Source organism: Cyprinodon tularosa, unplaced genomic scaffold (genome assembly GCF_016077235.1).
Source record: "Cyprinodon tularosa strain WSP-4 unplaced genomic scaffold, ASM1607723v1 ctg26, whole genome shotgun sequence".
Taxonomy (NCBI): domain Eukaryota; kingdom Metazoa; phylum Chordata; class Actinopteri; order Cyprinodontiformes; family Cyprinodontidae; genus Cyprinodon; species Cyprinodon tularosa.
Window position 1 is genome coordinate 4,078,001 of NW_024038961.1, and position 72,089 is coordinate 4,150,089.

At 36.7% G+C, this 72,089-nt stretch overlaps 1 protein-coding gene across 1 annotated transcript; it reads right to left on the reverse strand.

Annotated features, from left to right (window-relative positions):
- Positions 1-24,354: 24,354 nt before the first annotated feature.
- On the reverse strand, positions 24,355-58,108 carry triqk (triple QxxK/R motif containing). Its single transcript, XM_038288956.1, has 4 exons — positions 57,939-58,108; positions 50,273-50,347; positions 42,317-42,402; positions 24,355-26,437 (listed from the first exon to the last, which is right to left on the reverse strand). The coding sequence occupies exons 2-4, from the start codon at positions 50,331-50,333 to the stop codon at positions 26,330-26,332; spliced, it is 255 nt and encodes an 84-aa protein (XP_038144884.1). The 5' UTR covers positions 50,334-50,347; positions 57,939-58,108; the 3' UTR covers positions 24,355-26,329.
- Positions 58,109-72,089: the final 13,981 nt, after the last annotated feature.

The window sequence follows — 72,089 nt, forward strand, 5'->3', positions numbered from 1 at the left end:
TTTATTTTTTACAAACTTGTTATGGAACCTAGAAGCTTTTAACTTCAAATTTAGGCTTAGATGACTTTAGGAACATAGAGTGTATTTGGTCTAAACATAAAATACATATATTGGTCAAAATCAGAACTACAGTTTAAATATATTTTTATTGACTCATTTTAAATAAAGGTCCACATTAAGCTTTTTACTATTTTTTGTTGAAATCTCCATGGCGGCTCTATTCCCCCACTAGGATAATTTCAACCTGCCTTGTAAAATAGAATGTACAAATTCATAGCAGCTACTTTAAATGGGCAACATAATATATAAATCTCTGATGTCAATAATTTGAAAACTATTTAGCTGTCATGGTTTAAGTCACTTAGCCCAGGACAAAATATGAAAAACTCTTCAACACAAACTCAATAAAAAGCAATTGTTGTGTGTGTGTGTGTGTGTGTGTGTGTGTGTATAAACAAAAAAACACCAAAATTGATGCAATTTTCTTTGCAAAGAGTTTTTTTAATATGTCTCTTTACGTGTTTTTTTTCTCCTTGTTATTATCTTCCAAGTATGATTCATAAACTTGAGAGAAGCAACTCATAACCCACTTTCAGTCTTAACCACCACTGACATAACCCTTTCCACAGCTAAGCCTCTCTTTAAAATCAATCATCAGCCTGAAATCACTGTCTTATGCTTTCCCCATTATCCTTGGGGCCAACTATTTGTCATCCTCTCATGCACAGCTCCTGTACTATATAACACTGCAGACAGACCTGTATAGAGGACAGGAAGAGCACACAGGAGCTGCATGAGTACTTTAACAGACAGTGTGGAACAATGGTGTGCTGTCCAGGTTGCAGCTATCCGCTCTCTCTCATTTGCCAGCAGAAGAGAAAAAAAATAGGCCATTGATTTATAAGTTAAAGACGTATTTGATAGGATGTGAGAGGAGCATGCATCTGTGTGTGGGTTGAGTAGAAAGATAAATCTTTTTTTTTTTTTTTTTAGAGAACTAACTTGATACATTTTCTTTCTTTATGTCATTGTGCATATGAACAAGCTTTTGAGGTTTTCAGGATTCTGTAAACTCCATATAGAGGAGGATCCATTGGGGGCCATGAGCTGGTAGAGAGGGAGAGCATCCAGCACTGGGATAAGTGGCTCCAGTTATTAGAAACTTCTTTATTCGGAGTTGTAGATGTGTGCTGAATGGAAATGTAAGGAAAAAAATAAAATTGGAAACATGAGAATAGAAGTGTTGGGTCTATAAAGTCAGATAAGCACTTTAACACATTAGCAGCTCGGAAAACACATGCCCCAACCTCAGAGGAGTTCACTCCCCACCGCTAGAACACATGCTTAGCAGACACTCTGTTCTGGGTTTGTGGCCGAGCAGTCATTAACACCTTCACTGGACGTCTGGTTTTCCTCTGACAAAGTCGATGGTTTTGACCTCAGAATTGAAAAGGTCATACAGACAGTCACATGTGTTGTTTCCAGGGACCATATAACAACTTCACAGCATACTGAGGAGACAAAAGCATCAAGAATATTTTAATCAGATTATCCTTCTACAGCATAGAAGAAAAGGCCTAAAAGGGAACTTCTTAATTTGTTACTACGTCTACATACTGATCCTCCAAAATACTGTAGACATTACATAAGGATAACTAGTGAAAAAGCAGCACTCTGAATCCAACCAGTAAATACGAGATTCTTCCATATGTGCCTGGGCTGAGCCTTGGAGACAGGGTGAGTAGCTCTGTCATTTGGGGGAAGCTCACAGATATAAATATATGTGTGTATTTTTTTTTCTTAATGTTGAGCTACAATAATATTTTTCCTAGTATTTTTTATAGGAAGAAAATATTTTCTCTGATTCTTATTCTGATGTTTTTATCCATTGTATGTGTGGCTTCTCCCCTGGTACACAGCATCCCCTCACAGTCCAAACACATCACTGTTAGGTTAATTGCAGTCTACAAATTGCCCTTAGGTGTTAGTATGTGTCAATGCATGGTTGTCTGTCCTTTGGGTCTCTATATTCCTCTGTAATGGATTCGAGACTAGTCAGCAATGTGCTTAACCTCTCACCCAATGACGTCTGGAACTACTAAAGCACCTGTCCCAATGTGGCCCTAGAGGGATAACCAGGTATAGATGAAGGTTAGATGGATGAATGTTCTGTGTGTATAGTCTTAAATTTGTAATAAAATCATCACTGCACCTAGTATGTACCTCTCTCCTGTTTGCATTTAGGTTCTGATTATCTATAGACATAGAATTCATTGAAGGGAGAGTGAATCTCCTGTGGCTTCTTTTGTGGAAATGTTAAAGACAAAATCAGGTCTTGGAATATAGAAATAGACTGATGGATGGACAGATGAATGGACGGACAGTTGGATCGATAAGCCTGAAATAGAACATGTCACAAAGATGTTTAGCTCATGACTATATAGTAGATATAAATAATTTCAGGTTCAATATTTTTTTCAGAATAACTTTATCACACTAACAGAAAATTGAGCAATTGTGCTTCACAAAAAGTGAAATCTTAAGTAATTTGCACAAGCAGTGGAAGAACAGAGCAGATTTCTATGGTGCTACATGTTTAAAAGCCTACTGTGCAAATTAAGATCATATTTCCTGTCATCCAAAGCCGAGTATTTTTTTTTCTCAACTAATAATGGTAGATGCATCTACAGAATTATCAATTATGCTATAAAGAATAACAGATAAGATAGTATACAAATAGCAAAAAATGTAATACTTTTTAAACTTTAGACATCAAAACACAATATGCAACACATAATTTTGATAAAAACATAATAATATGGTCAAACATTTTCCTAACCATGCAAATGGTTCTATAAATGTCACTACGCATGACTGTAAAGTATTATGAAACTTCTATATGACTGTTAGAAACATTCACTGATTTTTTGCCAGACGTTCTCAGAATAAATATTAGTATAAGTGTTATGTTATCCAATACTGGGCAGCAATCCAAAGAATATTCCAATCAAAGCACCTTAAATCGTGTCAGTCACTCCCTGAGGTGGAATGTCTACATCTTGCTCTGTTCTAAAATTTGCCACAACATCTGTGAAGCTACTTGGGGTCCTAATGTTACAGCATGCCCCCAGTTAAAGCAAACAATTGGGAAGCATATTGAGAAGGAATTATGGACAGATTTAAGACAAGCTGTATTGTTAAGCCTCCACTGGTGACATGTCTGTGTCAGTCTACAGATGGTCTGACCTGGCAAGGGCTGGCTGGACCTGGCAGACCCTGCCAAGATCTGAAAAGTACTGGCTGTGCAGGATTTGAAAGTTTAAAATGACAATTTATAAGGGACTGATTTCAATGTAACCTTTCAAGATGAAATTTAGGTGGGCTGTGCTCAAGAGATTATGAGGGAATTTTAAAAAGAAGAAAAACAGAAGTTGCAGGTATTTTTTTCATAGCTTACTTTATAAGCTCCTTGGCTCCAATTTCTTTCAATCGTTCTCTCACCAACAAAAACATAAACTCTAATGCACAAACATACACACTCACACTTACCAGTAAACAGACCGACACCTGCTCATTTGCTCATTTTCAAACTGAAAGACCAAACAGACGTTGTGATCTCCTTCCGGCTCTGTGCCGGCCGTGGTGGCAGCCGCAGTGGTTGCCAGCAGCTCGCTCATCATTCCACAAAACCCCGGACAGATGTCCCAGAGCCTGGGAGGCAGGTGGGCCCGGCTACCCAATCCCCCCCACCCACCCTCGCTCTGCTCCACCGCAGTGATGCTGGCAGCTCTTCAGACCTGCTGGGTATAACCTTTAATTCACACGCTTTTCCTGGCACAGTAGGCCAAGGGGCTGCCATCTGCCTGGACTGTTACAGAGAGACTGGAATGGGTAAGAGAGGCTGAGAACCCAATCCGAAGGGGACAACTGTGTCTGCCCAGGGGGACACAGCACTGGATGTTGTAGTGGTTCACTGGTCAGTGGGTCATGTGTTAAGCCGTACATGAGACCAAAAACAGCCATTGACTCAAAGAGTTTTACTTTAGAATAATATCTATCTATAGTTTCATGAGGAAAATAAACTTTTACACATTTTTAAAGATGCGTATAAGGCCTTAAATTTAATTAATAGTTAGAAAGCAGAGCATAATCCCACGAGAAAACAAAAATGTCTGTTAATGAGAGTTAATCCATTTCTTCTTCCCCCTCACTAAATGCAGTAATAAGATAAACTGGGGTTTTTATGCTAAATAAACAATTTAAACCTAGGCTTTCTAATTATTGCTCTGACTTAACTTTATGCATGAGATGGACAATTAATTGCATTTACAATATAATCATAATTTTAAACTTGCAATTTCCAAAGCTGAGGAATACTTTTTTTGGTCTTTACATTTAACAGAGGTAACTTGTTGAACTAACTTTCTCATTCAATGTAGGTGGTTGTAATATGCTTTAAATGGGCTTGCTGCCATACAGGAGGGAGGACGGATTTGGAGCTCGTGGGCAGATCCATGCATGTGAAGTAAAATAAAAGACTTTTCCAAGCAACAGTAAAGTCCTGCGATAATGGATACAAGATAATAGAGCATTCAAGGCAATGAAAAAAACGAAACCCTGTAGCCAAAGATGTATATGCCAGTGCAGAGGAAAACCAAATTAAACTCGCCATCAACATTTTGATTTATGGTAAAATCACCCGGCCCTACTATATACTTGTCATTTTTTGGTTATAGTTCTGTTTTGGTTTTGAACTAATAACTCCCACTCCATGGTGCATTTCCTTTTGTCACTTCCCAGCCATCATTTAGCACCATAATTGGCTCCAACAGTTGCCACTAATTATCCCCAAGTCATTCCACCTGCCCTCACTCCTTTTTTATACCCAGCCCACTCTCCACCTGCTGCCAAAATGAAAACTACTCACTCTGCTTCTATGTGTCCCCAGAAGTTTTTTACTCTACCTGCGCTGCCATTAAGCCTTATTGATTGTGGTTACAACCCTCTGGCCAGTTGCTAGCCACATTTGATCTTTTGGGGAGGTGCAAGCCACGTCTGACCTTCTGGGCAGCTAAAAGACACGTCTGACATTCTGGGCAGCTACAAGACACGTCTGACCTTCTGAACAGCTAGAAGACATGTCTGACATTCTGGTTAGCTAGAAGACACGTCTAACATTCTGGGCAGCTAGAAGACACGTCTGACTTTCTGGGCAGCTACAAGACACGTCTGACCTTCTGAACAGCTAGAAGACATGTCTGACATTCTGGTTAGCTAGAAGACACGTCTGACATTCTGGGCAGCTACAAGACACGTCCGACCTTCTGGGCAGCTGGAAGACATGTCTGACATTCTGGGCAGCTGCAAGACACGTCTGACATTCTGGGCAGCTAGAAGACACGTCTGACATTCTGGGCAGCTACTGTAGAAGACACATCTGAATTTCTGGGCAGCTACAAGACACGTCTGACCTTCTGAACAGCTAGAAGACATGTCTGACATTCTGGTTAGCTAGAAGACACGTCTGACATTCTGGGTAGCTGCAAGCCACGTCTGACCTTCTGGGTAGATGCAAGCCACGTCTGACCTTCTGGGTAGCTGTAAGTCACGTCTGACCTTCTGGGTAGCTGCAAGCCACGTCTGACCTTATGGGTAGCTGCAAGCCACGTCTGACCTTCTGGGCAGCTACAAGACACGTCTGACCTTCTGGGCAGCTGGAAGACATGTCTGACATTCTGGGCAGCTGCAAGACACGTCTGACATTCTGGGCAGCTAGAAGACACGTCTGACATTCTGGGCAGCTGCTGTAGAAGACACATCTGAATTTCTGGGCAGCTACAAGACACGTCTGACCTTCTGAACAGCTAGAAGACATGTCTGACATTCTGGTTAGCTAGAAGACACGTCTGACATTCTGGGCAGCTACAAGACACGTCTGACCTTCTGGGCAGCTAGAAGACATGTCTGACATTCTGGGCAGCTACAAGACACGTCTGACCTTCTGGGCAGCTAGAAGACATGTCTGACCTTCTGGGCAGCTACAAGACACGTCTGATCTTCTGGGCAGCTAGAAGACATGTCTGACGTTCTAGGCAAGTACAAGACATGTCTGACCTTCTGGGCAGCTAGAAGACACATCTGACCTTCTAGGCAGCTACAACACACGTCTGATCTTTTGGGCAGCTAGAAGACATGTCTGACATTCTGGGCAGCTACAAGACACGTCTGACCTTCTGGCCAGCTAGAAGACATGTCTGACCTTCTGGGGAGCTACAAGACACGTCTGACATTCTGGACAGCTTTGAGCCATGTCTGATCTTTTGGGTAGCTGCAAGCCATGTCTGACCTTCTGGGCAGCTGCAAGCCATGTCCGACCTTCTGGGCAGCTGTAAGTCAAGTCTAATCTTCTGGGCAGCTGCAAGCCTTGTCTGACCTTCTGGGTAGCTGCAAGCCACATCTGACCTTATGGGTAGCTGCAAGCCACGTCTGACCTTCTGGGTAGATGCAAGCCACGTCTGACCTTCTGGGTAGCTGTAAGTCACGTCTGACCTTCTGGGTAGCTGCAAGCCACGTCTGACCTTATGGGTAGCTGTAAGTCACGTCTGACCTTCTGGGTAGCTGCAAGCCACGTCTGACCTTATGGGTAGCTGCAAGCCATGTCTGACCTTCTGGGTAGCTGTAAGTCACGTCTGATCTTCTGAGCAGCTGCAAGCCACGTCTGACCTTATGGGTAGCTGCAAGCCACGTCTGACCTTATGGGTAGCTGTAAGTCATGTCTGATCTTCTGGGCTGCTGCAAGCCATGTTTGACTACTGGACTGCTGCAGGCCACGTCTGGTCTACTGGATTTCTGTCCTGCTCATCCCTAAGACCTGTCTACTGCCCCTTGTCTGCAACATCCTCACCCATGTCAATAAAACCCTAAAAATCATACCTTCTCGGCTTGAATTACCGGGTTTTCTAGGCTAAACCATAACAACATGAAACAGCCAGTATGTTAGATAAACTTTAGCAGTCGCTATAACAGCCCTTTTCCTTCAGATTCTAACTTAATTCACAATGCCTTAGGTTCAACAAAGTGTTGGAACCATTTTTCATTGATTTGGTTTAGAAGGACAAGATTATCATACAGCTACATATATTTGCTACTACAACTCCAAGTTCAATGAACTTGACACCTAGTGACAATAGAAGAAATTGGACTATAATGCATTCATATTTAGATTCGTGAGACCAGTTTGAGATTGTCTTATTTGTAACATGGTTCATTATCCTGCTGATAGTAGCTATTAGAAAACAGGGTAAAAGTGGTAACCCTTGGTGCTTAAATTATGAAGACAAAAGGTAGTTAGAGAGTTACTCAGTTACTCAAGAAAATCTTCCAATATTGTAACACCAACATCAGCTTGATACAGAGGGGGATCATGGATCCATATTTTCGAAATATGGTCACATCAGCGCACATAACAGTTTTTATATTTTAATTCTAAATTTCATGAGCTTGTTACTTTATTGATCAAATAAAGTGATCTTCTGACAAACTGACCACTTCCATCACTTTGTCATTAAAGTCACATTCATGTGAATGCATTAACATGCAGGCACACATTTATACACTGATGCACATCGTGGAGTTAAGTTTCCTGCTCAAGGACACACAAATATGTGGCAAATACAGAAAGACAGAACTAATCCAGTAACCTTCAACTCAAAGTGATGGTGAAAAATAAAATTCCTTCTTTTAGTCTCTGTACAGACACTTACACTAAAGGCTGTGGAGCAAAACGGCTTGACATTAATGGTCAATATAATTTCATCCATCTTCACAAAATTTCCATTGCAATTTAAAGAAAATTATTCCTAATCATGATGCTGCCCCCACCATATCTCACAGGCAGACAGACAGACAGACAGACAGACAGACAGATAGATAGATAGATAGATAGATAGATAGATAGATAGATAGATAGATAGATAGATAGATAGACTCATGCTTCATGATATTTATGGGAAAGCAAGAGAACGTGAAAAAAAGGAGCCAGGTGTCATTTTATTTTTTTGAATTAAGTGAAGAGACAAAATGATAAAGGCAAAAGAGAAAGGCAAGTCTGTCAGAGGAAATAAATGATGAGCGATGTGCTTCTCTTGTGCAAAGATAATGAATCAAAAGAAAATGTTGGAAATAAAAAAAAGGAAGAAGAGCAAAAAATGGGGAAAGAAGTGAAAGACGAAAACAGGGGTGCCGCAGAGACACAGCCACATGCCTGCTGTGTGGTGTATGGCAGAGACTTATCATTCAGCTAATTATGATCAGGCTTTTCCCTGCAGGCACAGTAGCGCTGCAAATGGAAAGTCTTTGTTCTCACACAGCCCCGCGGAAGCAATGGGGCATGGCGCCATGCAGATGAGATGTGTGTACTAATGTATAAACATGTACACACATGCACACACACTAACAGAGAAACACAAGCTAGCATTGCGCCTCATTAACACAACGCGCACACTCTACATTTACTCCTACACAAGCACACAGTCCCAGTTCACACCAAACTTCTCTCCTAATGCTCTATGCCAGTTATTTGTATGTTCTGTCATCACACCTCTCCCTCTCACCCTCGCTCATAATCACTACACAAACATTGAAGAAAAACCACACACAAACATCATCAGATTCAGTTTTGGAACATTACGAACGACACTATCAATTAAGTTTGCACCTACTGAGCCAAGTTATTCATCTCTATTAAAAAAGATGGGAGTCTTTTTGAAAGACCAGCAGGGTATTCAATTAGAAAAGTGAAGAAAACAAAAGATTTATTTCCAACAAGGATTAAAGGGATTATAAAATAGTAAAATATTGCTTTATATTGTTTATGAGGTCCTTTGTGCCAGCTATAAACAAAACTTGTGGGGTAAATTACACAGCATAGCTTCTCGTTATTAAAAGCAAAACAAAAAAAAACATTAAAAAAAAACCAAAATGCCTAGTATTAAACTAAATGAGTGATATTTCAAACACTTCTTGATTCAAATATTCTGTGATGCTTTGACCAAGAAAGAAAGACTCCCAATCCAAGAACTACTAAGTAAAGAGTACATCAACTTTTTGGCATGTAACGTTCTAGAGAACCTTGGGTCAAACTACAGAGATGCATTCCCAGCTAAAACAGAACTATTATAATGTGTAGATCCTAACTTAAGAACTTAAGTTGCCAAATGCAGATACGTAGTCACTCAAAAAAATTTGAATACACTAGTTCAACAGACCAATTGCAAGATGCAAAAAGCAATAGCAAATTCACTAAACACACTACTTTTATAGTTCTGACATTTAAGGTTTTATGTTGTAGTTAGAATGATTTTATTTAAGTTAGGATGGTGGCATTTAACTCATGTCTTTATAGATCCCACTCAGACAAATGTCTAATTAAGTGTGAAGTATGAGTGTCACATATTCTAATGCAAAAAGAAAGTTGGAGTCACCCACATATTATTAGCCAATAAAGACATAATATGGCTTACTATTGTAACATCTTTTATGTACAATTAAACTCCATATAGAAATAAGATTTGTGTACAGCTGTATGTTTTCATGCAAGGCATTCTTCCTGGACACATTTTGGTGTGAAGTCTAGCATTTACACCCCTTGGCATCCACAAAGAATCTGTTGGAATGGCTCAACAACGTTTTTCGTCTCTCTTCTCTTGTTTACAGCATAAACACATCTGCCTTTCATGCACAAGTGGCTCCTCAGAATTGTACAGCGGTAAATGATACCCCCTTTTCTCCTCTTCAGCACCCAAATAGAGCTGTGGATCCCAAAATAATGTCCCCAAAGCTGAAAGGACTTGGCAGAAACATGCAGGTTATTTTAATGAGCTACACATCATTGCTTGAGTGCGTAGCTCTTGTTGAGCATGTGTAATGTGTTCATATAGACAACAATTGAGATTTTTGCGCATTGACAGGATAACTTATACCTGATTTAAGTTATCTGGATAATTTTACTCATTGGAGGTGAGGTATCTTTAAATTAAGCAGCAGAATCACAACATTTATGTTATATTTAAAACTTTTTTAGAAAAAAAAAAAACTGAAATTATCAGTTGTGCAAAATTGTCTTGCCCCCTTGAGGTAATACTTTGCAGCAAAGCCAAAGTCGCTTGGGGTATTTTTGCACATCTAGAGACTGAACTTTTTTACCCATTCTTCTTTGCTAAACAGTTTGAGCTCAGTGAGGTTGGATGGAGAGCATTTGTGAACAACTTCTTTAAGTTCTTTTCACATATTCTAGATTAGATTCAGGTCCTGACTTTGACTTGGCCATTCTAACACCAGGATATGTTTAGTTGTGAACCATTCCATTGTAGATTTTGCTTTATCTTTTGAATAATTGTCTTGTTGGAAGATAAGTCTCTGTCCAAGTCTCAGGTCTTTTGCAGACTCCAACAAGTTTTATCCAGAATAGTCCAGTTTTTGGCTCCATTCATATTCCCATCAATTTAAACCATGTTCCCCCGTGTTTGCTGAAGAAAAGCAGACCTAAACGTAAAAGTGTAGACCTAACAGAACTGGCAGTGTTGCGAGGCAAAGGCTCAAACATGTACAGCTGTAAGCCCTCTGCATCGGTGGTCTTCATCAGGGGGTCCGTGACCCATAGGGGGTCCATGGAGTTACTGAATTGGGGTTGTAAAAGTTTTGGTTGATTAATCTTTTTAATATATTCCCCGTGCAATTTTTCCACTAATTGAAATGTCTTTAAATACATATTACCATGAATTCAACACACTGTAGTAAACAGATAAATGGAGGAAGAGGATGTCTTTTAGACATCAATGCACACATAGAGTGACTATAGGAACTATTTGATTTAACACATTTTCATACACATATTTATTAGGGGGTCCCCGCTCCATCTCGTCATCAGTTTGGGGGTCCTTGGCCAAACCTTGACCCTTGGGGGTCCAAACGAAGCTTCTGCCACCCTGGCGTCCTCTTCCAAAACAACTTTGTCCCCGCTTTCCTCCTCTAAATAAAAATGTTTGACAGAGGAGACTCATCCACGACCTCCAACTCAAAACTCTACTCCACTTACATTTTTCCGCTGTGCATAGCGTTCCTTGACAGTGTTGTTGCTAAGTTCTACTTGGTCCCAAAGTAATTTCCCATCGGGAACCTACAAGCACTTAGTTGCTAACTGGTTAGCAAGATGCTTCTGAGACACCGGCCACAATCAAGCTTGCTTGCGAGCCAACAATCCCGCCCCCTTGATAATCGATCAATCAGATTCACTTTATTCACTCGTGTAAAGTCGGGCACCACTCAGTAGAATTCAAAACTGAAACAGTTGGAACAACCGCTTCCCTACGACTTAAAATAAATAAAGGAGTAGAGTCGCTGTCACTGAGCAGATTAGGTGCTAAAAGAGCCATTTTATCTCAGCCTTGAGAAAAAATGCTTGAACTTTGTCACACATCACTTGCTGCTCTGCAAAAGTGTGCATATTGTTTACTGGGAAGGTGCAGCAAATTGGAAGAAGGGGCTTCCTGAAAGGGGCATGGTTATCACTGTCTCATGAAGGATTCCAACGGTTACTCATTTTCCAGGGTAGGGTGGGGCTGCTGCTCATAGAGCAGAATTCACAAGCATTACTCAGACTTGCACGAATCAAGCAAAATGCCACTTTGGGCATGATTTTGATAAATTAATAGGATTATAAACATTGTTAAAAGTGCAAAAGATTGATTTGCATAATACAGGGCATTTTAATCCTCATTTCAAATATGCAAACCATTAATAATCATATTCAATTTAAGCATAGAAGAGGACTTATTCTTGTGAATAAAAATAAGATTGTGCAATGAAAAAATAAAATAACACTAGTAAAAGAGAAAAAAAGTAAATCAGGTTTTGCTGCACAGGAACAAGTAACATCTCTCTTTGCCACACTGGCAGAAAGTTGGAGTAAGCTGTGACCACAAAACACCTTATTGATGCTTAAAGTTCAAAAATAATTGATCCATATGGTGACAAGGTATGTAACGGCGGACCTGGGAGTGGTTTGATCTCACAGACTCCTGGGTGAAAGTCATGCACGCTTAAGCTGACTGGTAAGCATCCCACTGCATACCTTGCTACATTCTGGCAATCCTGGCAAGATGTGTAATCCTGGTAAATGGTCCATGGATTTGCAAATTGTTGTGGCAGCCTCTTTTGCATATTTTGCCACTCATAGATATTTGTTTCTATTGGCAATTCATTTTACCACAAAAATACATAAAAACATTATTGTACTAGAGATAAACAGCTTTGCCAGATATCAGCTTGTTTACAGAGCAATGCTGCACATATTTTCCACACTTCACAATATTTCTCTGTTATCTGTGGAACTGAGAGCCTTCTTCCTCTCTATCCTTTAACTTTAGCCTGTTTGCTTGTATCTAAGCTCATAGGCAAAGCCAGGTGCTTTGCCAAGCTCAGCCATGTCAAAGGAAAATGTGATTCCTATTAATGGTGTGAATGGAATGTACTTGTTGGCATTTATAAGACATCTCTGTACAATGTTGACATTAAAATGATAATCTGATATAAATTGATGTAGAGCTTTCAAAGAATAGCACATATTTTAAAATAGACCACATTTCTGCGCACAGTTAGCTGTGCAGTGCTATCACAACCCTGTGTTAAAACAGTAACATGTGCAACTCAGTTACAGCTCTGATGTTTTTCATTCAGTTCTCCTTTATATTCATCACTGATAGCTAAAATAAATGGGCCACTAGAAAATAGAGGAATCTTTCTCAGGAGAATGTCAAATTGTTAAAAGCTCATTGTAGTGACAACAGCAGATCCAGTATGATGCCCAAACCCTTCATGAACAGCAAAAATAAAGTTAAAAAGTGAAACACTCTTAAAATCTAAACAAATCCAAGCATTTTCTAAAACATTATTGTCTTGATAAACCAATATATTGTGAGCAGTGCTATATAAGTACAGTAAAAGTGGGAACTAACATAAAGTCATTAGGAAGCTTTAGCTAAAGTCCCTCAAAGAATATTTTTGTATTTCTTTTATGTTAGCGAGTAAGCCATAATCTCTTTAATGATTATGTTCAAGGTAACATTAGCAAAAGAGGTTAATAAGCTGTGAACTGTGAAGAAGAACCATTTGCAATTCTTAGAGTTTTACCAAATTTAAAATGGAAATGTTTCTGAACTCTAAACTTAAGTTTGTTGTTTAAATCTTTTAAATAAATAAGCAATGCAATCCAAAAGATATTATCAGAAAATGAGACTTTCTTCATATTCAGACAATTCTTTGAAATACAACTTACATAACTCTAGAGCCATACATCCACCTACATAGATTTTTTAAAATCTTCTTACTGAAAGGCTTGCTTGGAGGATTACAGAGAATACAGAGGGGTTGAGGACTGGGTGCAGTCTCAGCTGTGACCAGAGTGGTCAGATGAGGTTGAGTATTTTTCTCCACCATCTTTAACAGAGACATAGGAAATAGGGGAAAATTACACATTTTTGTGTGCATCGTCAATAAATATTCAAACCAAACATTCAAAGAATTCATAACTTTCAAGTCTGGCAACCCACTGACAAAAAGTTATTGTCAAACCATTATTTTAGACTAGAAAGACAAGATACTCCCCCCTTTGGTAAGTTTATTTTCTATTTTATAATTATTTTATTCTTAATTTGTTTTTGTTTTTTACCAATATGTCTTAGGTAAAATCATTATACTAGACATTTTTTATTCAATTTCAATTCATTTATTATTTTTACTTAACCTTTAACATTGATACAATAATGATTTATTTTCATTTCCCATCATAACGATCATTTGATTTATCATCAATCCCTAATCCAGGGGTCTCAAACTCAAATCCTGGGAGCCAGTAACTTAATTTCCGGACATTTAAGCTTTGATTTCTTTCTTTGTATGGATTGTCAGGTGAGTGGAGGTTTTTAGAGGACCCAAATGCAGAGATGGAAGCTGAGGTGGTTTCATGTGTTTCATGTAATGTTGATCCAAAGGAAACAAGAATAAAATCCAAAAATAACAAAATACAGAAAAACCAAAATCCAGGACACATCAGGGAAAACACACAAGGGGAGCCAAGAAATGACAAGGAACCAGCACTGAGGACCTGCACAGGGAGAGTATATATGGGAGACAGAACAAAGACTGGGCTAATGAGATGACAAGGAGCAGGTGTGGATGGAAGCAACTAGAAGGGAGCTAGGGGAAAGAGACTGACACAAGGGGCAACAGGGTAAACAAAAAATACATCAGAACTCAAAAATACAACCAGAAACAACTACAGTAACACAAAATGGAAATGAAACCTATGAAAACTCAAAAAGAAAACTAAAACAGATCCAAAATCCCGACATGGATTGCATGGATTGTAACCGATATCTGGTGAAAATGTCACGTCAATAGCACCTCTAGAAACACATTTACTGAGAAAAGTTGAGGCATGTTCAATACTTATTTTACCCGCTGTAAATGCAGGAGAGATTTGACTAATTCCACATCTTTGAATCAATTTAACTGTATGATGTGGTTGAATTATAAAGTGCCTTGAGATGACATGTGCTTTGAATTGGTGTTATATAAATAAACTGAATTGAATTTTTATATCAGAGATAAGACAATACTATATTTGGCATAGGCACCTCATAATGGCGAGCTGCAATGTTGAAACAAACTGACCGCTTTGTTTTTGTTCTTAGACTCAAGGTAAATGAAAATTAAAATATTATTTTTTTCTGTTTCCATCGGGAAATTACAATAGTGCCATAACTAACATACTAAGGGGAAAATTAGGGCTGACGATGGTCTGTTTGAAAGAAATTTAAACAGATTTTCCCAACTAAAGCACAATTGATTGTACTTTTTAATATGAGAAATAAAAACAGATCAAAAATATGTTTATAATTTGTTGGTATTTTTGTTTTAAGTTTAATTTAACTATTAAAAGCTTGTTTAATACATTTAATATTTTTTTCAGATCACACCTTATTTCTCACTATATTTACATAAAGTTATTTGTTGCTCTGAAAATATTCAACTATCAGCTCTAAAACTAAGCCACATGGGATTTACAGCACACAGAAAACTATAACCTGCTTTGAAAAGAACAAAATCCTTCATAAAGTAGATTATTTGTCTCTAGCTGCATGTCATATTAGAATTAAGGGACATTGTTGGTCTTTTGTGGGCTCGTTACAGCTTCCATCTGTCTTATTCATGCTGAAGAGATAATTATAATGAGGATTTGGGTGTTTACCAAACTGAAAGGGAAGGGGTGGTTTGTATGTTTTTTTCACTACTAAGTGCCAAATTTCTGCCCGATGCAAAGATGCAAATAAGGAGGTATATGTGTGGGGGGTAGAGAACCTGAAGCTGAATGAGGTGAATTCTGTAGTGATGAGCTTTGGATCCGCACAACTTGAAGATTTTAGCTTTGTTGTTAAAAAAGGGGAGTGAGAGAGAAGGCCACAGGTGTGTGTGTTCTTTAATCCCATCATTAAAAAAAAAAAATCTGGTTCAGGAAAGTGTCACCTAAACTAGCACAGTTCCCTCAGATGTGCATTTGATATAATAGCATAATGCCTCTGAGGTTTAAAAAATAGTAAGATTGAATTTTGAGCCTGTTTGTGTAAAATGCCCCTTTTGCCCCGAGGCCTGTTAGCTCGTTGTCACTCCCTGTTTCACACTCAGACATAGTGTGTGAAGGTTGGTGTGAGTGTGTCACAAAGCAGTGAAATGAAGTGAAATCTAAAGATCACAGGATGTTATTATACATCACTTAATCTGCTAAAACCTATCTAAATTGCCATATGGCCAGAAGTGCTGCTATATGCAGAAGAACACCTTTTCTTGTAAAATGCATTGCTTCAAAATCTTTACCTTTGTTGCTATTTTTAATGGTTTGACACCCAATGGTTCCACTAAAGTTATTTTCAGAACTTATTTTATCTGAAGAAATTGGAATAAGATTTTTATTTTGAAACAAAATATATGAAACAAAATAGCTTAGTTATTTAAAAGTTCTGATATTTTACGGTGCTAAGATTATCTTAATCATTCTGAATTGAGGCAGTTTTTGTATATCTTGAAATTCTATTAGGCGTAACATAGGGACAAATAAAGCAAGTAAACTTTTTTTCTTCATGCTATTCATGCAGGGTCACCAGTGGGAATGATGCTTATCTCTGGAGGTCAATGGGTAAGAGATAGGGTACACCTTATACAAGTCTCCAGTCCATTGTAGAGCACCACAAAAACAAAGAAACAATGCAACAATTCATTCACACATAAAGAAAATTTAAAAGTGGACAATTTACCATTCATATTGTTGAAATCTGAGAAAAAGTCTGAGTATCTGGAGAGAACCAATACATTCATGTTGAGAACATGCAAGAACTTGTGGGTAGTATAGCCAAAACAAAAAGTGACTCAAGACAACTGAACTGCAGATTAGTTTTACCTAAATTGAAGAAAATGTCATCCAAAAATTAAGTAATGGTAAAAAGTATCAAAAAAAAAAAAAAAGATGCATATTTCATGGCCCCAAATATTAAAAAATAAATAATAAGAGACTTGTCACAGCTTTTAGAAATGTGTGTAAACCAAGAGAAAGTAACAAGAGTCCTATAGACCACTTTTTTAAATTTTCTAAAGGATTTACTTGGGATTTCTTTGTAGAGGATATCATTATCTTGACAAAATGTGAAAGGAAATTATTTTGCTGAAAATGTTGCCCTTTTTCGATAGTATTTCAAATGACGCAAATCTGCACTGACCTTTAGTGGTATCTATCTTAAGGGAATAAGAAAAATAAAGTTTGGGAAGTGGTGAGCATACAGAGAGTGATGTGTTTCTCAGAAAGCGGAGGAGGAAAGAGTGTAAGGCTCCATTAAGCATCTATGCTGTAAAAACAACACAAACATATAATAACAAGCATTATGAAAATGGCCTCACCTGACTGTAAAGTCATGTAAAAGTATAAACAGTAGTGTGGAGCAAAGCAAAATGGATGCATTTCAGCATCCATACTCATAGTCCCTTAAACATTGTTGCTGTGGCTCATTTCCGCTCCGTCTTTAGTTCTGGTTTGTTTCCCTCACAAAAAAAAACAACAGAAAAAGGAAATTTGTGATTAGAGAGTTTGCTTGTTAGCTCCTAATTTTGAAATTGACCATCTAATATTATTACAATTTGCAAAAAAATAAAATAAAAGTTTAAACCGAAACCCAATTACCGGTACAAAATACTGTATATGCATTAGTACATAAAAGTTTCTGAGGTAGAATTCTAACAGCATATAAATATAATAAACATTTATATATGGATATTTTATTCAACAATTCTGATTTTAAAGAAATCACATTTATAAAAATGTGATTATCTGGCTACTTAACAAAGTAAAACTTAGTTATGCTGAACAACTATTTCTTCTGACATCATTCGGTACAGATTTGGATAAAAGGTAAATAGGGAAAAATTCGACCTGTAAACGGGTTTGTACTTCCCTTAAGAGGAGCTACTGCTGCAATAGAATTTATTGGCCTGTGAGGTACCAAGAAATCTAACCTGTAAATACAGTCCTAAACACAAATTATACTGTTTTGATAAACTTACTTGCCTATGGAAATTTTAAGTCCAAAATCTATTTCGGAGTGCTGTCTGCTTAAGGTTTCAGAAACAATCAAGTACTTGCCTAATGCACATATCACTGCCTGCCTGCTTTCTGGAAGAGTGATTTGTAGAGGGAGAAGAGGAGCCTTAAGATCACATTACTTATTGGAATAAACACCAGAACTGTTGGCAAATGCGTGTAGATGTTATTCCCTCAGGTAATTCCATGCTCACTGATGCATGGCCAAACACACCACTCTAAGGAGCACAGAAACTTATCTTTCTCTCTTTGTCGGCTCACTGGATTTCATTTTTCCTTTTAAAATAAGCTATGGACCTAAAGGTTTTTTTTTTTATATTCTTGCCCATAAAAAAACTCATATCCTACAGCTGTTTGAACAATTTAGCATGTTTTTTCTTGGGGTTTTTGGAGCTTTTAGAAACGGAATATTACATAAAGTGTAATCTAGTTTTAAAGTAAATTAAAAAGACTTTAATTTACTTTAAAACTAGATTATTAACAATCTTTTTTCCAACTTTATGTTGAATGTAATTTACTCTGTATTATTCTACTAAAAACAAAGAAATCTATTAAGGGACAAGTATTAAGTGACTCCAATAACCTTGTTGCATACGGGTACACACCCTTAAAAACCTTTTTTCTTTAACATTTTTATATAGTTCTCTATCAGCATCCCACATTTTGATGTTCAGCTTCTCTATATTGTAGATTAAAAATTCCCTGCTAAAAGAGAAAAAGGGGAAAAGAGTGGAAATAATTCATCATGATTTCCTGTTTTTAATTACAAAAATCAGGTATTTTAACAGCCATATCTACACTTAAAAGATCCACAAAAGCTTGAACTGCAAATGCAAACGGTTTTCAGCATGCCTCATTTTCTGAATAATCTGTTTCGAGTGGCACCGAGTTGGTAGGTTCACTCAAGGTGCCGAGTCTCCAGGGAACTGCCGGATAGGATGTCAGCTGCTGCTTCCTCCTTTAGCTAGTAACAGGAACTGGCTGTGTTCCAGTGTATGCCTGTTAGTGTGTGAGTGCGAGTGCTCGCTGTCAGACGGAAGACTGGGCAACAAGCCCAGGTGCAGCTGAGCCCAGGTGTTCCCCTGTGAAAAACACAAACAGCACGTGCAAACATGAAGGGACACAAACAGAGAGGGACTGGTATCAGAGAGCGCACCTGTTGATCACCTGTTCTACCTGCTCATGATGCACCGATTATAGATGTAGCACTTGTAAACATGAAGTTAAAAACGAAACTGAGAATCTCCTCATTTTTTGAGCTGATTTTCTGTAAGGCTGCAGAGGAAGGAATAACCTTTTTTAATGCTACGATTTATCTTATTAATTTTTGTCACCTTTTTTCCTTTCCCTCTCTTTGTCTTCTGATCTCCCACTGATGACTTCCCTCTCTGTGTCATTAGGCAACGCATCATGGATTAAAAGCTCGGCCCCGGATTCACAGGGTGTGATTTCCGGCAGAAACCTCTAAGTCCGACATTACTACACACCTCACAAGGCACCAGGGACTTTCTAATCCACTGCACAGCACAATCCTGCTAATGCATTCACATCAAACCCACAGGAAACTGATTCAGGTGGAGAACTAGACTCTGAGGGTATTAATACATGTTTTCTTCTAAGATTGAAGTCTGCAGATATCTATATTTCATTAAGGTCTAAAGTGAGATGGAAGGTCATGCAGACAAATCATTCCAAACATCTAGAACTGGTTTTGGAACAGAGGCAGAACAGCAATAAACTACTAGTACAGCCCTGACCTTAAGCCAAATAAACAGCTATGGTAAATGCCTAAAAGTCTGTTCATGAAAATGTAAAATTACTCTACTTTTCCAGATAAGAAGTGTTAAAAGATTCATCTAGATTTATGCCAGAAAGAAACAACTACTAGCCCTTGAGACATCTTACAGTCATTTTGCATCATTTGGTTAGACATTTTTAATAGATTTTGTGTATAATATCTAATAAAAATTCCCTATACTCAAGATAGAACATTTGCTATCAGACAAAAAAACTTCAATTGAAAATGCAATTTTTGAATCCCACATTAATAATATTACATTATGATAAGATTTATTCTAGACCATTAATAATCAGTTAATGTCTTTATTTAGCAGAATTTCATACCTTTTACTGCTATAGCTGAAGCATCTTGCTCCTAAAACGTGTGTTAATAAGGTTGTTTTTGTGAAAAAAAAATATTTGTGCGAATAGTGTTAAAAAGACTGTTTAGCTTTTCGTTATTGTTTACTTATCTACACTGTCTATTGATATAAACAGTGAAGATAAGTAAAATGACCTCCAAAAGGGTTTATATAAAAAAATATAAACTTTAATATCTCATTTGCATCTCTAAACTCTATTAGTTTTATACATCTGATTATTTGAAGTTGTGCATTTAGAAATAAGCTCATAACCTGTCCCATTGTGTAGCATTCACTTATTGCAGAGACTGGGAACAATCAGATTCACATTCAAAATGAATTAAAGTTAAAGATTTTTTTCTAATAATTAAAAGTGGTCAATCTTTCTTAACATACATTATTTCATGAGATATTTTCTGGTATATTGTTAGGTTTATATTTTAGATTAGGATAATAAATCTACTATATATCACTAAAGTTAGTGATATATAGTAGTGGATTTCCCAAATCGAATGAAATTCATAACTAATTCATCTGAGTATTACGTTCAGATTGAAATTATAGATTCACTTCGATTTGCCATTACAGGCAAACTGTTTGCATGTTAGTCATTTCTGTTGGTATGGGAACACTGAGTATCTGAAAGGACAGTCTTAACGACAGCACATGAATTAACAACCATAGACATGGGAATGCAATAATGTCAGGACATTTTTCTTCCATCCAAGACTTCTCCCTGACTACTGTTTGCATGGGGGGGGGGGGATTAATCAGGCAGTTACTCTGTATGTGTATTTAGCCTTTATATGCCAACAACATTTTGCTGGAGCTGAAGCTTTACCTACCATCGTGTGACAAATGAGCCAGAAGCCCAGCACCCAAACTCTGCTCATTACTCATGTGAAGTATGTCACAAAGAGTAATTACACTTTGCCCAAAACCTGGGTTTACACCAATGTACACACAAGAGCAACACATCAGGATTTACGCTTTCCCAAACTTAGTGCAATATTAAAGCATTCTAATATGTGCAGGGCTGCTTATCTTGATATAAATCATAATTAGAAATAATGACAAATGATAAAAGAATATGTTAAAGGTGTGCTTTTGCTATTGTTTGGTCAGGTTTTTGATCTGGAAAAGATGTACATTTGGACTGACATACATGTATTTTCACTTTAGCTTGTAAATGGCCTGCACTTCTGATTTGCTTGGTTTGGAAGCCAACTCATCACTATTGGAAAAGCCTTTATCTGGCGTTCACCTGTGTGTTCGTGGTATTTTCAGCACTCAGTAACATGCCTGTGGTCATGCTCCAGTGAAGCAGTCAGGCTTTCTGACAGACTGGAGGGAATTGATGTGGGTCAGTCGCCTCAGAAGCTCATTTAGTCCCTATCTCTATAATACACACACCAGGATGCATATGGGATGAATTTCTCTAAGTGTCTCTGACAGGTCTTTTCATACACACATACATACACTGCTGTGGCCCCATTAGAGAGATATGGTGAAGACAGGGCTGATGATGTGTGTCACACAATTCTACTGCTGGACTGACACTAACACCTTTTCCTTCCCCTCTGCCACTTTATATTTTCTACTTCCTATTGATTTATTAACATGATGGTTACATGTTCTGTGTCTCCAATACGATCGTTAAATTTCATACATACAGTACTTGGCATTAGTTTTTGAATACCAAATTATCACATTTATAAAGATAAAGAGCATTGCAGAGAGAATAGAAAAAGGGGTTCAGTTCATCAGGACTCAGCTGTTCTCAGTGTGTTTTCTATGTTTCACATCAGCAACATTTAGTTCATCCATGCATCTGTTAATGATCTTTTCCTGAGTTAACCACGCAGGATATCTGGGGAGCTGATGCATATCTTACTTGATGAAAGGCAGGGCACAGCCCGGAAAGATCTGAAAACTACATAGACTGGTTCTGATTACATCAAAATGTAGCTCCTATCCCTTTATTTTTCTCTGGGTCAAGAATAAGAACAGTATCCAGGGTAGAAAAGGGAAAAAAGCAGACTTCTGTTCTGAATCTGTACTGCCTTCAGCCACACGAATGTCATTGTGGTATGAAAACAGACATGGATGAAGCTAGTCTCTAGCCATAGAGACACAAACGGCAGATACTCAAAATTAAAGTTAATTAGGAGCAGAGTTTTTCCAAGCCTGGTCCTATTAAATCACCCTTCATGTTTAGGTGGTTCCTTGCTTCAGCAAGCTTGATCTCAATAATGGCTGATAAACAGGATTTTGTTGAGTTATTATTTGAATAAAGGGTGTTAAACAGCGGAAAATAGAAGCTAAACATGCATGTGTTTTTGTGGTACCAGGAGAGGACTCACCAATACATGGACAGAACTTCTAAACTTTTTTTGTTGACCCTAAACTTAGTATCTTATATTATATATTGAAATACAGCCATATACTGCTTCTTTTTAGGTTTTCATTCATCCTGTCAATTATATCTCTTTGTATTTGCCTATGAATACAGACTTTTATCTACCTGCCACACTCTGTACCTGACCCTCATCATTACACTTTAGTTCTTAATGTTATATGGTGGTATTATCCTGGTTTGTCTGCATGTCAATGGCTGCATCTTCTGCCTATCAAAGTAATATTTCACACCTCACTGCATGTCTTGTTTGCAGAATTGAGCAGAATTAGCAAAAGGTTTGTCTTTTATTTGCAGGAGTCACTTTCAGAATCAACGTTTTTCATAAGCAACACACGACAATAGGACTTTGTGTCACATAGTATATAAAAATAGTCACTTACTTGAATCCAAAAGCAATATTGCTAAATTAGTGTCTTGAGGAGAATAGGTTTTTTTGTCCATTATTTTCTTCATTTTGCGAAGCATCCTTTCTTTCACACTTAGCCGCAAAACAGAATATGTTCTTAAATCTAGTCTTAAAATATATGGATTTATGTCACGGAAACACAATCTGTGGGACATCTCTTTAAAAAAAAAAAATAAAAAATGCTCGAACAGTAAAATCAAAACATTAAAAAAGTTTCAAACAAAAGTAATAAAGATGTCCATCCCCCCTCCCCCTGCCTCACAATGCAGCCTAGTAAGAAAACTGGACAAATATAAAATCTATGACAAATTATGGGTACAAGTTAAAATATAAGTGTGCAAAAACAGTATATCTATTCATTCATTCATCCAATTTCTGCCATGCTTATCCCTGCTGGGGTCGCGAGGGGTGCTAGTGTCTATCTCCAGCTGTCTACGGGCGGAACGCAGGGTACACCTGAACGGGTCGCCAGTCCATCACAGGGCCCAAAAGTATATCATCATTGCAGATCAATTTATGCAGTACTATTACAATGGACTGCTTGGAAGTAGCATTTGGTTTGTCAGTTTGTATCAAGTATCATACACTTATGTGCTGCACGCTTCTCACATGTCTCTGGAGTTGAGTTGAATCCATTTTAATATCTAGGCTGCTAAAGTCCAGAGACTGAAGAGGGCAAAGCGATTATAGAAAAAAGAAAGGAGGAGGAAATTCAAATCAGTCTACTCAACCCTGACATTAAAACTACATTTTTTATTTTTCAGCCCAAATTCTAAAGAAATATTCTAAAGGAAAATAATTAAGTTTGTTTTTCTATCATTAAATTAAAATCGAAGGCATTGCTTGTTGATTTATATATATATATTTTGTTTTTAAACTGCTACACACGAACTTTATAGCATTTTATTTTATAGATGTTCTCCCCCTCTTCTTGACATCCACATTATTTCATCAGGTTGTGTAACAGCCTTTCCCTACTGGCATGAGATGATGAAAGGTGGAGAACATGATGGTTGTGCAAACACAGAAACTCTTTTTTCTTGAAGCCCAAGGATCACCTCTGAAGTGGGAACTCTTGCGGATCACTCTTTAAAATGCATAACAGAAGTCCAAATGTTATAAATATGGTATGGAGCAATGTTTTTAAACATGGATTAATTTTGAAATTCAGTTTGTTTTCATTGCAACCATGTTAATTCTGTATTTTGTCATCTGTGCAATATCTCCAGGCAACAGGGCTTGAATTTTTTTTTTTTTACTAATATGATACATAATAATATCTCTCATAATTTGTGAGATGATTGTTTTCCTGTTTTTAGACTATTGCAATAACATTTTTATAATTAAAAGTTTTACTTTTAATTGGATTGTATAGAACCTATTTTAACTTATCTGGTCTCAGCTTTTTATATCCCAAAAATGTGACATTTTAGCAGGGATTTAAACGTTCCTCCCTTAGGGTTCCTTCCTTTGAAAGTACAGATAAAACTATTGGATAAATGTTTGTTTAGACCTTCCCTTCTTTTTTTGTCATATAAAATATCAATTTTTTTTTTTAAATAATATAAAAATGTAAACTTGCTTGCATTATAATTTTATCTTCATTATTGATTAGCTTTATAACATTTTTCCACTGACAAAAAAGGTATACCATTATCACAAAATGTTATTAATTCAGTCAATAAAATTTTGAGCTGCAAACATCATGCAGGATCTTTTATTAATCATTTTACATTCTGCAGTAGGAAATTCAGAAGAAATTGAAAGTACTCACAACCCTTACAAAAACACAATGTCCATGCTACCCTGCTAGCAGTTTTTAACAACAGTAGAAACCATTTCACAAATATTAAACATATCATCTAAACCAATACAAAAGAACAGAGTCTTTCCATTATTCCGATGCCAGAGCTCTTGTAGCTGTTAATAGTGAGCTTTTAGATAACAGGTGTCATGTTTGAAGGTCTATTAGGCCAGGCTTTCCATTGTTACTCATGTGAGTAAGTCACAGAGTAAGAGGAGGAGGGTCCCAATGTACCACAGAATGATGAAAGCCCCTGGTTGAGGGTATGAGTGCGTTCTAATCATAATGGTTTCTTTGACTTGTATTCTTTTTACAAGAGGTCGCAAGGTTGTGGGAGAAAACATAAGCTGAAAAATCTCTCATTTCACAGAGCATTGCAGCAGCACAACACAATGAGACTCAAACTTTAAGACATTCATTCTGGTAAAGGAAAAAAAAAAAAGGTTAGGAATGAGAGCTATCACAAGGCCACTTGTGTATTTGGTGCTGCAATTTATATTTTACGGGGGGAAAAAAAAAGTTTCCTCCAAGAGAAGTAAATGAGGAGGATAGCTTCTTCAAGAAAAACAAAAAATATTATTGTCTGTATTTTTTGCTAACAAAACTGTGTAGAAACACTAACATGTAGCTGCACACAGGTACGTAGAAGAGGTAGAAAAATATACTGAACACCCATAACATTCCTTTATACAAATAAAATGGGAGAAATATTTCCGTGTCCACAGCTTCCTTCTGTAAGCATTTCATTTCTATTTAAATAAAAGAACCTGATTGTATTTGCAGCGTCTGTCTGTCTGTCTGCAGTGGGTGCACCGTGATCTGTATTCTGCACACATGTTCATTCAGGATGAGGGCTTTGTGGATTCTAATCTCACACTTTAGGATCTCAAGATATCCATGTGGAAAGCTTTGTGCAATGGAATGTGAGGAAGGGGTTTGTCTGGAGCTGCAGATTTACATTTTTCTATTAGTGGTGAAAAACAAAGGGACGTGACTGCGCAGACTATGCTCAGTCCTGACTGAGGTGTAGAAAGAGGCTCATTGTCTTTGTTCAATAAAGACTTAGCAGGATTGCTTTGTATAATTTACGCTTTCTTTGACCTCTGTGGTTTTACAGAGGGGATGCACCGATCAATTGGCCCAGAGACTGGAATTTCTCTCTGTAGGCCTCTCTGGTGATCCATGTCTACTACTGAAAATTACATTTCCTTTTTGCCATTAATTAAGTGTATCAGAATTTAAAAAATGTTGTCAGTAATTGGATCAACAGCAAGCATTTTCTTTTATGGACTTCAGTTAAAATCAGAAGATGATCCAGGATCTGTAGTTCGCTTTGATAAATTAATCCCCAAAATCTTGCAATTCCTTCCTTTTATGTTGGATTTTACTCTATTGGAACAAGCAACCCATGTTTTTCCTTCTCTTGGGTGGTTCGTCTTAAATGTCACATTTTATTTAACTGCTAAAACAAAAGCGAGTCTGTATAATTTTTAGTCCTTAATAAAAAGATATATTAAATCAAAATCAGTTGGTTGAATTAATACAAAACAATGCAAAAAAATCTGTATTGGCCTAAAAAACTGATTGATGCATGTATATAAAAAGCTTATCTACTGAAATTTCATTAGATTACTAAGACTACAACAAAAACTAACCAAACCCAGGAAACATCAATGTTTGGTGTGCTTTATCCACCCACAGTCAGTGTCGCCTCATTGCATATAAAGTGTAGAAGATGATTCGGTTGACGAATACTTAATTGCAGAAACCTTCCATTGGGGGTTTAATGACAGGAAGCCAGTCTTTTTTTGCCCATAATTTAAAGATCCAAACGCTTCAAGTTAATGTCCACATTTTGCTAATCCATGTCCACATCCAGGTTGATCTCAGTGCTCAGGTTCAGGTAGAAGAAGGCGTAAACGCAGAGTACAAAGAAGAGAATTGCTGCGACAACCAGGAAGGCATCCTGCAAAGAGAAGAAAAAGCTCACTTATCATTTATCTATGTTGGTCAATACTTTCTTTCTTTTCTAACACCCAAGTAACTGTTGGAAATTAACTTATGAGGATAAGAATCTAATTATAGCTGTTTGTAAAATGATTACAATACACAACAATACCTGCAAATTTTAAAACAGGCTAAAAGTCTACACAAGCAAAATTCTTAACTGCAAAAGTCTTAGGTCTTCTGAGCAAAAACAGCACAGTTTCAGCACAAGAGGAAAACTTAGCAGAACACCAGAGGACTTTTTATTTGTAAAATTAGAAAAACTTAAGCTTTAAAACACCAGAAACAGTGAAAATTGATAACTCTTCTCTTTAAGCATGTTTTTTCCCCCCTCTCTCCTGATATAATTGTAAATGAGTTTTAGACAATCAAGCTTTTAATTAAAGATGAGGATTTGACTTACTTTATACCTTGCAAGCAAATAGATTAAATTTTGTCTCTAATCAGAAATATGTTCAAAGGACTTCCTTTTTTCAAAAAGTGTTTGAATCAGAATAAGGGGGAAAAAAATCATCAAATGCTGTTATTTTTACTCATCACCAAACTAAGAGAATCACATAAGAGCCGATACTTAATTAGTACCTTTAAAGGTGATTTCAGCTGAGACTTAAAAGCTTTTCCACATATGAAAAAGTGCAACTTTTATTCAGTGGTTTTCTGCCTAGTTTTTTTTTTTAACTAAAAGAAAAAATATTTTATATATGTTTTACACTTTTCAGATGTTTACTGCTCTAAATGGGTGGCTCTGTCAGCTAAAGGCATGTTTTAATCTCTATACTCCAGTTAATGATTAATCGATTACTAAATTAGTTGATTAATCATGATTAGTTAGATAAATTTTTGCAGTCCTAATCTAAACTGAACAAATTATTGGTTCACTTTTGCATAGTTTAATCACATTTCTTTTTGCTTATTATTAATATGATAATTGGTTCAGTAAAGATATCTGCTGTGTCACACAATACCAGTCCATCTATTTCAGTCTGGTTCTGTTTTATAATCTGCTCTCAACCTTAGCCAGGAATACACTGTACGATATTTTCAATCGTAGTACTTAGCTTCAGCTCAAACTTTATGATGAAACCGCAGGTTTTAAAAGTTCACAGATCAAGACGTACGTTTTCACGCAATGTGCCCCAATGCTCTGATGCGATCTGCCTGCTCACACTGTAAGTCCAAAAAGTCACACGTCGGACTCATCGCTGAGTGATGGTGCTTGTCGGACTCGTCAACCTATAAGAAGAAGAACTCCCTTGTTTGCACATGCTAAGTGCTTGAGGTTCTGATAAATCCGCTTCCACAGCAGGATTTGTCCATGAACACCTCACGAGGGCAGACTGAATTTTTAAACAGGTTTGATTTTCTCCCGACCTTAGAATTCCTGATCAGGAGGTGGTAGCAGGAGGCCGATTACTGCCTGTATACTAAACGACGCAGGACGCAAGATTAGGATGAAACTCAGTCCGATCCAAGAAATTCTCCCACGACTCGAAAATCAGCCTGAAAAGGGCAAAAATCGTACAGTGTATGCCAGCCTTTAGTAAAACAAGTATTATCTGGCAGTTTACGGCTTTGTCATAGTTTTTGGGAAGTTTTTTAAAGTCTTTACTGCAAAGTTTACCGAAAGTGGACTATTAAGGGTAATTTATACTAGACTTGTAAAAAGTTAGTCGGTTTAACCAAACGGACTAAAATACGCATGTAAAGCTTATAATAAAAAACTAACCTATTAACAAAAAATAGAGTAAAATGCAAACTGTAGGACATTTCTTTTTTTAAAGACAGTTCTGTTTGTAAAAAAAAAAAAAAGTTTCAACATTTCATGTTTATATATTTACTGGGAAATTGGTTAGGAGTGAAGTTACGCTAATAATGAAAACTAGTTATAATTCTGTAGCTCACTGTACTACATACAAACTTTTTGTAATTTTTGGCTCATATAATCATCAATAAAAACACACAGTCCTGCAGAATGTAGCCTCCTCTATGGCCTCATTCTAAAAGGACATTTTCATAATAACTGTTTTTGGGTTTTTTTTCCCAGCAGAGGGAAAACAGAAGCAGTTGTACTTACAGCGGGCCAAAACGACAAAGCAGATGTCTTTTTTCGTGTATACCTGTGTTTTTAATGGGAATGGTTTTGCATTCTTTAAATTGAAACAAGCCCCCACAGTGGGAGTTCTGTCTCTGGTGGCTCCATCTGCACATTAATGACACAAACATCCAGCTGATCCACAGCAGGAAATCGTCCCTTGTTGAAATGATAGTGGGTAGGTGACAGTGATTCATGATTAGAAAGAAAAAAAAAGTGCAAAATTGCTACAACATGACAAGGAATATAGACATGCAATTTTTTTTCAGTACATTCAATAAGTGTGTGTTGCTGATGATCTAAAAAGATTGCTGCGCAAATGTTAAGACGTGAAAATCAATTTGATCCCGCCTATTAAAAGAAGCAGATGGCTTGTTCTACTTCCATTTGATAGTGGCTTTAAAGGGAAGATGAGGTTCAAAGCCACGGAGATGGAGATAGAGAGATTTAACGTATTTATTTAACTGACTAAGGAACAATAATGGTTATAAAGTCTTACAGCTGCTGGGAGGAAGGATCTATGATAATGCTCTATGGTGCATTTAGGGTGCAGCAGTCTGTCACTGAAGCAGCTCTCCAACAGCTCCATGCATGGGGTGGGAGACATTATCAAACAGAGATGTTATCTGAGTTAGGGTCCTTTTGTTTCCCACCTCCTGCACTGAGTCCAGAGGGCATCCAATCAGAGAGCGGGCCTTACTGATCAGCTTATCCAGCAGCTTACTCTCAACTACAGATAAGCCACTGCTCCGACAGACAGCTCCATAGAAGATGGCTGATGCCACGACAGAGTCATAGAAGGTCTTAAGGAGCACCCCTGGACTCCAAAAGACCTCAGTCTCCTCAGCAGGAAGAGTCTGCTCTGTCCTTTCTTGTAGAGAGCCTCTGTGTTCTTTTATCTCATTCCTCCAGTAGATGTAAATAAAATGATCCAATTTGGAATTCAAATTTTAATTTCAGCAGATTCACAGAACAAAAAATTAAAGTCTTAAATAAGCCAAACATGAATGTTTTGATATTATTTGAATAATTTATGCGTTTAACTTCCACCAAGCAGTTTAACATAGCAGCAGGTTGCCTATTGCCTGTTTTCTTTAATATTAATTTCCCTGTACCAGCCTTTGTACTTTTTTAATGTTCTTTTATTCTGTGTTTTGACTTTGTTTCTGCCATTGTAGTTTTAACTTTGTACGGTGACCTTGAGTCCATAAAGGCCCCTTTAAAATAAAATGTATTATTATTATTATTAATATTATGTGTGTGTCCTAAAAGTCATATTATATAAAATTTTATTCACAATTTTTTCACAGCTGACCATGACTGCTGCTCAAACTTGACCAATCAGCTTCAACCTGAATCTGGGGAAATGGTAGGCCAGAATGAATACTGTTGATGGGTCCACACCCAATATATCTCGAACGCACTGCAACAATCCTTCCTTTGTGACAACAACGAGAGAGATCAGTTCTAAAAAAAAGGCAGAAGATAGTGCCGCAGTTGAGTTTCCAATTTGGAAAATCCCTTTGCACATGCTAAATATTGACATTTAAATATCCTCCACCCCTAACCCTTAGCATGGTTTAGCCATTAGAATATGTTCTGCATGTTGATGAAGGAAGATATTTAAAAAATATTTTGCACACATTGTCAGCTAAATTGCAAGCACAAATCACTTTACTCATTTGCACCCGTGCTAAGACATACCTATATTAGTGAAATATGGTCCAATGACCAAGCCTCCCAAAAAAACTTTTCATTTCTACTGTCAGATCCAATGGTGTTATTTTCCTAAATGCTCTTGAACTGGAACCATTGGCTTTGATCAAATGAACCTATAATGTAGCAAATAAGAAGTTGGGTCTGGGATTTGGCTCAAATGGTACAGTTACAGGGTTGTGGCTCATGTTATCCTCCGTCAAAAGAATAATAATGACAAGGAAAACATTTCCCGATCCTTCTCATACTTAAGTGAACTTAGTGACCGCCTGGTGCCCATAACACCCACTGTTTAGTGGAGGATCTGAAATTCTGTGGGGCTGTTCATCTTTCAAACGCTTTGGGAAATTGTCAGGGTGCACAGCACAATGAACTGCTTGAAATAGCAGGAAATATTGAATTAAAAATATTGTAGCTTCTGCCAGAAGACTAAAATGTGATCTTTATTGCTTCTCTCATTAGCATAATCATACAAAACAAATGGCCAAATTAGCCTCAGACTTCAGTTCAGTCTAGAGAGAGTATGAAGACAAATCCTCAACATCCTCAACAATCCTCCACTCTGGATGCTTGGTTAATGTTGCAGGAGAAGGGTTAGTACTATTACTTCAGTACTGTTTAACGGGGAAAATAAAGTTTAAAGGAATAGTACACCCAAAACATGATTAGCCTTCATTTTCTACTCACCCCCATGCTGAACAACACTCTGGAGTACTTTTTTGATATCTCAAATGCGTCTGGAGATCTGGGAGGCTTCTTGCTGTCTGCTGACATTCAAATAATGGAGGTCTATGGTGCCCGAGACAGAAAGGTCCATAAAAGTCCACAAAAAACGTGTCAATATTCCTCCATACTGCTCGTCCAATGTATTCCAAGTGTCCTGAGTGGGTAGCATCCAGAATTTACTCGAAATGAAGTCATTTAGAATGTTTTTAGAGCATAAACAGTAGTGTATAGGATTTCCTGAAAGCCCGTTCACGAGCCTACGGAAGCCGGCAGACCAAACCAGCGCATTCAGCTCGGCAAAGAACTCATGCTCTTCCTCAACACTGAAGTCCTCAGACATTTTTCTTTCGTCGTTTCTTTCTTTGCACAGGTAAACAGCACATTTCTTCTTCTACGCTTGCATTATTGGCACAGCAGACGCTGAATGCGCACTTTCATCTGGTTTGGTCTGCCGGCTTCCGTAGCGTCGTGAGCGCGCATGTGCACGCTTTCAGGAAATACTATACACTACTGTTTATGCTCTAAAAACATTCTAAATGACTTAGTTTCGAGTAAATTCTGGATGCTACCCACTCAGGACACTTGGAATACATTGGACGAGCAGTATGGAGGAATATTGACACGTTTTTTGTGGACTTTTATGGACCTTTCTGTCTCGGGCACCATAGACCTCCATTATTTGAATGTCAGCAGACAGCAAGAAGCCTCCCAGATCTCCAGATACATTTGAGATATCAAAAAAGTACTCCAGGGTGTTGTTCAGCATGGGGGTGAGTAGAAAATTAAGGCTAATCATGTTTTGGGTGTACTATTCCTTTAACAGAAATGGGCGTTAAATAGGAAATTTCAAATTTGCAAATCACATTTTCATCATGCATTTCTTCTGATTTGCAAGTGTGTATAGAAATTTTAAGGTAGGACTTAATAAAGCTCCATCAAGTTTTTTTTACAGATGGCAAAGAATGATCTAAGCAGAGCTGAAAATAAGGTTTTGACCTAACCTTTACAATTCACAGTTTATTTCTTTAAAGCCTGCAACGTGGGTCAGGGAGAGCATCTTATAAAGTTCCCTAAATTAGTTGAATTAGCAAAATATTCGACTTTTCATACTTGACCTGCTTCTTTTGCGGGCTGTGTTTTGCAGAATGTTCATAAAAATCTAAACAGAGTCCAGATGAAGAAAAAAGACAACACTTACAACACAGACAAAAAAAGACTGAAAAATGCATAAAAATTATAAAACACATCAGGCACACTTATAACACCTGCAAATATGAACATGGGGATGTAGCATAATGCATTCACACAAAGTGAGCTTCCTTAGTTTTCACATTAAAACCCTATCTGTTTCTCATGTCAGAAATAAATCTACAGAGAGCTCACCTGCAGTTAACATTATTCATAGTGCAGCAAGTGTACTGCATGTGCAGCTCGTGCTATGAACAAAGAAAGATACTGTTTTTAAGTCTATTTGCTACAGATGTTAGGTTCCTAAATTATTTTTCGGATATAAATTGGGACCAACAACTCATATCCAGGGTGGGTTGGTAACAATGCTTCTGGCCTTTTCTGAACTGTAGCTTAAACATAGTCCAAATCTGGTAGACGGCTTTCCACAATTCCTAGTTGAGTCTTCCCCACTCAGGGTAATTTCTTCCTCTTTTGTGCAGCTGCCTTACAAACAAGTGTTTGCTTTAAAATATACACTTCAGTTCTTAGCCTCTTGCTGCAGTTTTACATCTCTTCTTTCAATTATCCATTCATAGTCCCGACCGGAATAGTTTCTTAGAGTAAGTACTAGAGTTTACCTTATCAAAAATATGATTTTTTTTCACTAGAGCAAAAATATCAGAACAGTTGAAATGATTTAGAATCCTGCCAATTTTTTTCTAAAGGATGTAAAATCTACGGCTTAATTCCTTAAACCTGAAAGAACCAATTAGGCTATTCCTGACTGACCATAAAGATCATGTATTTTCTTTGATGCTGGGAGTTAATCTAAAAAAAAGAGGGAAAAAAACAATAAAGTTTGCTTTTATGAAGCAAACGTAAATCCATAATATGTCTCTCATGAAATATACCTGTGTAAACTTTCTTTCAAAAGTCAGAAATTAATTTTCAGAACACTGAACGTGACCTCCAGCCTTCAAACACAAAATTTTATTCAAACAAACTACAGCCTTCCAGCAAAGTTGTATTAAAGTGAAAATGGAAATGTGGAGCTCTTGTTCATTATATGTGGCTCAGACAATTACAATCTTCATCAGCTGGAGTTCCATTAGGGACACTCAGAATATTGAACAATGCCAGTAATTCTTTATCAAGAGAACTCATTAGCTGCTAACTTTCTAATCAACACTAGAGAGCTTGGAGGGCTTTGAAAAAGGTGCTGGGTGCAGCCTGATTAAAGGTTATTCAAAAAGAAATGTGACCCTGGAAAAGTCACCATAATAACCTAGTTCTAGCATCTGCTTTAAAATTAGATTATGTTTCTCCTTTCAAAATGTGCTTGGCTTCTTAACAGTAGGTATGCATTGGTCATTGGTATGAAGTATGTCAATATTTCAAAATATCCAACATGTTCTATCATACTATTCAACAGGTTAATGAGAAGGGAGTTTTCTAGGGCTGTATGGAACATAGATAGACTCGGCCCTTTTCTGCTCCCCAACTATAATATGTATTGCAGCTCAACTTACAGGAAGTAATGTGGCCGTTTTGAGATTTTTATGGCACTAGATATGTTTATGGTTGTAATGTGCAAAAGTTGTTAAGCTGACTGCAGGATAGCTACCCAATTAGATAGGCTTGGCTATATGTTAGGCTTATTAAGCATCATATAGGAGCTTGCTATGCTTCTGTTGCTCTTAAAAGGGTAGAACAGCAAAAAGGGAAAATATTCTGTGTAATATGCAAATTCTTTAAAAACTGAAAAAATGTGCAGCATTCTTATTTTGCTTCAAAATCAACCCAGCATGAAAAATATCTATACATTTGAAAATTCAATGGTAGGAATATTTCAATTTTTCACTTTTAGAGCAAAATACAAGTCTATAATAAAATTCTTTGTTTGTTGTGTTTTATTTTACTGAGATAGATAGATATTTATTAGGGATGGGACGATTTATGAAAATTATGTCTTGGTTCGGTTCACGTGTGTTGCGTTTGGTTCATGCGCTGCTCCTTTTTCTCATAGGCGAAGCGTTTACACTCCAGAGCAGAAGGTGGCGGTACTGCGACCAAAGCCAACCACCAGTAGTAAACAGGAAGAAGAAGCGAAGCAGCTTAGCAGGGTGTAGCAGGGAAAAAAATCAGTTGTTGTGGAGAATTGTGTCGGAATGGCGAGAGGGAAAGAACAGGAGTTGGAAGAAGCGCCAGCAGCACTTTATAGGTCTGCTGTATTGGAGCTCTTTGCATTTAGAGTGACCTACGATGACGGCGGAAAGAAAGTCGTGGATAAAAGTGCCACAGTGTGCAAGCATTGTGCAACACGTTTTGTTTATGCTAACAGCAACATGACCAACATGTCATGCTAACCCCGAAATCCCACATACTCCGTCAGCAACCCCCGCTCTGCCCCGCTGCGCTCCAGACCGGCTGCTCAAAGCAAAGCCTACAGCCCCCACTGTGGCTCCAGTCCGCTTCCCTCTGAGTCCCTTGGAGATGGTAGAGAGCATGCGCCAGATGATTAAATTCAAAGCAGCAAAACATACGGAAATGATCCAGGGTTTCCGCGGATCATTTAAAATAATTACAATCCATTATTTTTTGGGGGATCTTTTCATTAATTCCATAAATTTTTATGGGATTTCGGTGTAACAATCAACATGTATCGAACCGAACCGAAAACCGTGACCAGAAACCGTGAATCGAACCGAACCGTGGATTTTGTGAATCGTTCCACCCCTAATATATATATATATATATATATATATATATATATATATATATATATATATATATATATGTCATTGTTTTATTAGGCTTATATTGGTAGCTCCACACTGTCAAATGTCTAATGAAACAAAAAAAAAAAGTAAAAAAACATTAAGATAGTAGACAAAAAGCACAGATCTCATTCGACCCGACGGGCAAACTGTGCAGAGAAACTACAAATGAAAAACAAGAGAATGAAAGAGAAAACAACAAAGAGATAAGCCTGAGCACAAATGAGGGGTAGCAGGGGGCTAATAATAATAACTCCTCTCTGACTAAGACGATGGGGGTTGAGGCTGACAATTAAAAAACATCAGCCTCCACCAAGCTATCTGTGTACATGTTGCAGCTCCTCGTCATCAGCAGCCGAATTGGTCTTCATTAGTCTTGGCCTGCATTTATCTCTAACCCAGCAGCCTTTAAACAGCTTTAAGTCCTCTTTTAATTGGAAAACTTTCAAATTTCATGCACTTTAGCTTCATATATTACCCGCCGGGCTGCTGCCGCTTGATTTACTTTTCCATTTTGCCCAGGCCTTGGAGAACTTGATCAAATCGTGGAGTCTTGATTGTTTTTCTGCTTTCCGTTTTCTTTTGTGTAAACTTTAAAAATAAAATGAAGGCAGCAGTTTTTGTAAGACAATAATAAAGATACTTTTAACTCCAGATATACATAAGCATTTTACTCAGTCTGATGAAACAAACGGAGACACAATATTCCCTCCCCCCCATTTTTTATGAGAACAGCTGGTTACAGTACCTCTACAATAAAAACAAGCTGGAGGGGTTTCGCTGCAAACACTTGAGTCGTATAAAGCACCTGCACTTGATTGAGATCATTGTTTTCGAGGAGAGCGGCCCACTGAGTTGAGGCCTGCAAACACACGTACGTGCAGCCGCACACAAGCACACAGCCCCCTTAGACATGAGTCTCTCTGCCCGCATTTTGATGGAGACCTCTGGATGGGGGCACAGGCACATCATCATCTTCATCGCACGGCTCCCTCAGCTCTAGCGGCAGCTGCAACAAACTCAGTGTGCTGGGAGCCCAGTGCCTGTTGCCCTGGCGACAAGCCATGGCTCAGCAGACATCCTCTTATCTGGTCTGATTTTCATCCTCCTCCTGGGTTTGTTTACCGAGTCTGTGTGGGAATGTGTACATCAATCTGGACGCACCGACGTGTTTGTGGCTGTAAGTGGACCGACACAAAAACTGCTCTGGCATCTGTCCTGCAGTTCCAAAGCATGTTTTAACAGTAATGAGTACATCCGTTTATTCCTGTAGGTTTAAATTTCCTTTGATTGACTGAATCTTGATTTAACTTTACAAGGTAAGCATACACAATCTCCATTTTTGCTAATCTCAGATTAACCAATATTATTATTCTTTAACATTTACTGATTTCTCTCACACAGCTTGACCTCACCCCTGCTACCAAATATGCATGTATTGAAATATCACAAAAGAAAAGCGTATTTTAAATTCCACTAAATATTACTGTTCTTCTTTTTTTCTTTTTTTTTGACCAAAAAGTCTAGTTTCAATGGAGATCCAAGATTTTTGGCAGACTGCCACAAATAAAACTAAACAATAAAAGCAAACAACAGTTTTTAAAAAATAAATACCACCCTACCACCTTATTTCCTATTTGTCAGGCCGTTTTTTGCAACATCTTCCTTATACTTTCTGTTCCTAAGCAACATTTTTTTCTTTAAAATAAAAACAGCAGCTGTTAATCTGTCACAAACCAAAGTATTGTTATATTGACACCCATCTTAAAACCTATTGATTAGTTGGTGAATATTAAATAAAAACTCTACGCCCTCATTTTCAGTCTTCAACACTTTTAAAAAAACATGCGAGTAAAACCCCAAACAAATAAAGAAATACGACTTGTTTTCATCAGTACACAAAATAATAAATGACAGATGGAAGATACCCAAAGTCATCATCTGTACTCTCCATCATCTGCCAATTCTATGAACAACCCCCCCTAACTTTCTAAATTCAGTAGCTCTATAAGACAGCGGGAAAAGCTGTGCAGAAGCGAACACCTCCCACCTCCATTTACTGTCAATGCAGTAGATCCATTTTCCGGTAACATGTTACTTTTGCAAAACCACTAATGAATGCATTGTTGGTGTCTTCATTAGTACTGCATAGGTTGTTTTTTGCTTCTTTGTTGGTCCTTGTGTAATTTTTTAACTCAACTGCAGTGTCTCCATCGTTCTCTCTGCCAACCTATCCAGACTGTCCTGTTACTAGGACAGCCCTTAGACAGCCTGCCATGGCAGCTGCCAGATTCACAGTGCCTGCATGTCTGCTGGCCATTCTGAGATGCCATCTGCATCTGTGCTTGGTGTCTCATATAGAGAGGAAGAGAAGAGCTTATGCAGGTGGATCTCAATAAATCAAATGCCAAAAGGTTAATTTATTTTCACTGATTTTATACATAAGGTTAAAAAAAAAAGCATGCAGAATGATCTAATCTTCTTACTTGACATTTGTCTGGCAGAGAGTCATTGACACCCTCTCCATAAGGTAACTGTTAAAGAATCTTGCAAATTAGAGTGCTATATCCAATCATGTTAAACATTTTAGTAGAAGGAAAAATGTGGTAGAAAGAAGGTGCACAGGAAGCATGGACTGTGAAAAAAAACTCATTTAAGAGTTTAGGGGAGATTCAAAAGGTATTTTGTCTGATTGGAATCAATGCCTTAAAGGGACACACCGGTTTTTTTTTTTTTTCTTTTACATTGGCCCCTTGATTTTACGTTATTACATCATGTTCTACTCACCCATATGAGTTTTGTGTTATTTGCAGCTGTTCTGAAGATATTCCATTAGGTTATATCCAAGTAACGTCTTCCTATGGGCAACGACTTGAAGGCACAAACTAAACTGTTCATAATTTATCATCTATGGTACATGAGCATTCATAACATGTAGGCGAATCACTGTCAGCCAGACATCCGTGGTTATATTTTTTATATTTATATATTTTTTAAACAAAGCGGCGTGTGTATGACGTCATCCGCGCGTCGGCTATCCTTCATTCATCCTGTTCGCTGAACTGCTGCTAATTTTACTCACATCACATGCCCGGAAGATTTCTAGTGCTACTACCACAGATGATCTCGCTCTCGAAATGGCATTGAATGATTCAGATGATGCGGATGACGTCATACACACTCCGCTTTGTTTTTAAAAAATATAAATATAAAAAAAATATAACCCCGGATGTCTGGGGGACAGTGATTCATCTACATGTTATGAATGCTGGCGTACCATAAAGAATAAAATATGAACAGTTTAGTTTGTGCCTTCAAGTCGTTGCCCATATGAAGATGTTGGATATAACCTAACGGAATATCTTCAGAACAGCTCCAAATGACGCAAATCTCATATGGGCGAGTAGAACATGATGTAATAACGTAAAATCAAGGGCCCAATGTAAAAAATAAAAATAAAAATTGTGTTCCCCTTTAAGAGTCATCTAAAAAAGATGGACCCAGGACAATAGACACCATCAATCAATTAATAAATGAATCAATCATGTTTAGGAATTTATAGACCTGGGTGAGGTCAGATGTGAAAGTGATGAAATTGTAAATAGATAAATTGAAAACTCAACTTATCAATCCCAGAAGTAAAATTTGTCACTGAAGCCTTATTACATGAAAACATGGGGAAGAAAACATGCATAAACTAAAATAATTTCTAAAAAGATTCTTATATAGATGATAGCATTGTGTTAAATTCTGTGCAGTAAGACCTCCTACTGGTGGAGGAGATTCAACATCTGAAGAGCAGCTGGGAGACACTGTGTCCAAAATTATTGAGTCAGACAGTGTGGTTGCATGAACCTGCTGCTGGCTTTTCCCTCTGGAGTAGTCCACTATATCCTTGAAATGATGAGTTATTTTTGACAGTCTGAGTAGTATTATCAACATTCTGTCATCAACCAACTCTTTCAGTCTGGGAAGCAATGATGAGCAAGTGTTGCATGCCTTGTGTTAAGCCACTGTTGAACCAGAGACAACATCAAAAGCGAATTACCTGGGATAAGGAGTGAAAGACCTGGAATATGGCTTATTGGTACGAAATGTTGATTTGAGATGAAAGTAACTTTTAGACCTAATTTGGATGTCATGTCTCACAGACTGGAGGACTAGTAGAGAGGAACAGAAGCCCAGTTATCTGAGCTTTAGTGTGAAATTTCCACTTTCAGTGATAATTTAGAAAGCCTTGTTGCTATTAAAAAAGTTATTAAAGGATGATTGTCTCCACGGCATGCCTCACAGACGCAGCAATTCAAGCAAAATAAGCCCTTCTTGAATGTGGATTATATAATTTTACAGGGTATGAAGATACCTTTCAGCAAACCCACATTTCTGTTTTATTCATATTAGACCTTATAAATGCAAGTCTCATGTAATCAAACTTCCTCAAAAACTGGATTTTTTTTTTTAGCTGTAAGCCAATATTAACAATCACATATTCTTCTGTGTACAATATATGAATAAGTTTTATTTTTTTTAGGAATAATTCACATAAAAAAATAAATTGTATATTTCAATATTATAATTTATTGTTATGCACTTTCAACATGCTCAAACCTGACCTGACAACACCAATAGAAATGGCCAGGGGGAGCTTTCTGATGTCACCGTAAACTGGGTAAAACCAGAAAAAAAAGAAAGACTTTCAAGTGAACGTCATGCTAAAAAGCACTTGATGGGAAAGCAAGCATGACCAAATATCCATTACATTTGGACAAAATATTAATCAAACTCTCGGCCAAGAGGTCCAAGTCAGTTTAATATCCTGATCCCAGAGGTATTTTTAATCCACCCTCTGAAATTCCTCGTCTTGGGCATGGAAAGCATAAATTATTCATGACCCATATCAATATTTTAAGATATGGACTGATCTAATTGGATTAAAGACATGTTTAATGAGGCCCCGCATGTGTAGGAGATGCATATTTTAAAACCTGACCATTTCACCCAATGTTTAATGCTGGGTGTTATTTGCTCTTTCTTTAAGCTCTTTGCGGCCCACTGATTTTTAATCAGGAGAGAGGGTGCTGGGTCGTAATAAGTGTTAACAGAAAAGCTTTCTAAATGACCTGAAAAGAACAAATATGTAAAAAAATATATTATATAAATAAAAAAATATTGCAGTATCTCTGACAAAATAAAACTTATTGACAACAAGTATAAATGATTAAAACATTTTAGATAATTTTTAGGTCTGGACTTGACCTCTCCAGCACTCCTCTTTAAAAGTGGAATTGTCGGTGCGTTTTGGATCATTCTTCTCTGTATCACCCGAGCCACAGTCATAATCATTTTGGGGTTTATACTAGAGGCTACAATTCATTGTTACAAGACTTCTAAAACTGTTCCTAAACCAGTAAAAGTGAAATTAACTGTTGCACTGTAATACTTGGTCAGATGCCAGATGTAATGCCAGACATTACAGGATGCCTATGTCAGTCCGCAGGATGTTTCTAAAATGTTTCAGGCATTTTTTAAATGCCGTTTTCTTTTCTTCCTAATCTGGAGTTATTGAGTTTTCTGTGCTTTATTTGTTCTGGGTTAATTTTAAAGCTTGTTAAGAGATAGAAGGGCCTTGTAACACCAAATAAAAAGGGTGGATTTATAAGTTACAAGATAAGCACCACCAGAAAAAGCTTTTGTGCTTCAGTTTCTGGGGTAATACTTTGGAAATGTCTAGATCAGAAGGTAAGAACATGCAGTACCATCAAGCAGTTAAAGATATTGTTCAAATAAATGAATATGGTATAATTACCATTAATGACTGGTTTAATTGAGTATAGTGAAAATTAAAAAAAATGGGTAAAGGTTTCTATTATCATTACTTTTCAATTTTCACCGATCACGCTTATCCCATAAATATTTTTCATAGTGCTCAAAATGTTTTAAAATTTATATAAAACAAAATATTAAGTAGTTTTCATGCATCTATGTAAATAATTTGAAACCTTTGAGAATTGGGGGTGTATTATTATTTTATATTTTATGTAATAATAATAATATAATACATGTATCTGTATATATGGGCTAAGACAGGATAGCTCTAGTAAATATATGAGATGAGGGAACAAATCATTTTTAGTTAGACTCATTTGTTTATGTAAATATGCATAAAAATGCTCTGCTTTCCATTGTGGTCTATCTTAGTCAATAAATAAAAGTCTCACTTAATCTCTAAATAAACCCCATTCATTCATTTAATCCATGACCTGGGTGAGTTGTAGAAATACTTTAGGGGTCTCTTTAGTTAATAATCTGTGCTAAATTGTGAATGCCCTGTATTATTTCAGTGACTTTACAGGTTAGGAAACTCCACAAAGTGCTTTCCACTACCTTCAACCATACATCCATTCACACATCGACAGTTTCAAGCCACATTCTGGCCACAAGCTGCCCCGGAGCAGAAGCACAGGAGTGACCCTGACCAATTATAACTAGGCAGTGGGGGCGAACTGTCCTGCCAGGGACACAATGTCCAAAACAAATAAAGCTGGGGTTCACAACTGGCAACATACTACTGCATCTTTTGCGCTCTCACCCCAACTTCTCACAGGGAAGGTTTCCCATGGTTTCATCGTTTCCTATATCTTGGATAATAGTTTTGACTTTATGGGAGTCTGAAATAATCATACTGTTTATTGCTGTAATGAATTTTTATTAAACTTCTAAGAATTTTGATTTATCAAAGCAATTATGAACAATAATCTTTACATACCAGAAAAACTAAAAATACTGTCGCTTTGCATTATATTCACGCCATTGTCAGTTCCATTGGTGGATAAATACATTTAGAAATATACATTACTACTTTAAAGAAAAAAATTAAGTATCTAGCATTTTAAAATTGACCCAAAGAGGCATACTCTCTATCTGGTAGTTACTGACAAATATGAAAAATATGAAAAAAATGGTTTGTAACCTATAAAGACTGAGACAGTGGCGTTGGATGTAGGAGTTTGCCTTGAAATCGAAGGGTTGACGGTTCAAGCCCCGACTCCGACTTTCAGTGTCTTCACCTGCATTGTCTACTGATGGTGGTCAGAGGGCCCGGTGGCGCCAGTGTACGGCAGCCCCGCTTCTGTCAGTGAGCCCCAGGGCAGCTGTGGCTACAATGTAGCTTGCCACCATCAGTGTGTCAGTGTGTGTGTGAATGGGTGAATGAATGTACTGTAAAGCACTTTGGTCAAGTCTCCTAACTTGAATAAAGGCGCTATATAAGTACATGCCATTTACCATATAGGAAAACAGTAGTGTAATATACCCTAATCACTGGAAGCGACAGTGATGTACGCTGAGGTAATCTTACCCTAAATCCAGAGGAGTTTTTCTTTGCTTCAGCTTTCAGCCGTGTTGCCTTTAAGACAGATTTTGTCTTTTTGTAGTCCTGCTTACCTAAAACAGGAGAACACAGGGGGAAACTGATGAGCAAATGAGGAAACACCAATGAGGAAACATACATTTTTACAGCCATTAGCATGTGTAAGAAAGGTCAATAGATAAATATTAACATAAACACCGTGCAACATGTAGAACAAAAGTGACAGCTGCAAGTCAAAAAATCTATTTATTTAGACAAACGCATCACTCTCCTTGTTTCTTTTTTCTGAGATTTGAAATTTATTCAGTCTTCCTTTTTCTCTCCATTCCTTCAGGTGCAAAACCCCTCCCTTCACCTTCCAATGATTCTCTGAGGGACTAATAGATATGGGGAGCATGTTGTCAGAAGCAGACAGTGAGCTAGAGGGAATTCATTAGGACACTGGATGTCTCCTTCACTTGTCAGAAAGTGGAAAAGAAAAAATTTGGTTGAGGAGAACTGCACCCTGCTCACTATTCACACAGATAGTACAAAAAGTCACGACCTGCAAATGACTAGATATAAAATCATGTCAGGAAGTAGCAACATATATGTATGTGTAAGTAGAGACCAAGGCACTGTAGAAAGTAAGTCAAATGTGCTAATCTACATTAGGTGTTATAGTTTGTTTAAAAGGCTAATATCACATTGCAGTGCAATAAATCATATTATTATTCAAAGTATAATAAGCATAAGTATTTCTGTCATTTTTCAAAGTCTAAATGCCTTTCAAAAAACAAAAACTCTGTTTTTTGAAAAAAAAAAAAAGAAAGTGACTCATGTGTGATTATGATAATGTGTCATGAATCTGCATTATCTGATGGAAAATGAAACACAGGAACCAGACTGTTTTATAGATAATAAAAAAAATACCTTTATATTGAAAAAGCACCTTTCTTACAAGAATACATTTAATGGATGCGTGGCAGCTTACACTCGACAGAGAAAAAGAATGTTACTCAAACCCAGGCTGCAAAAATGATCTCTTGGTGACCTTGTGAGATTTAACAAGTGATATTAAGGGTGAAGAGACAACACAGCTCATGTCAAGGCCATTTACTCATAGTACTAAGAGGTAGTACAAACTCAACCAGATGAGGAGACTACAGCAAATGTTTGTAAGCACAAAGCCTATCTGGTAAGAAACTGTTTTCTGCTTCATTTTACCATCTCATTAGCCCCAGGCAGTAAAAACAAAAACCTCTTGGGTGTCCAAATATCTTGCTTGATCAATAACTGAAATCTGCAAATGTTTTTCCTGCAAGTTTAGCAACAACTCGCCTCATTTTCAACTAACCTTCTATATGGACTTTTTTTCCCCCATCCATCCCATGAGTAGCATTGGCTTGAAGTGACTTGGCTTTTTGTAGGGAGGGGGTAGCAGACACTATGATTAAACTAATGTTTCAACGGTTACAGTGAAGTAATGCAGTTGAACCCCAAACAAGTAAAGCATTAATTGATTAAGTTGAGAAGAGGGAGTCTTGGAGAATGTAGAAGATAAGATATAAGACTGTTTAAGATATATGCTTGTGGTCAGAGCGACAATAAATACATCAACCTTAATTCTGTCAGAACTTCAGTGGAACAAATTCCAGTTAATGGGCTTTAACTCCTTTATTAGTGATGCAAAAGCCAGATCTTGTTTTGTTTATATTATCTATAATATCCTATAACGAAAAGCATAATACTGTAGGTCCACAACCTTCCAACCCAGGAATTCTCTGGACAATCCTGTTTGTTTGCTTATAAATTCAAATAGGCGCGGGGTGTTATTCTCCTATGCAAGACAACTGAACCAGCAGGTGCAAAACGTTAAATGTTTAAAGGCTTTAAATGTTGAATATGTACCACACCTACATTAAGTTGGGTCTCAGTGCAGCAGATTTTTATTTTTTTTGGCAATGTAGAGAAGTGGAGAAGGTGAACCCATGCAAATATTACCCAAAATTGGCAATAGTTGCTAGGCGACCAAAAAGTTAGCCAAAAAGTAGAGTTTTTGAGCTGCAGACATGAATGCAGAATGTATCTGTCAAGCTGTCAGAAGCAAGCCCTGGCATTACTTTTATAGATGAGAGGAAGGAGGAGGAAAAGACACCCAGAAGCTAAAAGGGTTTGAGTTTATAATATCCTCGAAGTCAGAAAAGTTAAGGGTTATTCAGAGGCAGCACCTCTTTGGTGACTTGTTCAACTTCTCCTTTACAGCGAGCAGGAAGCAACGTGACAATGTGTTGAAGAGAGGTGCAATGGAAATAAAAAACAAGCCTTATGGTGCTACACCATTGAGTGATTGGTGAACTTCCACAATAACAGTGCATGAGGAAGTCTGATTGGACATGTCAAGCCCTCGTCAGTCACCTACATTGGACTGGTCATTAGGATTGCCTGGGTATTTAATTTGGCTGTAGTTAAATTTAGCACCGTTTATGTCTTGATCAGAAATATGGTAATGTCCTCCTCCATTGTATCTGAGCCAGGACACATGTCAATGACAAATGGAAGGTCTGAATGCGGTCTTAAGTTTCAAATCAAACCCATTTGTGGGAGGTTTAAAAGTTGCTTCAGAGCAAGCACCTGGCTGAAATGGAGCATGACCATACCTGCCGTTTACCATTTACCTGCCACTAAAGTGGTCTCTAATTAAATGTCAAAGGAAGAGCGGGAGCATAAAAGTGGCTTGGCCCACCAATCCACTAAGTGTTTTGTGTTTTTTTTTTTTCCCCCTGCCGGCTTGACATTGCATTTAAATGGTGTCTGATGAGAGTGTGGTGAAATTAGTTTTTATCTTGATCCATTCCTCTGCTTAGCATAATGAGACAGGTAGGGGGTATTAGCTCAAATTAATCACATTTGATTGAGCACTCGGGGGAAGGAGTAGGAAGGGATGTGTGACTAGCATATCATATAAATTTGTCATTTAACTGAAACATGAACAAGAGTAGACATCTAAGAAAATCACAGTTTGTGTGAATGATAAGAAAATGAAAATAATACTGTTGAACTAATTTGCTCAGTCCTAAAGGACATGTTGATTCTCTCTGGCTGTTTGAAGGCTCATCAAATTATACAGAACAGAACACTGGACATTTGTCTAATGGGCTATTGCAAAGGAAAATTAGGTGAGGCGTTTCAGAGCAGTTTACATTTGCCCATAAATCTGGTGATGCACATCTAAAAGAAAAAAATATACACATGTAGGGTTAAGTGGATAGGTTGAACATAACTAGGATAAATGTAAAATAACACAGTCAGAAAAGATGAACATTAACAAATTTCAAAGATTAGATTTATATGGATTAATAGTTTAGGAAAGCTACTGATTACATCTCAGACTCTCCCCCTTTGCTTAGATCAGCAGCAACTTTCAGGATGAAGTACTGTATAGAGCCACACATAAGATTACTTTTTTTACCTACAAAAACAAAAGTTTTTCTTTTTTTTTTTTTTTCCCAGATCAACTTTTTTGCTGATTTGATTTACTACCTTTTAACAGCTCATACGTACAACCCAACAAACATCCTGAGAAAACTATTGCACCATAGAAATATACCACTCCATATACCAAAAAGACCAAGAGACAGTATCACAATGACCAACTTCTCTCTGTGGGCCTATGTGGAAATGTTCCAGCAGTTTTCAACACACAGCAGCAATTACTACATGGACAGAATAAGCACTTGCAGTTCAACGTAAGAACTCATCCCACCCCAAGGCCAGTCAATTATAACAGGGTTAATAATGGTATTTAAGAGGAAAGAGTCAACAGCAGCCTTTCGACGGCCATCAGGAATGACAAAAGCACTCCAGCAGAGATGATGGTACAGCTCAACAATCACCCTGGATTACTTCTGAATGAATAAGCCACAACTTAAATTACAAACCACTATGCGCTGGTCGTTTCATCCTTTACATAAATTCATACCATCGGAGAAAATTGCAATTTTCTACATTAGCTACAGACTTTTGTTATGAAGAATTGTTAGTAAACAATGGTACGATATTTATTCCTGAAGAATAGGGAGGGGAAAAAAAACAATGTGCTATAAAAATACAAATAAACAAAAAACACGATGAAAGAGAAGACAGGAAAAAATACTTTCCTGTAATTTTTCTTGAAAGTAACAGTGGGATCTGAGGTGGTTATGTTTTCTAAACCAACAAGGTTTAACATAATAACAGACGGTTAAAGAATATCAGGAGACTTTATTCTTCCATCACTACATGAAAACACATCAGAGTCTAGTAGATAAAAGGATGAACATTCTCAACGGGCTTTCTTAAGATAAAAAAAAAAAGATATCAGTCTAACTGATGAAGCCTTTTTTTAATGATATGAAAGAAAATCGTGGATTAACAGTAAAATAGTAAAAATAAACCAATAGCAAAACAAGCCACCTGAATATTTCTCTTGCTTAAGGCAGACAATGATCCCACCGACTCCTGTTAACAAAAAAAGAAAGACCAGGAATAACAGAATAATCCGAGGACGGGATCAGCGGGAGGCGAAAAACAATTATCCCCCGAGAGGAAATGTTCAAAACAAAACAATAAATGGTGCAGCAAAATCTTATTTGTAAACATCTTGAAGAGGCAGGCCTCTTGTGAAGATTTATATTTTAAGGGTACATCTGTACATTGCATGTGAGTGATATACATAATTCTTCTGTTCTGTTGAATTTTTGGAATTCACAAAACAGTAAAATGAGGTTCAGGTTTTCTACTCTTTGGTCTCATTAATGTATCAAAGAAGCAAATAAGAAAACCACACTTAACATTCTTTGATAAGAAGTATTAGTTCTTATGCCTTATCTACATATTTCGAAGTCTTATCTCACCACTGTGTGCAGTGGTAAGATAAGACACTGGTGTACATTTTTTAAAAATTGATATCATTTTGATACTTGTTTTTATTTAAACCGCTTTAACTACAACATGATAATACATTTTAATAGCTGAATGCTTGCGTAAGGTCACCAGCATGGGAGACATAGCTGGCCTTCTGCTGGAAAAAAACAGTAATGGGGAGAACAGCAAGACCATCACAGCAATATTCTATTAAGAAACAATATTAAAACTATAAAGTGAACAAATCAGTCAACATCTGGATGACCTGGATTTGTATGTTTGCTCACATGAAGTGATATTTTTCATGTGCCTATGAAAATTCACAGTCATCAAGTCATTGCAGGACAGCGATACATTGGAGATGTCTTCTAGGGAGACAGAGCTTAAAGAGGCTGCAGCAGGCCGAGGCTAGCCTCTACAGGCTAACTTTGAGAGATAGAAAGAGAAGAGCTGAGGGTCAGATGAGCCTGCTGAGCAAACAGGCCCAGAGCGGAGGAGATTAGGCGATAGCTAATCAGTGTTTGCGCTTCAGCATGAAAACAATACAGTCCTTCTAGGGCTAAATTAAAGGCTTTTTCTTTTTTTTTTTTTTCTTTTTTTTCAAATTTGCTAACAAAGTCCAGTAGATTGTTTTTAACTTTCTTTGGAATGCTTTTTTTTTTAAAGCACCTTAAAAGCTCTTGAGAGCATTCCCACTTCATTCTTCATAAACATTATTTTTCCCCATCTTTAATTTTGATTTAAAAAGCTCTACTCTGCTACGCTCCATCAAACCAGTGGTGATTTCATAATACTTTCTCACCTCCTCACTTTTATACTTAATGATGCATCTGGATCATTCTGTAACAACAGGTCAAGTTCATAGCTTCGATTTCTGACACCAATGTTAATCAGAAAATATGTTGTTTTATATTTACAGGTAGGGCTGGGCGATATAGATAAAAAGCTTATCGATAAAAAAAATGCATATTGATCGATATCGATAATTATTGAAAAGATTTGAAACCATATTTTATGTGCAGCTCTGCCTGGACTTTTTATAATATTGCTAAATGATTTAATTTTAATAAAGAACACAAACAAAGACTTCGAATTAAATCTTTATTTAACCAACTTTTTTAACCATAAAAGAATTATTTTAAAGAAAAATAACAAACAAATAAATAAATGTACAGGCAACTTGGATACTCAAAACTATTAGTTTTTTTCTAACGAATAGAGAATTTATGTTTCCCTTTTATTATTTTTTCAAAATATAATAGCTTTCAATTTATCAAGATAAAACAAAACAAAAAAATACTGTTTTGTCAGGATAATTTCCCCCACCCCCATAAAAATGGTTTACCAACTGTTTAACAACAAATAATACGTTTTACTGACCTTATTTCAATAAAACAGTAACCATACCCGTTTAGGGGGTGAGGTTCATATGTTTTTCCAGAGTAAGATCAAACATTTAAGGTGGTGTCTACCATGTTTGTCTTTTTTTTTTTTTAAGATATCGCTTTGTTTTCCTTAGCTAAATTAAGAAATCATGCAAATTGCCATACATAAACATTTCCTTTATCCATCAATATCTGATGGAGCGTTTCAATTATTTCCTATGACAAAATATGCTCTGAAACCGATGTCTCTATTCAAAATACTTACAAATAATTTCCACTAAATAAGATTAGGTATCATGTTTTTTGTGTGTGTTTTTTTTCACCAACACAGGTAAACAAAGGATCATGCATTGTTGCAACTCCAGTGTTGTCTTTCAAATTGTTAAACACATTGACTGATTGTTGCCTTGTGATGACAGTTGCTGATGAAAACCAACACTGGATAACTTTACATTAAATCGAAGGGCATGTGAAGGTATTTATCGTCTGTATGTAAGGAGACAAAAAAAAAAAAAAAAGATTTTAAACACAGTTTTATGGAAAAGAGCTGGGATTAATTCTGTGAGCCTTATGGACAGTTGTAGTAACTGGGGAACTGTTGAAGGGAAAACCCCACTTCTTGCTCAAAGATTGCTGTAAATACCAGCCCTACATCATCACAATCCTATAAAGAGAATATGGTCAACCTAAGTCCTATTGAAATATTGTAGCATTAAACGTAAACAAAAGAGCAACATACACAATATTAAAGACACACTGATTTATTCATCGTAATAATAAAATTGAACAGAATTGTCTCAAAGGTGTGAGGTTGCCTTACATCTTCCGTGAATTAGAATAATGATGTTGTGAAAGAATTTATCCACTAAAAAATTTCTTATTTTTGCTTATTTCTCACAGTTGAATAATTATGACCATCACTACTACGGAAAAAGAAAAATAATAATGAGAGCTTTATAGAGGCCAAGTAAGAGTAATTGCCTAAATCAAGAAGGATGCTCTGACATAACCTTCAGAGGTGGTTTAGACTCGGGGAAAAAAGTCCAACCTAGTTTAATTAAAACTAAACTGCTCACAAGGTTTGACCAAACCACCTTATCACCCAACCACAATGATGTAAAAAACTGCAAGTTATCACAAGTGTTCTATAACAGTTGTTGCAAAGGCTGACAAAATACATTATTGGATACTAATAAAATACTATAAACATAGTACTTTTTAACCATAATACAACACAGAGCACAACACATTCTTTGGACTCTGGGAACAAAACCATTTTGCAGGAATAAAAAAAAACGAAAAGGCTTTGGAGTAGCTTTGAAATCTTTTCCAGAGGGATTTCAATATTAGTGATTTATAAGATAAGCTTTACTGTGGTTGCAGCCATGAAGCAATGAGAGAAAGTGAGTTACACAACAAGTAAAATATCAACCTCCTAAATCAGAAGAGCCCAAGGAACATGTTTTAATCCCTCTCTCTTTTACTTATTTGATAATCTTGATTTAATGCCTTTAATTAAACACCACATCACCAACCGTTCAAACGCTACTTATATGGTTGTATTTTATTTTAATTCTTTGAAAGAAACCCCTTTAAATAGTTTTTCATTGCTTTAATGCCATTATGTCAAATGCAACATTGTACCAATTTTGTGTGAAATCATCAGAAAACTTACCAATCTGCTTTCTATATTGATCAACTGGTAACTTGGTGGCACCAGCGTCTTTCTTCCCCATTCTCCCTCCACAGTCTGGAAAGAAATAAAAAGGAAAACATTTGAGAACATTTCACAGCTGCATCTCAACATTTGCACCTGAGCATCTAGCAGCTTAATCAAATTGAGCTCATTTCTCCTGAGGCAAGATATAACTGGTAATATTTGCAGGAAAGATTTAAGTAACTGCACGATTGTATACGGAGAGAGAGTAAGTCAGTTTTGATCAACCAGATGGTTTATCTTTTCACATACATCTGGCACACATAATTAAATTAATTCTCACCATCTTCCATGTGTGCTCAGTTCGCAGTGTGAGCTTCCTATCAGTCTCATTTAGTATAACGCCGTTTCCCTTCACACCATGAGTTGTCTTTGATTACTCTGACAGCTCAGAGGTAAAATCTATAAAGAGAAAGAGCTAAGACAGACCCTATCCTGCCGATGCATTATGTTCGAAATAAACACCTCCCTGTGGTTCCCGTATTGCTGTCAAACCATATGTATTTTTGAAAATAAAGTTACCTATTTTTCGCAGCTAAAATGCAACGCAATCTAAAAATAATATTAATATGCGTTGTACTCACATTTTGCAACATTATAAACATCAGTAACCCTTTATTTCCACTGCAGGAACTTTTATCCATTATCCATAATTTGAAAGACCTCGGTGCATTCAGTCAGGTTTTCCCTAAGATCTCGGTGCTTTGCAATGACGACTGATGGACCATGTCTTGCTGTCTAAAGGCCAATTTATACTTCCGACGCATAGCCTCTGCAGCCACCAAATCTGTCTCTGTGTGCGACCACGCCCCACCGCGCAGAGGCTCTGCAACCGTCGTTGCTTTGCATCTTTTGCATGTGAGCACAATCTCTGCGTTTAGAACTCTTAACTAGGGGTGTTCCATATGGCGATGTTGGTTCGTGAAAAATGTGTAGACTATATACCAAAATTAAATCATGTGATTGTTTCAGTCACACTCTATTAATTTCTGTTCTATGCTGATCCACCAACACAGCTGTATTACATAGTCAAACTTACAGACCAAACATAGCAAATAACATGTAGTGAGGCCTCCTTGTTTGTCTGTAGCGGTAGCCGCATGGAAAGCCATGGCTGAAAGCCAAAGGTGGGAGTGGGAAAGTAATGTGCAAAGTTTGCTCCAGCAGGGTTCGGATATTGGATGGCAACACAAAGAATCTGCTTTATCACTTGAAGAGAAAGTACCCCAAACCCTATGCTAAGAGCCAAACAACAGGGGGACTGCAGCATCACAGCAAGAGGCAGTCACTGGACCCAGACAGACAATGTTAACACAGGTATTTGATAAAGGCATTCCATATCAGATGACAAGCAAGAGGTGGAAAGATGTAACAGAAGCATTTACTTTTTACTCTCGCAAAAAGATATGGTTCCATTCAAGACAGTTGAAAAACAAGGGTTTAAACAACTGCACAAAAAAACAAAAAATTAAAAATAGCGGGTGATTTAGAAAAAATTAAACTGATTGTTTTTAAAACAGCGCCGTTTTGGCTCCCCTGAGTTTCTGTAGCTACAGTATTGCTCTCATGATGCAGTTTGGCAAGTGACAGCATCACACAAAACTGCAAACATATAACACACAACTACAGGTAACTGAGAAGTTTGTTTTCATAAAAGGAAAAAAAGTTAGCTGTTTAGCAATGAATAGCGGCTTGTAAACATTAGCAACACGCAAGGTTACCGGCAAGGGAGGGTTGCGAGTTTATTTGGATATGATTGTATTAGAAGAAATAGGGTTGTGTATTGAAAGGCATAAAAGGTAGCTAAGATGCTAGCTGTTAACAGAAGCACAGCGGGGTAGTGATGCCGCTTTGCGTATAGCTAAAGACATGGTGGTCTATTTGTATTTAGTATTTATTGCTTTCCTTAATAATTGGGGGGGGGGGGGGGGGGGTAATCAAATTAAAAATCATAAATGGAATTTGAAAAAAAGATTTCTTTTTTAGACAATATTATCCAGCCCTAACAAAGAAAAGCTGCAATTAGAAAAGTTTTATTGACATTAATGAAATATGTTCAGCTCAGTTCATTACACTGATGCTGAGTCAGAGAGTTAGATAGTTAGAAAGACCCCGGGCCAGGAATTTAACCTGGAACCTTCTTGCTGTAAGGCAGCAGCGGTACCCACTGCACCACTTTTATAATAAAAAACTGTTATACTCTATTTTTGCCATATCGCCCACCACCACTTCAAAATTCTAATCAAACAATGCATCACTTAATAATTAGAATAAAATCAGATGTGAATTGAGGGGTCTGAAGAATCTATTAGAATAATCCTAAAATCCATTTTCTATACTTAAAAAGCAGCTTCTCAAGCCTGAGCAAATAATCAACAGCTACCAGGCCCTGAAGAAAAAACAAATAACTAAAAACAATATTGCAATCTTGCAAAGGAAAATAGGTATGCAGGTGAGTACAAGGAGGGAATAAAGGGAAAAAAGGAAATATTTGAACATAAGGAGAACATGAGCAACAGCAAAGTCTGCAGATGCAGCCAGGGAATAAGAAGAGAGAGAGACCAAATTAGCATGTTCACATAGCGTGGCTGGCTGCTGCTCCCCACTGATGCCTTCTCAAGGGAGACCCCTGCTTCTGCTGCCACCTGAATTTTACCTCCCACTAAAAACATTGTTCATATTTCCAACCTCTGTTCGAGGCAGCAAGAGAAGGATACATGTGCAGCTATTGTTCTTAGGGCAGTAAGAAACCACAGTCAGCAACTTATAAGAAGCAAAAGTGCAACAAAAGAAAGGGAAAAAAAGAAAAATTTCATAAGTAGAAACGGTAGACTTTCTGAGTTATAGCCCTATGTTGCAAGATCAACACATTATACCAGCAATTCAAAAGAACAGTCTTTTATCATGTTGTATTATCTACTCTATCTGAAATGTCCACAGTTTTGAAACCTGTTCAATCATTTTCACCGTAACAAAAGCTTTTTAAAGAAAAATGTATTAACACTACGATCACAATAGTGTTCACAAGATCACAATCATGCCGCACAAAATATGGAACTACTCTCCGGCAATATCAACATGTGTAGTTCTACAATCATAAAGAAATTATTTGGTGAAATATTTGCCTATAGGTGGTACTTAAGATGCATTTGTTAAATTCTGCTTTCCAAAACCTTATTTGGCCTTTTGAAAAGAGTTTTATTGTTGTCTTATGGCTAAAAGTATTGGAAATCATATTGAACGAGATCCTCACATTCAGGAGAGAGGTGGGATCATGGAGGGTAAATTTGGGCTAATTCAAATAATATTCTCATTACTCTAGGCGACAGTAACATTTAAATGTCATGTTTTCCCTCATATTCTGTAGCCGTTAAACCTAAATAAGGCATTTACACTTGCTGACTACCTTTTCAAATATAACTTTCAACTGAAAAACCAAAGCGCAACCCTGATCATATGGCAGAAACTCAATAAATATATTCAGTTTGTTGTTATTAAAAAAAAGAAACCAAATATGGAAGGATTTGACTGACTTTGAACATGTCATGGTTATAGGTGCCAGATGGGTAACTGAGAGCATTCCAGAAATGGCTGATCACCCTGGACATTCATCTTCAACCAGGTTGCATGAGCTAAATTCCCTTACATCAGAGAGAAAAGTATAAAGGGATTTTGATTTCATTATGAGCTCAAATATTCTCGCATTACACACACACACTTTATCTATAGAGGGTTTGTACGACAGAGCAGATCTCCTAAGGAGTCCCAAAGTGACAGAAATACCTACAGTCATTGCGATCACAAAGGTGGCACTGGTATATGCCAGAGGATGGAGGATATTATCTAAATGTATTTCGAAAGTGACAGATAAAAACAGTAGTAACAATTAGGGCTGCAACCACGAATCGATAAAATCGATAAAAATCGACTTTTAAAAGCGTTGGCAACGAATTTCATCATCGATTAGTTGTGTCGCGCGATTATTGCGTCATCCGCCGCGCCGTCATCACTGCCTCTTGACTGAAAGAGGAAGAAAAAAAAAAAAGGCAGAGCGAGTCAGCGCCGCAGGTGCAGTGTTGCCAACTCAGCGACTTTTCAGACCCCTCCAGCGACTATTTTTCAAAAAAGCGTTCTAGCGACAAATCTGGCGACTTTTTTCGGTGTCACTGGCGGCTTTTGGAGACTCTTACGTGAAAGCATGTATCGTTCCTACTCTGCCGTGGGGCGCCTCCCCCACCCCAACCGCGTTTTCCTGCAGGAGTCCCTCTCAGCGCTGCAGTCAGCCTCAGCGTCCAGACTGCAAATGAAGCGCGCATGCACCGGGATTGACGGCGCAAATTGATCACAATAATTAAAATAGCCTGCGCTTTGTAAAGCGAAAAAAGTGATAACATGCAACTTTTTTCAAAAGAAATTAACATGGCACGGAAGCACCATGTTTGTTTGGTTTTAAAGTGGGGAAACGTAACGTTAGTTTCTCAGGTAGCTCATCTGATGCTTTCCTTACCTTGTTAGTAGGTTACAGACAGTGATAAGGTTGGCTACTTATTTTACCTTTAATTTCATTTGAATTAGCTTAAGCAGCGTTTATATTTTCTTTATAAATAAATTAACTTGCAAATTATGAGGGCAAGGCTTTTAAAGTTTAAATCTTCTGGCAAAGTTAAAGTAAAGAAGATCCTGCAATTTATGGAAGTAAAGCAGAATAAAATCCAGCAAGATCAGTAATATGTCAATTAATTATCTGCCACATTCCCATGTAAATATCTGTCTTTGGAGGATGTGTTTTTTAGCACCCCTAGTTCTCTCATTTTTATTCCAAATACAATTTATAATTTGAATCACAGGGCTATTTTTATCTCTATGGTTCAGTATTTTCTCAAGCAGCAACTTTAACTGCTATACTTTCCTGTCTTAAAGGCAGAACTCTTCTAGTCTAAAAAAAACGAATTTGTTGAAATGGGGGGGCCTATTGTTTGAACCCCTTAGGGGCTTTTAAAAACAAAAATGTCTTTTTTTGCGCTTTATGAAACAAAGTACCCTATATTTTGTGGATGTACAGCTACATTTCTCATGTAAGTTTGCGTACTTTTAACACAAACATTATTTTTCATATTGCACCAGTACAGTTAACGAGCAACCTGTACTTGTGTGCTTGTTTGTTCTGTCTAAAATGTTTATTTTGGAATAAAGAGGTTAATATAAAAAATATTTTTTGTCCGATTCATCGATTAATCGAAAAAATAATCGTCCGATTCATCGATTTTTAAAATAATCGTTAGTTGCAGCCCTAGTAACAATAATATTAATGCAGAAAAAGGTCTATGCAGGTTGTCAAAAACTAAACTAGAGAGTAGAGGAGCTGGTGAAGATAAATCCAACTGTTTAAGCCGGGCATACGATTTTTTGCCCTTCTTGAGTAGAATTTCCAGTCGTGTGACAATTTTTTGGATCAGGCCAAGTTTCAGACCATCGTGAGTCCTGCATCGTGTAGTACACAGGGGGAAACGAGGGGTGACCAGCCTCTTGGGACAAACTAACGATCAGGACTCTTAAGGTCGGGAGAAAAATTAAACATGTCTAACACCTCACCGAATGTATGCCAATAAAAATTACACCTAAATGTCAATCCAGCATAATACAAGCGCACTGAAAAAATTATTTAAGCCCCTCTTTGTGGTGACACAATTTCTTACCATTCAACATACGTAAAGTGATTGCTTCCAGAATGATTTAGTTATATTTATTTGATGTAACACCATATTTATGAAAATTTTAGGTATTATGCAAAGTAACTTAAAATTCTTTATTTCACCATAAGGTCACCTTGTGAGCCTGCAAAGATGGTCTTTCAAGTGAACTCATGAATTTTAGGTTGCTTTGCCATGCCCATGAAAATTGTTCCTTGCTAAGATTACTTCCTTTAATAGTCGGACCACTTTTGCCGAGCCAGCAAGGCAGGTAATTCTACAACTTAGAGACAGTGGAGTTAGTTGTTGCTCAAGCCCACAAAGATCAAATTTTTTACATTTTAACCATGTGGCATGCATGTTAAAAAAAAAAAACAACTGTTTCTGCTCTTAAAGTAAATACAATTGAGTTGTCAGTGGGTTATTTAAATGTTATGAGTTAGTTGAAAATAACTTAATTCAACACAGGGACAAATACAGGTCAACATTAAGTTGAACCAACCAAACATATCCTAATTTGGTATTTGTATTAATTTCCTTTAAAACGTATGTGAAAAAAATGGTGTTGAACAGATTCAATGAAATCACACCTTAAAGATAAATGTAGATTTGGTTCAGGTAGCAAAAATGTATTGGATGGAAAAACAGCCATCAATTAAATTGAGTTAATCCAATGAGTCATATTTATGAGTGCATGGAGTACCTAATATAACTACATTAAAAGTAGTTTCATATATCAAAAGAGGACCTTGGTTTTTCCTAATAAAGTTAAGTAACAAAGTACCTTTAAACAAGGAGTGCTGGGCTCCACAAATTAATTTAGTGGGGAAATTCCTTCATGTTTCTTATTTAATATATTTTGTAACCAAATAACATCTTATAATTTTAACTTCTTCCAAGTGTCACAGTGTTTTTGTCTGACTTGTGTTTGTGCACATTTCTGTCTGTATATGGCCAATTGTAAACGACAAAAAAAAAAAATAGTATAGAAAAAAGGATAAACTCTCATGAGATAAAATGTCATCGATAACAAAGCCACAGCTTACAAGTTCTATTAAGTAAAATTTGTTTGGAAACAAAATGTATATATATATATATATATATATATATATATATATATATATATATATATAGTATGGTTCTTCATTAAGGTCTAAGTGTCATGCATCTAAAAAGTGTCATGCATCTAAAACTGATGAATGTCAGATTTATTTTCTGTAATGGGTGTTTTTTGAGCAAAAGTAATCGTGGATTCTGTAATAAGACACATTACCATATTGAATCTTTGCTTCGTTTGCATGGAACAGTGACCTTCCTGATAATTAAGCACCAAAAACATGAGGTAGGAATAGAGCTGATGAAGATCTGCATTTCTGCTTCCATTTAAGTCACTAAGTTTCCTCTCTTATCAGGTTTGTGACCAAGCAAAGACCTTCTGACAAGGAGCCTTTATTATAAAAATTTGTAGTACAAAAACATCAGATCCATTAGCCTTATTGCCATAGTAATAATATTTGCAGGAGCAAATGCATTTAAAGTAAACAAAGCAGCCTTATTATATCCTTTTCTGGGAAACTGAGTCTGGAGATTATAAATGCATTCAAAAGATGCATTGCTTAAGTTAAATGATTTAAATGTTAACATCCCTTGTAGAAAAGGATTTAAATTTGCTCATCCATGCTCGTTTAGATATTAATGTAATACTTAATAATACTGAAGAGGGTGCAAAAATCTTATAGCAACAATAAACTTTTGTCATAATCAATAAAGCAATTACACATATGCAAAGAAAATGTTACAATAGAACTTAAACATTTCTGTAATTTGGAAATTTTGGATTTTTTTCATGTAAAATAGGAGAATTCATGTGTGAATATTAAAGACAATACAAAGTAACACATTAATATGAATATTGTATTGCCGTCCATACTTACAATAATCCTGCTCGTCAGGGAAAAACAGTGATTTAGATGTTTCGCTTCTCCTCACCTCGCTCAGGTAGCTGAGCAGCACGCAGAGCGACGGAACTGTTGGTTTTATTGTACTTTGATCCAAAGTTCTCCAGGATGCCAGCACACCACTGCTTCCTGAAACACTTCCTGCTTTCCGTGACGGACAGAATTCTGTCCAATCACAGATGAGATCTAGCGACTTTTTGACCAATAGCATGAAGCCTGCTGGGAGGGTGGAGGAGGAAAAACATTCCGCAGGAGCATATGACCCAAATCAGACAGCTGATGTTTTTCAAGGCATCAGTAATTGTTAGCCCTATTTGGAAAAGAAAATCTTGGAAAACGGAAGAGTTCTCTCTTTTCATTTAACTTTAACAAAAAACACTGAAAATGGAATTAATGTACTCCTCATAATAATTAAATCTATTATTAATATTATTATCATTATATGATAATGGTATGGTGATAGTCTTTTTCTGTACAGATGCATATAAATAAAGATAGATCTATTATCTGATGCACAGTGGCGTAAATATCAGTAAGCAGAGACTGCAGTTGCTTAGGGGCCCCCAGCCTCTTAGGGGCCCAATCACTGACTCCTGGTAGGCCCCCTATGCAATTGTCTACTAAGACATCTCTTTGCAGGCGTAATGGTGCGAAAAAATTCCTATTTTACCCACCTGATGCTGGATTATCTGATCGGACCATATTTATACCCCAACACATGCCAGATTTCAACATGATGACCTTTTTAAACACGACACCATACATAGCAAAGCAGACAGCGGTACTTTTAATTACTATGTTAATAATAGGGCTGGGTAAAAATTATTTGAATCGATTCCTTTACATTTTTGCAAAATTCATGTCTAGGGAATGAGATCGATTAGTTTTATAGTGACGCACGTGATGTTCACATTCAAATGGAAAGATGCACTCAAGATGACTTCAAGCCAGACAGCTGCAAATATAGCCAATAGGTTGACTGAAGACATTAACAAATGCTGACCAGCAAATACCCTGTAGTTGTTACAGACAACGCTGCAAATATGGTTTCTGCAGTCGAGATAATGCAGCTCATGCATGTCTGCTGTGTCCCCGCTGTGTCTTGCTCATGAGAGGCTTCACTTTTTAACTTTTCACAAACAAATTTGCACTTATGAGACAGTTTTGTTCACATATAAAGTTTTAACTGTCTGATTTACAAGTTTGCACTTTGTGTTTAATGTGACAGGAAAAAATAAAATACATGAGTATTTTGGAACACAGTTGAACCTCTTTCATTAATGTAAAACCAGATCAAATCAAATTAATCGATTTCGAACTGTATTAATCAAAATCAAATCGATTCAGGACTTTGGCGAAAATACCCAGCCCTAGTTAATAACTGTGTATAGTTCATTAGACGGTTGGTAAAAAATACACTCATATAATATGTTTCACTGCAATAAAGATCTTAAAAGAGTGATGTATTTGAGTATTTTATTCTTTACAATACAACTTGGAATTATGGATAATCCAGAGCATAGATTAAAACCATAACCGTTATATACAATGTTTTAGCGACGATGGATACCAAAAAGAGGTACTTAAGCGGATTCCAGAAAAGAAAAAGCAAAGAAGAGCTGCTGGAAGGACAGAAAAAAACTTCCCAAAATAAACACATTCTTTCAAAGAACCGAAGAGGCAGATTTGGACGTTGCTGCTAAAGTGAGTGAAGATTGCAACCAGGAGATGAATGGAGAGAGCGTGGGTAAGGAGGGGAGCTGTGAAGCTCAAGGTAGCCCCATGGCTTGTTGTGCTAATATACTAAAGTATATTCATGTCAAGTGAAGGTGAAGAATGATGAAGTGTGAATGGCAAAATTATATAGATAATGTTGCTTACGGGGCTATTGTTGTGTCGTTACGCCATTGCTGATACGTGTTCATATTTTCTTATATCTCCCTCTGTTTTGCACTTTTTTGGTTGTTTACATAGAGTAAGGAAATTATGCTGAGTATATTTAGATCTGTAAAAATTTATTTTCACTTGTAAATTTCTTTCTTGTTGTTTTCGCTGCCTAAAGTTTTATTCAGCATAAAGGGTAAGTTTGGACTTTTTCAATTATGCCATATTGCCCAGGTCCCAAAACAGCAAATAAGTCATAGGCCATCACTCTACCACCACTAATGTTTAAACAATGTTTGGTCTCTGTAAAAAAAAAAAAAAAAGAACGTTTCAAGTGAACCGCACTTTACAAAAATGATACACAATAAAGAAAAAAATCAAGCGATTTAAAAGCTTAAAAACATAAAGATGGAAAATCAAAGTTTGTCTTTAAAATAAAAAAGAAAAGAACATTTACAAAATGATCAGTGAGAGACGACCACATATGTCCCCACAAAAGGTATTGCATCAATTAACAAATAAAATAAATTATATAAGATTCCAAAAGAAGTCAAAATAACATATAGAGAACATTTAAAACAGTTGTCAGCGTGCCCACGTTTGGCCATCCAAGCAAGTTCACCCTGAAAGAAGTGAGTGTGAAAAGTAAGTCTATTACTGTTATTGATATGAAAGTGTTCTTTGCTCTGCAATCAGGGAAAGGCTGCAAAAGCAAAAACCTGCTCTCAAAAAAAATCCTAAAAGTCAGACTAAGATTGGACACAAAGAATGTAGAAAAAGACCCAGTTTTCAGCAGTAAAACCCTTTGAACAAACTGAACTAGATTGATTTGTACACCAGTAAAGATAGTATAATTGACATTAACCAAATTTAGCATTCTATGAAACTTATTCCAGGCCAACTGTAAAGCATGGAAGTAAAGGTTTCATTGTTTTAGATTTTTTTCGTTGCAGCAGGACCAGAAAACAAAATAGAATACGTAACAGATTCTAAATAATATCAAAGAGTGCTTGAGAGGAACATGTGGCTTTCTATTCTATTACGATAGATAGCTGTGAATTGTTCTTTTTTTTTTTAGCAAATTCACCAAGGACTTAACAAGCTGTATATGCAAGAACCCCCTGAAACGTCATAGAATAGAAAAGAATAGAATTCAACTTTATTGTCATTGCACTGTCATGAGTCCAAAGCAACAAAATGTGGTTTTTACCTATCCAGAAGTTCTATACAGGATATAAATATTATTACAGGTGTACGCACAAGCAAAAAGTAATAGTTAGGGACTGTAAAAAACTTAAATTGGGCTAGGCTAACTTTCTGCTGGTATAAACCTGTATAAATAAGATGTGTTTTTTAAGTTATCTCAAACAAAGGGTTGAAATAACAAACTATCAGGAGGTAGCATGTTCTATTTTTTATACAGTGTCCTTTTTTAATAACAGCGTTCGTTTTTGCTGTAAAACACAAATCGAATACAACTATATCCCTCTAAAAAAGTTAATAAAACACCAACAGATATTTCTTAATAACAAACTGAACATTTCTTTGATTGTTTCAATTATTTCAAATGATTGTACTTTCTATGGTGTAATTTTTTTCTGAGATTAATAGAAATGTAATTAAACTCTTGAACAAATCACCTACATGGTTGTGTAAAAGAAGAATTTCTGCATTTTCCTGAAGGTTAAGATTTTAATAACTCACATTACATCAGTTAAACAGTCACATTACTTTACATTACCGTCTTATCACTACAAATGATATGCTGATGGAAAGCTACAGCACTGAACAATCTCAATTAAGGAAAACCAAAGCAATCAGAAGAGAGGCTATCTGAATCCACAAAGTTCATTTTAATTTCATCAGTCATTCTCTCTTTTTTGTTTTCTCTTTGTTTACAATGTAGAAATTTATTTCTTCTCTAATTGCATCCAGCCTTGCTGCTGCCTGGGGCTCTGCGTAGATTATGGCTAGGCTTACCGCCGCTTGTAACTTATTGAAGTTTAAAGTGATTTTCTGCTCTCCCATGGGCATGCCATTTGCATGCAGCTCAGCAGCAACTAATAGATGTAATCTGCCCATAATGTGCTTGTATTATGATTTACTTTACACTGGAACTGCCATTTGTGGGGAGTACTTTAACACTGTCCTTTCATGGAGGAATACGTCAAGCAGCAGTTGTCAGAGATATGTTTTTATTGCAGTAAGGCTTTTATGGGAAAAGAGCAATTGCAACACATGTCCAAACAAAGGTGTTTTAAGGCTGACACAGAAACAACTTGATAAACTTGACGGTTAATGTTCACATCTTACTGTAAACCCATGGAGGCATACAAGCGCATGAAATAAACCTGATCTGACAGTCAAGTTCTGTTAACAAATAGCCTCAATAAGAAGCCAGAAACTATTGTCTTAATATGGCCATCAAAATCAGCGTGAGTGCAGTTAATGCAGAGCTCCAATGTTCTCTTGTTGTACTAAATGTGTGTGATTAATTTCTCCCGTTGAGTGAAACAAACCAACGTGCTGTGCCTGTCAGTCTGATAGATATGTAAAGCATTAGCATCAACTGCTAGTGTGAGTGAAAACTAGGCAGGATGGATTTGCCTGTCGGAAAGCTCGCCGCTTTCTAGCCTGTATGCCTCTTATGAGTGTTACAGAAGATACAGGAAGGTAGCTGATGCACAAAGAGGAGCTCTTACTGTGAGGAGGATACTTCATTTAATAGGAAACAGAGTTTTAGCATTACGTTTTACTTCTTAAGCAGGGTAAAACTTTGCTCTTTTGCATCGACTTATGGTGGAGTGCTTTATAAAGTAATCCTGCAGCTTTTAGCTTTATTGTTTTGCAAATGCAATTATGGGATTAGAATTTTGTTATAATTGCAGCATGAACTCCAGCTTTCTGTAAAGGCTCTAAAGGTTTGTTAGAGAAAGTTAACAAACAAATTTCATCATGAAGACTTGGAACACAACAGAAAGGTAAAAAAAAAAAATCTGGAGATGTTTAAAAGCAGTGTTACATAATAAAACAAAATCTCCATGGTTAGAACTCTGGATGAGGAGTGGCCAGTCACAACTCAAGTTCTTGCATTCTGCACACGAATACTGTTGTCTCAATAAAAAATAGAATGTCTAAATGTTTGTGATTACATTGAAAACATTCAAACAGTTTAAGGGTGTATGAAGGACTTTGTACATCCACTTATATACTTGTTTTCCTCCTTTTTCCTGCTGTGCTTCTCTCTCCTTGAAACTTTACTTATTTTATTTGCACGAGCCTCTTCCATCTCCCCAGCTCTCCTCCCTCTCCGGCAGTTCGATGGCCTTTAATTGCCAGACATTAAAAAGAATACTGCAGAAGAAGAATCCCCTGGGGCTGCCGGCAGGAATAAATGGCAGCACCGCTGCCGTCGAACCCCCTCCTACATTCAGCAATGAAGATGTGTCAACATAATCGCAACAATTTGCAGTTATCATCAGGGGTACTGATTAACTATCCCACTGTCAGATTTAAATAGCCGAATTGTCTTCAGTATTTTCAGGTTTCAGAAGCACTTTGATGATAAACAATGAACCAAAAGCATTGATGTTGACATAGACAATAATTCACCTGTTTAATATGTGGTTATTTGGAGGCTTAGGCCCAGACTTTATGATAATAGAGAAAAGAAAGATGTATTTAATGTCATGCTTTGTGATTTGAAGGAACAAAAAAAGGTGTAACAGTGTCTGTCAGACTTTACTCTATCCAAGGCTTTAGTTAGAATAGAATTTTTCCATACACCTCAAGTTTCTCTTAGTCATTAGTAGTTAATTAAAAAAAAATTAATTTAGTTAACAATGGTGCTCGGCAAAATTAGTCATAGCACTCCGAAGTGTGTTTTGTTAAATTTAATGGATCAGGGCAAAGCAATGCCACATATAATATGAATGTAATAGTTGAAAACAGTTGCTGTAACAAACCATATATGTTTTCCTCTGTGTCTGTGATTTTTATTTAATTAACCACTTACGAATTATGTTGAAATAAATCTAGCCATATTTGGCTGGTAATTTCATTATTTGGGTTTACTTTTATTGTCTATTACTTTGTGTGTAGTTTCTTGTTGTATTCTTGCGTGCTCTTTTTTCTAGATTTGGACTGTAATCACATTTTTTTAGATCACTACTGGTATTATCCTATTGGCAAAAGTGTTTCTTGGTACATTCATTCTGACAATCCGGTGCTAATTAATCAGCTTCCCCGAGTATCCATACTTTCCTTTTGCCTCAGCTGTTTCTAATAATCCCTGATCACCTGACCTGTATTAAATGGCATTCTCCACTCTTCCCGCAGTATAGCCTTGCTGGTACGTACTCACTAGGTATTTTTGTTACTAGACCCTGTTTTTTTCCCATGACACATGTTGTGTATCTTTAGATTACTTTTGTTAGTTTTTTTTTATATGTCTTTTTATAAAATCTTCACAATTTTCACATCCAAATCCTACTTTGGTCCAGCTCCAAACCTAAAGCATGACCAAAGAGTGTACCTATGTAGGTTATTTTTACTGCAATCAAAGCTTTAGACCTATATATATATATATATATATATATATATATATATATATATATATATATATATATATATATATATATATATATATATATATAGGTCTAAAGCTTTATAAAGCTATATATATATATATATATATATATATATATATATATATATATATATATATATATATATATACATATATATATATATATATATATATACATATATATATATATATATATATATATATATATATATATATATATATATATATATATATATATATATATATATATATATATATCTGTGTATTTTTTTTCTTCTTTTTTTTTATTTTGCTTTGTAAAACATTAATACAAAAAGCTTAAAACACTGGGTATATTCAGTCATTATATTGCTTGCACACTCAAGTTCCCTTTTTCATTTCCATTGTCGATTTTGTTATTGGTTTGGGAGAGAAGACAAAATTCCTCCTCCTGTTTAACATTCTTATCGCAGTTTTTCTGCAGTGTGCAGTGAATTCTCTCCCCTCTCTATCTCCTAGCTGCAGAGTTCCTTCTCATTGACAGACAAACTGTATCAGCAGAGATACAGAGAGAAAATGAATTTTAGGTTTATGAAAGGCAAGGATTCATATAAGGAAAAAGAAGTCCAGCGAACCAAGAGAGATAAGTTATCTCACCACTGATTCGCTCCAGTCATTATCCTGTATTGGAGCCGAGTGACTGTGATGGCTGGGAGTTATCCTCTTGTGTGGGGAGGGTTAGGACGATATCACAGCAGACATCCCTTTGTTACACACAGCACTTGGCAGAGACTGCAGGAGAATAGTCTGCAGTTAAGTTCTGGAGAGAAAATAGGAGTTTACTATGAATAAATACATTACAGATAGTTGTTGCAGCACTATAGTGTGAGTTTACCACCCCAAAGAAAATTATAGGAAAGGCAGCTTGACATCTGAATATCTGGGGAGGGGTTATTCAGTGCTGCACCTATTTCGTCGTTATACTCTTTTTTCTTATGATCTTTTCTCCTTTTTGGAGGCCATGTTCATATCTGCCCTCAATATACCAACTATTAGACTGACTTAGAGACGCTGCTCTGAACTAGCTTCAGCAGCACTAAGGCGGCAATGCACCAGCCCAGAAATGTTTTGTATTATTGGATTAAAAAACCCAAAATAATCTGTCGGTCTTGTTTGACAGACTGGCCATTTGAGAATATCTGGGCAACTTGGTTCCTTCACCTCTGCTTTCAAAGCTGGCTCTCCCAAACATTGTATGAATATCATTAAGGTCAAAATGTCATGTACCAAAAAATACACCAGAATTTCAGCCTGACTGAAATGCTAGCAAAATTATGCTAGCAAAATTATGTTTGTCCTAAATAAAAAGTAAATGCACTCCTTCTATAATGTCTTAACAGAATATTTGCCTCATTCAAAAGGTTTTCTTCTAAAAAAATAAAACTCATAATAACCACACTTCTATATATGTCACTGATAAGAACATTAGAACATGTGAGTTTCTGCCCTGCACTCTGTTTAGCTTAATGTTTGGGTCATTGCTGCTTAATGATCTAAGCATATCCCAAATTATGTTAGTAAACCCAAACCAATTTCATCTCCATGACCAGAAGAAGTGAAGATTTTTTTCCATGTATATGCCTCAGTTACTCTACATTTATACCTACTTTTTGTCTTTCATTTTACTAATGAAAATTAAAGGAAACACACCAACTGAACTGAAATTCTCCATGTTTCCAACCTAGCAGTGGAACATTTTTAACTCTTACCATAAAATTTATAAGAAATGATCATCAAATTCACATTGATCAAGACTTTCCTATAGGCCTTTCAGGCAGGACCTTAAATATTAAATGTAAAACAATGCATTTCTCTCAAACAATTAAATCTGACTTTTTTATATAACTTGATTAGATGCATCTGTAAGCTTACAGATGTAATGCTTTCCTTTTTGTCCCAACATTTCAGTCTCTAGGCTTATATCCACTATCTATGTGTTATATATTAAAGTATAGGTAAATTATCTGCTGAGTGTGTAACAGAAAGTTGTACTTGTGGCAGCATAAAAAGGTGAGTTCTTTCATTAACCTGCATTTATGATTCATTTTTGAAAAAACATGTACAGAATGTAAAGAAATTATATATTGAGGCCCCCTGACAGCAGCCTTAACATTCAGTTTTATTTTCCAATACTTTATTCTGAATCCTTCTGAAGTCCATAAAGTGCTTCTGCCGGCTGTCACATGGGCTCTGATGAATGCTTCTCCCATCAGGGATGCAATTCACTTGCTATTCATGTCTCTCTGCATCCACCTAGTTAAATGAAAATGGCTGCCCTTTCGATAATGCATCAGATTTTCTCACCAGACTCCAATCCAAGAGCAGCGTCTGCTTCTCTTTGGCACAGCGATAGCTGATCTTTCCAACTGCGTGTGGTAACTGCCCACATTGGGTTTTCAGCTGGACTGTTTGTACTGATGCTCCAGCTGGATTTCTGAGTGGGTCCTCGACTGTCTGACATGTCGGAGTGTTTCTTTCACTTTTTGCATTGGCAAATCAAGCCTCCGATGACTTTTCTTGCGCTATTTAATTTTTGCCACTTGCACTCTACATAGATTCAAACTAACTCTGACATACAGGGCTAGTTTCCCCCCTAATATTGGCCCAATAAAATGAAAATACAGCAAAGACCCACCAAAACACAAATTGGGCTTAATTCTTTTCATTAAAATAACCGTTATAATCCACATCTTGGACTCATACGCACTTCTAGCCTGCATCAAAATTTGTTCCACCTCTACTTCACCCAGTTGTCACTAGACAGCTGCAGAGTTCTGACATGTTAATTTCAGACCTCAGCTGACCCCAAACTAATTATCCTTCAACTCTGTAAACAGTAGTAGCACCAGTTAACACCAATTAATGGCTACTAATCATTGCCAGATGCTACTTCTTGAGTAATTTTTTTTTGCCCACTGCTGATTTCTCACATGGATGTGGTTTTGCTGTACACAGACAATTAACACGGCAGGTTTTTGCCTTCTATACTATCTGTAGTGATTGCAAATTCTTAAATGTTTAATGTGTAAATATAAAAATATCTTTCATGTTTTAGGCAAGATTATAAAAAGAAAATTACATTTCCAACCTGATTGTTGTCAGGTTTATAACCTTGAACACCTGTGAAGTATTTTAGACATAAAAATTGGCTTGGTTAAATCTGTTAAAGAAATACTGATTTATAAAGAATTTTTTTGTTTGACCTTAACATTACCTTAAAGAATGTGAACCAGTTTGTTGAGCTACATAAGAAATTGAAAAGGAGCCTTCTCTACAGATCATCATTTTGAAACTGTACAATGAGCTGATCTGACTACACTGAATTTGTTTCTCTGAATTGACAGCAAACTCACCTGAATTAAATACCATAGAAAATCTTTATAGCATTGTGAAGAGAGAGATGCGATACATCAGATTTACAATGCAGAGCAACCTGGGTTGTCATAACACTTGAGTAGTGTCACAGACTGATCGACTCCATCCCGGATTACCGCAGTAATCCAGCCAAAAGGAGCCCCAACTAAGAATTCAGTGCTGTATTTGTTTATGCTTTTTATAGTCGTGCTATTCAGTTGACTAACATTTCTGGAAATCCTTTTTTTATATTGGTTTTTAAATTGTTTTCTAACTTTTTAAGATACTTTTTAAGATTTAGAGTTTTCATTAGTTTTTAGTTAAAAATAATCAAGTTAAAGAGTAGTAAAAGAAAGTAAAAGCAATAAACACTTGTCTTTGTTTGTCATGTACAGTATAACCCTGTGTGAAATAACTGAATATAGCATCAAAGTTTCAACTTTGAATTATGAAATAAATTACATTTTTCATGATATTCTAAGTTTGCTGGGGACAATTCTCAGTCATCCAGGTCATAGTCATTCCAAATCACTGGAATTAGGGTCTTCAAACTTGGAAACCAAGTACAGTGGATGTTATTGTTTTTTTACTTTTTTGAAATGTTTATGACCAGTTTTTTTTACTTCGGATGTCCTCTCTGCCACAAGCAGGATTCTAACCCAGATCAAATACAGAGACTTAGATCTCTACACAACAGACAGAAATATGGTATATAAGTACACAGATATATATTTGAGATTATTTAAACATTAAGAGAGATAGCATTTTTGAAGGACCAGAATGTTCACATTTTGGACAAAGAAAATAGGTTCTTTGAGAGGGGTGTAAAGGAAGCCATCTATGTTAAGAAATAAAAAAAACAACCAGAAAACAGAAGGAGTGGACTCAGGTTTCAGCTTTCAAAAACCTACAATGCAGCAGTTGAGTTAATCCCTTCCTGCTATCATCGCAGCCCCAGCCCCTGTACAGGAGAGCGGAGGACCTCGCCTTTTCAGCCAGGACAATAATTCCCTTTGACGACCCTTCTCTCAGATACTTAGACAGGTATGGGGCATTGCAGGCTAATAAAGGAAGTCAAACGACCCCCATTCCAAAGGGGTGGACCCCTTCCTCTGTTTCAATTTGCATGTTTTCAAAACAAAAGCAAGGTTTTGATTTTCAAAAAAAACCTAGAACTCATCATTGTTCCTGAAATTTGAATTCGAAAAAAACTTCCTGGATGGGAGGCGAAATTTCTTCAAACTTGGAAAAAAAAAGTCCAGTGGATTGTTTTTAATGTTCTTTTTTTTGGAATTAAGACAAAGCATAATTTGATACTGGTCCCTTTGGCAAAGGTATGTCCTATAAAAATTATGGAGTATACACACTTCACTTAACAAATGTATCACATTTTGATTTTTTTATTTATTTTACCAAACACCAGTACATGTAAACTCCCTGCACCAAATAATCAAAATCCTTTTCTCTCATCATTCCTTCCTCTGTCTCATTGCTATGTGCTATGTCATTGTTTGTATTGATTAGTCGAGTGTGCGCTGTTTGTCATCGTCCCTGCCAACTGTACTGTTGCCAAGGGAAAGCGTGAACAAGCCTCTACCAGCATCAGCCTCCTCAAGCAACAGCTGTGCCACATATGCTGCTGATCAATATAAACAAACATGGCCTCCCCGCACCAGGGATAAGGATTGACAGGTATGATTCATCTTCGGCTCCGCTGGTGGGAGGTGCTAGTAATAATAAGCAGATATAGATCTTTTCCTGTTGCGATACAACGACTAGGGTTACTGGGGGTAGGTAAGAGAGATCATTCGCCCCCTGAGGTAACTGGCAGGGCTTCCCCATATAAACCCCCTCATGGTTTTGCAGAGGATTAGAGCAGCATGAATCCAACAGCACTGCAATATGTAGTGTTATGAGTAACTACGATGCACAACGAATGGGCACAAATCAGCAGTGCTGTGCCAGTCGTGCTGCAACCAAACATATTCAACAGTGACAGCGGGGAAGACATCCAAGTGAATTATTACACTGTCTTTAATAGGGACTTTGTAAGCTACATCATCTCATCTCATCAACAGAGCTATGCTTGAAGCATCTTACTTGAAAAATAATGATGAAATTTCCATGCAATCACCAATGAAGGATTTTGATCATTACAATGTGGTCCTTTGTGGCTGTTTGATAGGAATTTGGAGGCTTGTGCAACTCCTATACCATTGTCTCAGGGGAGCAGCTGAAAACATGCACTGAGGAGGACAATAGCTTGATAGAGTGGGTATGACATACCCTTGATGAAGAGTAATGGCTTGAAACAATATTTCCCCATGGAGCAAAATTGAAATCTTATATGGTTTCATCGCCAAGCAATTTTAAAATGTCAGATCAGTTTTGTTCCACCAGGCATTGTATGAAGGAGCAAAGCCAGAACACAAAGGGAACAGGCAGCAATAGCACATTTATTGCCTATTTATAATAGCAACAAACGAGAGAGGAATTTACTAATAATGATGTTCCTAATGTTCACAAGAGTTAACAGGTTATATCCTAATCTTAAAAAACGTGCATATGGAAGATACAAATCTATAGAATTAGAAAGCACAGAACAGAGAGAGAGAGATAGATAGATAGATAGATAGATAGATAGATAGATAGATAGATAGATAGATAGATAGATAGATAGATAGATAGATAGATAGATAGATAGATGATAGATAGATAGATAGATAGATAGATAGATAGATAGATAGATAGATAGATAGATAGATAGATAGATAGATAGATAGATAGATAGATAGATAGATAGATAGATAGATAGATAGATAGATAGATAGATAGATAGATAGATAGATAGATAGATAGATAGATAGATAGATATTTCTCACATATAATAAAAAGCAAAACTCAGATGGATTTTTTTTACACACAAAGTGAAATATTAGCATCTAATTTTTATAATCATACCTCACTAATAACAAACAAACAGGATTATTTGTCTCACAAAATTTAAGACTCATGGAAAGTTGAAAAAGGCCATGGTTTATAAAATGCCTGCTTACAAAAGGAAAATGACTTATATAGTGCATTTTTTCGAAATGGTTTGTTTAGGGTTTCCAGATGGAGGCATGAAAGAGTAAATTGGCAAGGTTGGGTTAAAAACTGGGTACATGAATTGACAAAGAGGTGAACGGCTCCAGAGTCATTTGGTGGCATAATAAATCATCCTGCATAACTTAATACTGTAAAAGCACACTTTTACACAAAGTCACATACTAAATATTAATGTTAATATTAATTAATGATATTTCCAAAAAGTTAAAAGCAATTTAAAATTTGTTATGTATATTTCTTGATAAATCCTAATAGTATTAAGCCATAGCTTAAGGTTTGAAGTCTATGTACTTACATTACATTACAAAACATGGATTATAAGACATTCTCTCAGCTACAACTTGTAGAATGAGTAATGACAGAATGTATTTAATTAGAGCAAGTAATATGGAGCTATTTAATAATCAGATTAGATACTTAGATAAGGGTTGATTGGTTCATTTAAATCTGTCCCATTGTGTGATAGAGTCATTAAAAAGACAGAGACTCTGCTGGAAACACACACTGCTTAGGCTGTTAGAAATCCAAAAAGACATTTTCCTGTGCCAGTTTTTTATTTCACATACACTGATGCGGCAACAGCAGCAGGGAAGACAATGATAACAACAAAAAAACATACTTTTATCAAGCAATGACATCCAGCACACAATTTATGGTGAGCAAATTTTGAAAATTCAAAGTTATAAGAATGTAACCCTGAGATGACTTATGCTTAAAAGCTTTAGTATTTGTTTCCAGAAGCAACATTAAGCCTGCAGAATTGTAGCTGCACTCAAAGCTTTGACAACAGGTTTTTTCCTCCTTACTTTCCCAGGTCAGTTTATTTTATTTACTAGATATACTATTCAATCGTACTTTAATGCAGGTTCCAAAATGTTTTAGATTCTGAAAAGAAGTGGTCTAAATAATTTTTTTATTAGGTTAAAGAAAGACAGCTTAATTGTACTGAATCAAAAGTATTTGCACATAAAGCCTCCATCAAGGTGGCTTTGAATCTATATAATCACATGAATGAACGTAATTTGTCAATGATTGTAAGTGTGCTTGATTACAGATATTATAGCTTCCTAAAATGCAGAAAATTTGTCGGAAGAAAGAAAAGAAGAAAAAAAATCTTTTCATATCAAACCTGAAAATTAAAAGGACAGAATGTG

Bases quoted from the DNA above. Each gene is read 5' to 3' on its own strand.
- triqk (XM_038288956.1), bottom strand. From the start codon at position 50,333: ATGGGGAAGAAAGACGCTGGTGCCACCAAGTTACCAGTTGATCAATAT. The intron at 42,403-50,272 runs GTAAGTTTTCTG...CTCCTGTTTTAG, and splicing joins TCAATATAGAAAGCAGATTG to GTAAGCAGGACTACAAAAAG. The intron at 26,438-42,316 runs GTAAGATTACCT...TTCTCTTTGCAG, and splicing joins AAAACTCCTCTGGATTTAGG to GATGCCTTCCTGGTTGTCGC.